The 69,520-nt window shown below is 38.7% G+C and overlaps 7 protein-coding genes and 1 pseudogene across 11 annotated transcripts; 7 read left to right on the top strand and 1 right to left on the bottom strand.

Annotated features, from left to right (window-relative positions):
• The first annotated feature begins 11,100 nt into the window (after positions 1-11,100).
• LOC121741098 lies at positions 11,101-12,560 on the top strand. The gene is made up of 2 exons (XM_042133794.1): positions 11,101-11,508; positions 11,654-12,560. Exons 1-2 carry the CDS (start codon positions 11,181-11,183, stop codon positions 12,382-12,384), a joined length of 1,059 nt encoding a protein of 352 aa, XP_041989728.1. The 5' UTR covers positions 11,101-11,180; the 3' UTR covers positions 12,385-12,560.
• Positions 12,561-14,959: 2,399 nt separating this feature from the next.
• Positions 14,960-19,905, top strand: LOC121811253 (serine/threonine-protein kinase GRIK1-like). 4 transcript variants are annotated; one of them, XM_042212074.1, is made up of 13 exons: positions 14,960-15,236; positions 15,444-15,689; positions 15,838-16,218; positions 16,520-16,594; positions 16,681-16,725; positions 17,030-17,104; positions 17,499-17,586; positions 17,663-17,787; positions 18,698-18,793; positions 19,057-19,123; positions 19,205-19,320; positions 19,399-19,477; positions 19,570-19,905. In XM_042212074.1, the coding sequence occupies exons 3-13, from the start codon at positions 15,904-15,906 to the stop codon at positions 19,725-19,727; spliced, it is 1,239 nt and encodes a 412-aa protein (XP_042068008.1). In that variant the 5' UTR covers positions 14,960-15,236; positions 15,444-15,689; positions 15,838-15,903; the 3' UTR covers positions 19,728-19,905. The 4 variants fall into 4 exon arrangements, with proteins under 4 accessions (XP_042068008.1, XP_042068006.1, XP_042068007.1 ...); XM_042212072.1 differs by having other exon boundaries at positions 14,961-15,236; positions 15,444-15,717; XM_042212075.1 differs by having other exon boundaries at positions 14,967-15,236; positions 15,444-15,717; positions 15,838-16,200.
• A 6,069-nt stretch (positions 19,906-25,974) lies between these two features.
• On the top strand, positions 25,975-31,126 carry LOC121742701 (zinc finger CCCH domain-containing protein 24-like). The gene is made up of 14 exons (XM_042135930.1): positions 25,975-26,547; positions 26,757-26,849; positions 26,919-27,182; positions 27,311-27,383; positions 27,608-27,740; positions 27,819-27,972; positions 28,147-28,227; positions 28,434-28,556; positions 29,102-29,272; positions 29,423-29,557; positions 29,805-29,900; positions 30,034-30,351; positions 30,553-30,596; positions 30,689-31,126. The coding sequence occupies exons 1-14, from the start codon at positions 26,053-26,055 to the stop codon at positions 30,936-30,938; spliced, it is 2,430 nt and encodes an 809-aa protein (XP_041991864.1). The 5' UTR covers positions 25,975-26,052; the 3' UTR covers positions 30,939-31,126.
• Positions 31,127-31,358: 232 nt separating this feature from the next.
• Positions 31,359-32,178, bottom strand: LOC121810342 (annotated as a pseudogene).
• A 7,269-nt stretch (positions 32,179-39,447) lies between these two features.
• LOC121742466 lies at positions 39,448-50,184 on the top strand. 2 transcript variants are annotated; one of them, XR_006038054.1, is made up of 8 exons: positions 39,448-39,739; positions 47,676-48,176; positions 48,318-48,480; positions 48,571-48,859; positions 49,227-49,299; positions 49,380-49,499; positions 49,582-49,661; positions 49,793-49,846. XR_006038054.1 is itself a non-coding variant. In XM_042135603.1 (8 exons), exons 1-8 carry the CDS (start codon positions 39,686-39,688, stop codon positions 49,919-49,921), a joined length of 1,380 nt encoding a protein of 459 aa, XP_041991537.1. In that variant the 5' UTR covers positions 39,449-39,685; the 3' UTR covers positions 49,922-50,184. The 2 variants fall into 2 exon arrangements, 1 of the variants encoding a protein (XP_041991537.1); XM_042135603.1 differs by having other exon boundaries at positions 39,449-39,739; positions 49,380-49,470; positions 49,793-50,184.
• A 500-nt stretch (positions 50,185-50,684) lies between these two features.
• On the top strand, positions 50,685-54,760 carry LOC121811329 (ruvB-like protein 1). The gene is made up of 12 exons (XM_042212166.1): positions 50,685-50,916; positions 51,203-51,391; positions 51,786-51,917; positions 52,011-52,160; positions 52,426-52,581; positions 53,181-53,315; positions 53,404-53,469; positions 53,577-53,683; positions 53,927-54,026; positions 54,123-54,214; positions 54,304-54,373; positions 54,458-54,760. The coding sequence occupies exons 1-12, from the start codon at positions 50,836-50,838 to the stop codon at positions 54,545-54,547; spliced, it is 1,368 nt and encodes a 455-aa protein (XP_042068100.1). The 5' UTR covers positions 50,685-50,835; the 3' UTR covers positions 54,548-54,760.
• Positions 54,761-54,900: 140 nt separating this feature from the next.
• On the top strand, positions 54,901-55,968 carry LOC121811330. Its single transcript, XM_042212167.1, has 3 exons — positions 54,901-55,208; positions 55,443-55,484; positions 55,570-55,968. Exons 1-3 carry the CDS (start codon positions 55,056-55,058, stop codon positions 55,825-55,827), a joined length of 453 nt encoding a protein of 150 aa, XP_042068101.1. The 5' UTR covers positions 54,901-55,055; the 3' UTR covers positions 55,828-55,968.
• A 3,384-nt stretch (positions 55,969-59,352) lies between these two features.
• Positions 59,353-64,990, top strand: LOC121742365 (4-hydroxy-3-methylbut-2-en-1-yl diphosphate synthase (ferredoxin), chloroplastic-like). Its single transcript, XM_042135485.1, has 20 exons — positions 59,353-59,584; positions 60,004-60,248; positions 60,459-60,616; positions 60,902-61,008; positions 61,097-61,197; positions 61,294-61,370; positions 61,505-61,624; positions 61,708-61,938; positions 62,121-62,237; positions 62,332-62,406; positions 62,501-62,578; positions 62,807-62,866; positions 62,957-63,019; positions 63,211-63,355; positions 63,446-63,584; positions 63,689-63,766; positions 63,846-64,005; positions 64,094-64,192; positions 64,331-64,435; positions 64,674-64,990. Exons 2-20 carry the CDS (start codon positions 60,035-60,037, stop codon positions 64,773-64,775), a joined length of 2,229 nt encoding a protein of 742 aa, XP_041991419.1. The 5' UTR covers positions 59,353-59,584; positions 60,004-60,034; the 3' UTR covers positions 64,776-64,990.
• Positions 64,991-69,520: the final 4,530 nt, after the last annotated feature.

The following is a 69,520-nucleotide window of genomic DNA, read 5'->3' as shown; positions in this document are numbered from 1 at the left end:
CAACTGTGAAGAAGGAGAAACGTTTGATCGGCAATTCTTCCGTCCTCACCACCGACATGCATGCTGTAACACTCCTACTCTGAGTTCTTTTTATGGAGGAGTTGCCGCAGCAGGCGTGGACCCACCGCCGACAGAGGGAGGGAAAGATGAGCAGCCTTAATTTTGACCTGCTCAAGATGGCCGGGTCTTTGAATTCAAGACATTCAATGGGTGGGATGCTTATCTCTAATTACAAGATTCACAATCAAGTCTCTTATGTGCGTTAGTGTGGGTGTTGGATTTTGCATGAATTTCCAACTTTGGCTCCTTAACAATCCTGTGTTTGAAAGTTGAATCAACAAATTTATCAGATTCTAGCATGGAATATATAATGAACGAGGTCATTTTTTTATATTTTGTGTTAGACTATGGTAAATTGATGCATTTTCCAGAGCCTGAAATAATATCATTTGCTTCATGTGAGAATTTGGCTCTTTGGTTCAATTTTTTTAGTATCGATTCAACTTTAATGATTTTATGCAAGATTCGAGAATTCTTTAGAGAAAATCATGTTATTTTCAAAAAATTAAAGTTTATGCTAATTTAAGTACTATATGTCATTAACATATTAATATGTAATACTCTGGTTTAACCAGTGAATGGAGTATAGTACTTTCAACATGTGTTAAATAAAAGAAAGAGAATTTCAATGTAGTATAGACTATAGAGTAATAAATTGTATTGGTATATGTGTTATGATAAAAATTGTTATTATGGAGTATATATTTAAACTCAATTTCTAAATCAAATTAACGGTTCCAACTTTCAAAGTAAAAAAATTGAGAATCTAATAATCATTCAATATAATTTATACTCCTACATATCTCGGGAAAAAAATATTGATTCATAGTCAAGCACTTAAATACTACCAAAATTCTAGAGAAACAAAGTAAGAAATGTACATAAAACAATCTACTACTATTTTATGGAGTACTAGTATACAGATCAAAGTTAGTTTCTCCAAAACAATTTATCACATACACCCCAAAAGATATAGCTTCAGGTTGTTATGATGATCCTACAAATACATGACTCAAATAGTTAGAAATGTCTCCTAGCTACTAATATTAATTAATTTTACACTATAGAGACACTATATCGTAATGTTCCCTACTAATTAAAATTAATTAATTTTACACTATAGAGACATATATCGAAATGTGTAGTTTGATAACATAATGTAAGTTTTCTACCATATTCAGAGTAAATAGAGACAAATAGAGTTCCCCTATATATAACCATCACCGACATGTTTACATTATAAATAACTGTCCCATACATAAGATTAAGGAAGCAATATTAGTTTCCTGCTAGCTATATTTCTCCTAGTAATTAAAAGACAGACATATTTGTCCCCCAAAATCAAAGACATATATTCTCCAGAAATAATCTCCAAACTAATTACAGCCTGTTGTGGCACAAGTAAATCCTAGGAAGTGTACTTATACTGTATGGCTATACAGGCATGAACCGAAAACGATCCTATTTTATCACTTTATTATTTTTGAGTGATGCTAAACCGCTCTATGCCTCTAAAAAAATGAAATATAATTATTTTATATATTTCCATTTTGTAAAATAAAATTCAAAATTTTAGCTTTTAAATTTGAAATTTCAGAATCCTCTATTCAATTTGGCATTTAAAAAACCAAAACCTTAATTATTAGTATTAGTTTGAATTTGGTTTTAAATCGACACATTTTTTAAGGGTTATTTGTCTATAAATGCATGAACTTTGAGATTTTTTTTGGATTTTCCCCTAAACTTTAAAATTTGAATACAAATACATGAACTTTCAATTTTTCTGATTTTTCCCCTAGATCTAAAATAAAAAAACATGTGGAAAATTAAAGCCCGTGTGGCAATTAAAACTTCACCAATATATTTATATTAATTAAAAATATATATATTTGAATTCCACATCAGCCAGCTCTTGTTGGCCGCACCATGCTTGCTCTTTTTTCTCGAGCCCTTCGGGAAGGCTCTGCCGTCGCCGTCGGAGATGTTTGCATCTCAATTTCCAACCTGCCGCCTCTCCATCTTGGTCACCATGCTTGCTCTGTTTTCTCGAGCCCTTCGGGAAGGCTCTGCCGTCACCGTCAGAGATGTTTGCATCTCAATTTCCAACCTGTCGGCCTCTCCATCTTGGTGGAAGATTACATCAATGGTGGAAGGTAAAGACACTCACGTGGTGGAAATTCCGGTGGTGGCCGAGGAGCAGTGCCACAGATCGGCTTGTACAGCAGCGATGCGGAGCCATCCGTTGGCGAAGATCTCGCGCAGCCCAGGGCATTTCCTCCTGCTAAAGTTGTGGCAGAGTGAGAAGGATATGTTCATGAGGAGAATGTCGAAAAAGGAATCGCGAATGAACTAGATCCGGCGAGAAATTTTCCACCTTTGCACTCAATACTTCCTTTTCCACGACGTATTCTTCACGATCCTCTTCGCATCATCATCCCCGTCGCAGAACGAACGGTGAGGCTAGTGGAGGTTTCCTCCGATGCTGTCGGGGTGAGCGTCGGCGACGATCGCGTTCATGGCGCACTGAAAGCTGTGGATGTTCTGGAAGGTGGAGGGGCAGTTGCGGAGTGAGCTTGTGCTCACACGGTGCGTGCAGTAGCTAAGGATGAAGGGCGCGAGCTTCTATCTGAGAGCATCATTAACGCGGCGGGTCGAACCGCAGTTGGGTCCCAGCCCGCGTCACGCAGCGTTGGAGAGGAGCATTTTGCAGCCTGGGCCGGTCCCGAGGACGCGCCCGGGTCCGGGCCAGCTCAGGGTTAAGTGCATCGGGACGGGCCGCGATGCGGTCCGACCCAGCGTTAATTGGTGTTCGGGCTGAACCGGGCCGCAACTTCAAAATATTTTTTTTAAAATTAAAAAATTTATCTATAAATACCACTCCATCCATTTTCATATCTGTTCAACTTCATTTCTCTCCCTAATATTCGAAAAAATGCCTCATCTTCAAAGAGCAATCGAAGCTCAAATGACCCGAATGTTAGAGGCGGCGATACCGGCAATCCAAGAAGAAATCAACAACGAAGTGGAACGCTACCAAGCTGCTATTCAAGCGTGGAACGAACAACACATCCAGGTACCACGTACTCAGATGTATATCCACCGAGACCGTGAACAAGCTGGTTTGCGGCTTTTCACAGATTATTTCTCTAGAGATCCACGATGGAGTGATCAAATGTTCTGTCGCCGGTTCCGGATGCGGAGGCCTTTGTTCCTGCGCATTGTCAACGCAGTTGTAGCTCGTGACTCGTATTTCAAGGAAACCACCGATGCTGTGGGCTGGCAAAGTATATCGACTTTGCAAAAATGCACATCTGCCATACGTCAACTCGCTTACGGAACTACTTCAGATATGTTCGATGAGTATCTCCATGCAAGGCAGCATACTGGACGGGCTTGCCTAGTTAAATTCTGTCGGGCAGTCATCGAAGCATTCAAGGATACATACTTAAGAAAGCCAACGACCGACAACATTAGGAAGTTGGTGAACACGCACGAGTGGACCCACGGCTTCCCGGGGATTCTGGACAGCATCGACTGTATGCACTGGCAGTGGAAGGATTGTCCAACGGCTTGGAGAGGACAATACACTAGCGGGCATGTAACGCCCCACTTTTCGAACCCTAATTTTCGAACCCTAGGATGATTGTATTTATTGCTTTGATTGTCGCAATTAAATGGCGAATCGTTATGTGTTTGCTTTGGTGACCTAATTTTGATTTGACCGAGTCAAATTCGTTGATTTTATGACGTGGCTTAAATTAATTGATGTGGAATGAAATATATTGCGGTAACTTATTTTGTTAAGGGGAGTGAGATTTAATTAGGATCATAAATAATTACCTTGCCCTTTTGTGGAGAAAATTTCGACCACTATTGGTTATTGGAGGGGAATTCTTTTCTTGGATTTAATTATTTGTGTTGGGATAATTTTCCAAATTAAATCCAAAGCCTAATTATCTTATTTCTTCATGATAAAAATCGGCCCTATTATTTTTCCTAAGGGAGATTTCGAAATTTCCTAATTTGTGGGAGAAGGAAATTATTCATTATTTATTTTGATCCCTTAATTATTTCTTTCCATGATTAAATTGGAATATCCTAGCAAATCTTGCCTTGTCTTATTTTGTTAAAGATTTGGAAATTATTCCTTGTGGAAGGAGTTAAATCACACGCCTACTACCATTTAATTTGGGGATAATTTTTATTAATTTTCCTGCTCCGTATTCTTTTATTCTGCTCCGTGAAACTACCAAATTAAATCAAAGGCTAATTAATTAGCCATGATTTTCGAAAATCTCACCTTAATTCCTCCCTCAAATTCACGCCAATTCCTCCCCCAAATCTCCTCCAAATATCTTTTAATTAATCCTCCACATCTTCATGCAATTAAATGGGAGATTTTATTCTAACCTTATAAATATAACCAACCCCAAACCCTAGCCCCAAATCACACGCCCCCTCTCTCATTTCACACGCCCCCTCCCCTTGCTCCACTTCTCTCCCACTTGTTCTTCCACTCTACTCAAAGATCCTTTCGAATTTCCAAGAGATTGTTGAAGAAGCAAGACTTTTATTCGTTCCTACCGTGTGTTTCGTCCAAAGAAGGTAAAATCAAACCTCCATTCTTCATTTAAAACCCTAATTCGAAATTTTGAAGCATTTAAAATTGTGAATTCGGACAGTAGGTTCCGATACGTATTTGACCGACCAAATGAACTCCAATTTGATCGATTCTTTTTCCTGAGTAAACTTCATGATGTCTTCTGTGTTGTGTGTGAATTTCAACTCATTTGGATAAAAGATGGATTTTTGGTGAATTTTTTAAAGTTGACTGCGCATTTCTGGCAGAAAATGTTTTCTCGACCAGTAGGTTACGTTTTCTATTTGACCGACCTAAAAAAGGTTATTTTGGCGTGATTTTTAAACTGGAAGTTATTTGATGAGTCTACTGCTTTGTGGTAAAGTTTTAGCCCCAACGGAAGTCGGGTGAAGTTTTAATAATTTTTACAAAATGGTTGCGCAGTGCTGCCAGATTTCTATCTTGACAAAAACACTATGTTTTTATAAGTGAATTACTTGATGTATCTATGTGATGACGTGATGTGTTATTCAAAGATGGGAAAATGGAAATGTTAGGGACATGCATAATATTAAATCGATGGTTGTGACTGATTGATAAGATATATATTATCTAAAGGTGATAACTCGTGCGCGAAGCGTGATAACAAAGGGAAAGCAGTAGTCGAACTCTAAACGGTCGAGGTGGGCTTCTTTTCTACCCTACCTTTTTGTGGGTTTTCTTTTACTAAAATCTTTTACGTATGACTTTGGAGCTATAAGGGTAGTTTAAAGCGATTATCATGCCGTGATTTATTTTAACGTGCCTATCTGATGTGGCTGTTGCCACTGTTATATAAATCGAATTCGGGTCCTCGTAGGGCCGCAAACCCTACTTGGATTAGTGTACATCTATGGTAGACTGTGTGCTAGCGTACATGCTGGCCGGTCTAGTGACCTGGTTTGCGGCCGCATTCCTTGTCATGTATTGGCAGATATGGTTGATGACGATGGGGAAAAATGATTGCGCAGTCGCTATTTTGAACAATGGAAAATATTTTGGTGCCTCGGGCCTTTATAAAGCTCAAACCCCGATGGTTACCTACGTATGGCATGATAATATGTAGGGATGTCAATCGGGCCAACCCGTTCGGGTTCGGGCAAACCCGTTCGGGTTGTCGGGCCATTCGGGTACAGGCTATTCGGGTTATGATTTTTTCGGGTTATAAAAGTTCAACCCTAACCCTTCGGGTTTCGGGCTAACCCAACGGGTTATTCGGGCCAATGCATATTTTTAATTCTTTTGATATTTTCAAAAAATAATACGTATTTTAAATTTTCTTTATTTATATACATATTTTTAATTAATCATTCAACAATGAAATACATATTTTTAATTTTCTTTAATATTTTTAAAAAAGATTAAGTTATTTAAATTTAAATAACTTATTCATTACATAATTATTTACAAAATATCTATCAGTAGTATGTTTATGTTTATGTTTATGTATTTAAAACATAAATCAACACTTTGTTTCAAAATTCAAACATAAATCAATTCGTAGAAAATTAAATAAAATTTTCATAACGTGAGAGGTGCATCGTAGATGTAACAAAAATATTTTGAATTGTTAAAGAGTGAATTATCAAGATGCTAGCTAACTGGAGTAACTCTAAGTTTTCTTGAATTATGATTGGTCAAATTTAATTTATTCCAGCTGTAAATAAGTCAAATAATAATTTATCTTTGTTTTAAGAATCATCAAAGTACGCATAATTCAATGACGAAGCGGCGTCAAAACACTTTGCACTATTATATTGGAAATATACTAAAAGAAAGCTTTTATATACGAGTATTTATGAATCCATGAACCACATGGTGATTTTTTTCGTGATCTTATATAGTGGGTTGGCGTATTTGGATTTTGCATGGTTTTAGAGGGTTGTCTTGGATGATTTTGATTATATTTCTATATTTTGGTATGTTTACATGTTTGTTGAGAAATGATAGAAAATTGATTAGAAAATATACACAAAATATGTGGATGTGCAGCTGCCTTATTTGAGTCAATGTTTCTCGCGATTTTGAAGTCTGATAAACCTCTAATACATATTATTCTCTTCGTCTTCGAAAGAGCTTCGCGTGGATATATTGCACGCCTCAATCGGAGCTTTGTAGAGAAAGTTATGACCGTTACAAAAACTGCTCGCTGTGCAGAAGCCTTCAACCCAACGGGCCGACCCGTAACCCGAACGGGTCAGCCTGCCTAACCCGACAACCCGAACGGGTCAGCCCGAATGGCCCGATTTTAAATTCGGGCTGCGAAATTACAACCCTAACCCTGTATTTTTATCGGGTTATTCGGGCCGGCCCACGGGTTCGGGTTACATTGACATCCCTAATAATATGTACTCTTATTTAAAATATTTTCGGCATGAGCCACTGAGTATTTTCAAAAGTACTCAGCCCTGCATATGTTTTCTCTATGTGCAGGTTGAGCAGCGACGAGCGGTTGGCGGTGTTGAGCAGAATTAATAAAATGCTATGGTTGTTTTGAAACTCCGAGTGTCGTTGTGTCTTCACACATGACTTCACTCTTCTCTTGGATGCTTCCGCTGTGATATTTTCTTTACTTATATTTTTATTTAACTATGAAACTGTTTGGTTGAAAGTTGAAAACTCGCTACCTTTTGATAATGTCAAATCTTTGGTCTTTGCATTTATTTTCACATAAATATCTTTTGATTGTTTTATTTATTAAACTTAAATTTTTGGTCAAACCTTTATTGAAACCCTAGTCTTCTATGCCCGTTCATTAAGCCCCTTTAAGTCGCGATCGCCCGCTTTTATTAACCCTAGGGGGCGGTCGTGACAGGGCACATGGGCACACATCCCATGATTGTGTTGGAGGCTGTTGCCGACCAACGATTGTGGATCTAGCATGCCTACTTTGGTGTCGCTGGGTCGAACAACGACCTCAATGTGTTGAACGAGTCTCCATTGTTGAACGACTTGTGTGCCGAGCGAGCGCCGAACGTAGAGTTTACGGCCAACCACCATCGGTATAGTATGGGGTACTATCTGGCAGATGAGATCTACCATCGATTGCCCGTGTTCGTGAAGACTATCACATGTCCGACAACGGATCGGAGGGCATTGTTTGCCCGAAAGCAAGAGACGGCTCGAAAAGATGTGGATCGTGCATTCGAAGTCCTCCAAGCACGGTGGGCTATTGTGAAGGGAGCGGCCCGTGGTTGGCAGCGTCCACTAATCGCCGACATCATGTATGCATGTATCATAATGCATAACATGATCGTTGACGACGAGGAAGAAAATGTCACTTTGTGGAGCGACGATCCGCTCTCCAGCACCGGGAGTAACTACACTGTCACCGCCCCGCCCGTGCAGGGCGTTCCTCCCGACATCCGCAATGCCATGGCCCGTTCAGCCGCGATGCGCCAAGAAGAACTACACACTCGCCTCCAAGCCGATCTAATTGAATGTATTTGGACACGCACCAACGTTTTCCAGCTTTGACGTTATGTTTTAATGTTTTTTTTGTATTTTTAAATTTCTATGTTGTAATTTTCAATTTCCGAATGAAGAACAACTTTTTCGTGTTTTAAATGTTTCGGCATTTTTATTTCACGCGTAAAATAGATTGTAAATTGTGAATAATGCAATTTAATAGTTGTGGTCCGGGATGGGGCCTGTAGGGTTAGAGCAGTTGTGGCCTGAGACTCAAATTTAGGAGAATGATGACGTGGAGAGGAGCCTGAAATGGGGATGGGGTTAATGATGCTCTGAGGGAGACGGCTGATGGAGAAGCAAAGATCTCTGGTGTTGTCTTGACGGCGGCGACGGCAGAGCCTTCTGGATGAGCTCGACAAGAAAAAGTAGAAAGGGTGTGGTCGATGTGGAATTCAAATATATATATATATATATATATATATATAGGGGAGCGTTATTCTCCTTTTCACATCTTAGATCCTTTTTCCTTCTTAATATTACGCGTTAGATCTAAGGCATCAACGGATCAGATTGATTCTATAAAACTGGTTCCGTGTTGCATTATAGAAGGTGGTTGTATGCATTACAGGGTTATTATTGACATTTGACAGAAAAGTAACTGCCACATTTTGGTATCTGCGAATAATGCACCACATGGTCACGAGTAATGCATATAATTGACTATATAATGCACAATATGTGAACTGCAATGCATACGAATAAGATGTACCATGTTATGATGTTTGGACACACGTTTCTTGTTTCCCCTAAGGGTTTAATAAGCTTAGGGGCTAGGGTATAGTACGTAGACACGTAAGTAATCTTCACATGGTAACGAGTAATGGATATAATTGACTATATAATGCACAATTTGTGAACTGCAATGCATACGAACAAGATGTGCTGTGTTATGATGTTTGACACACGTTTCTTGTTTCCCCTAAGGGTTTAATAAGCTTAGGGGCTAGGGTATAGTACGTACTCATTAATAACAAATTATAAAACGATACGAATAATTCACCAAATTGTCACGAGTAATGGATGTTATTAACTATATAATGCACAATATGTGAACTGCAATGCATACGAATAAGATGTACCATGTTATGATGTTTGACACACGTTTCTTGTTTCCCCTAAGGGTTTAATAAGCTTAGGGGCTAGGGTATAGTACGTAGACATTACTAACAAATTGTTGTTATTGGAATATACGTATGTGCATTATTTGGTTTAGGTAGTGCATTATGTAGCTGTTAATTATCATTATCTCAGTATATTATGCATTATTAGAGGTATTGTGTATATGGGTTAATCAACGGATTGAAGATTACATACGTGCATTTAGTAATGTCTACGTACTATACCCTAGCCCCTAAGCTTATTAAACTCTTAGGGGAAACAAGAAACGTGTGTCAAACATCATAACATGGTACATCTTATTCGTATGCATTGCAGTTCACATATTGTGCATTATATAGTTAATAACATCCATTACTCGTGACAATTTGGTGAATTATTCGTATCGTTTTATAATTTGTTATTAATGCGTACGTACTATACCCTAGCCCCTAAGCTTATTAAACCCTTAGGGGAAACAAGAAACGTGTGTCAAACATCATAACACATCACATCTTGTTCGTATGCATTGCAGTTCACAAATTGTGCATTATATAGTCAATTATATCCATTACTCGTTACCATGTGAAGATTACATACATGTCTACGTACTATACCCTAGCCCCTAAGCTTATTAAACCCTTAGGGAAACAAGAAACGTGTGTCAAACATCATAACACAGCACATCTTGTTCGTATGCATTGCAGTTCACATATTGTGCATTATATAGGCAATTATATGCATTACTCGTGACCATGTGGTGCATTATTCGTAGCGGTTTCCAGCCATTATTAGATTACTATTGTACCCTCATAATGCACAAAATAGGACAAATAATGCAACACGGGATTAATTACCCAATGTTGATCTTGACCGTCCATTTCTCTAATCTAATGGCTGATATTAAGAAGGAAAAAGGAGGAAATATAGGAAAAGGAAATGAATACATCCCTATATATATATATATATATATATATAAATACATTGGTGTAGTTTTAATTGCCATATAAGCTTTAATTTGCCACATGTATTTTGATTTTAGATCTGGGAAAAAATCAGAAAAATCAAAAGTCCATGTATTTATATTCAAATTTTAAAGTTCATATATTTATATTCAAATAACCCGTTTTTTATCCTAAATTTTGAATATTTCGGACGCGTTCAGTTTGGTTTTAAAATGAAATTGCAGACAAGTTTGTTAGATTGGAGCAAAATTTAAATCTATAGTCGCACGCACACTCCAATTTCTCATATAATACCGACATTAATTACTTAGGTACTATACTAGGAGACTACTTTTGCCCTATAAAAGCAATCGAAAGTAAAAGAAGGCCGTAGATTTTATTTATTCACATGGACATGGTCAAACACACATAACACATTTTGTTTTGACATGCAAAACTTTGTCGTAGAGATGCATCAATCCAAAAGTAAATGCTGTTTCGATTTCCTATCTCAGATCTCCTCCTCTCCTCTGCACATTTTCTTAAGTGCTTCATAACTTAATTAACGCCACCGACATAAAGCTTGCTGTATTACTTAAAGTCTCATCTTTTGGTTTCATGTGATCAGACAATCTTATTTAATGAGAGAGACAATAAAAATTTAATGAGAAGTTCCAAATTGTAGCGTTGGCTGAAATTGATCTTACGAATGAAATGTTGCATTATGAAGCAAATACAAAGTTACGTAAGAAACCCAACCAAGACTTTTATGCAAGAACATGTTTTAATAGTGTGTTTTATGAAGATTGAAAGACAATTAATCAAAGCCAACCAGGAAACCACTGTATTTCTCTAATAGAATAGCATCAACTAAATATCATCATTACTTAAGCCGAAACCCACGCCCATTTATCTCCAACCTATAAATGATTCCATTAATTGATCATTTCACAAAACATAAAGCTCTCTTAATTACTACTACTACTTGAAAAATGGAAGCGAGGAAGCTCTACTTTCCGGTGGCCCTCCTCCTCCTCTTCATCTTCATCTTCATCTCAGCTGCGGCGGCCCAAGGCAACAGCGGCAACAATGCTAACAAGCAGAAGAAGCCTCCTAACGACGCGGCCACAACCAACTACGAAATGCTTGAGCCGCTGCCCAAGACCAACCAGGAACGCGCCTTCTGCCACGCAAGAGGCAAATGCCACTACAAGACCCTCACCTGTCCGCCCGAGTGCCCCCAGCGGAAGCCCAAGAAGAATAAAAAGAACAAAGGCTGCTTCGTCGACTGCAGCAGCAAGTGCGAGATCACCTGCAAATGTACGTCTTATTTCTTGTCCCACATCGACAAATTAGTAATAATCCTATAAATAAGTGGACAGATAATGAGTAGGGGTAATCCAGTCATTTATATTTTAAAAAAAAATACTCATATTTTTTTTATTTTATCAAACTCCTACGTTAGGGAGGAGGCCTAAGTGCAACGGCTTCGGTGCGCTATGCTACGACCCGCGCTTTGTTGGTGGGGACGGAGTCATGTTCTACTTCCATGGTTCCAAGGGCAGCGACTTCGCCATCGTCTCAGACCACAACCTCCACATCAATGCGCACCTCATTGGTGCCAGGCCGGCGGGGCGGACCCGTGACTACACGTGGGTGCAGGCGCTCTCTGTCATGTTCGATGCCCACACCCTCGTGATCGCGGCCAAGAAGGTCGCCCACTGGGACGACCGGACTGACGCACTGGCTGTCAAGTGGGACGGCCAGTCCGTGGCCGTCCCCACAGAGGGGGATGCTGAGTGGAGGACCAGCAGCGAGAGCGGGAGAGAGGTGGTGGTTGAGAGGACTGACGATGTCAACACAGTGAGAGTGACGGTGGCGGGGCTGGTGGAGATTGACATTAGGGTTACCCCTATCGGCGAGGAGGAAAATAGGGTTCATAACTACCAGCTGTCTAGCAACGATGCGTTCGCGCATCTTGAGACACAGTTTAGGTTTGCAAATTTGTCTGATCGTGTCGATGGCATCCTTGGAATTACGTACCGGCCTGGGTATGTTAGCCCGGCCAAGAAGGGGGTGCTGATGCCGGTCGTCGGAGGCGAGGATAAGTACTATGTGCAGTCGTTGTACTCGCCTTGCTGCAAACTCTGCATTTTCTCCAGACCTTCTTCATCACCACTTGTTGAAGTAGCATGATTGGTTGTGGCATATAAATAAATTGTGTGAATTTTTGTAATTTGTTTGGATAACAAGCTGTGTTTGCTTGGTTGATTGTTGTGTTTGTTTCTGAGTTTGATGTACAATAATTGTTGCATAAATAGCAACGTATTTCTTATTTGTGTGTATATACATGGCCCAGAATGCTATTTATTTACATGGGAATAATAAAGTTATTTGATTGAGAATTTGAGTTAAGCATGTACAATAAAACAGGAGATTAGATTTCCAGAAAGGGTCAAATTCCGCATAGATGTTTGTGGAGCTTCTTGGTGTGAAAAATAGTAAAGATTGCTATTTGAGAGCGCAATGAACTACTTGTAAAATCATCCTTAAGCCGATCAATATAAACTACTAAAACAATTTACAAAGAGAGAGATATTTTGTGGCGGTGAGCCTGGGCACGGTCTATCTTCGACAAATTTGACAAGGAAACTGATACAGACCAAACGGGAGAACTCATCCCAAAAGACTAGCCTATTAGGAGAGAGGGCACATTTAGTCTATATACCCCACATCAGTTGTTCTCACAACCGATGTGGGAATTGAGTCCGTAACATTCGACCCTCCTTTGAGGGCCAACGTCCTCGTTGGTCACGGCTGGTTCTTTACCAGGCCACCACTCCGTGGTCCACCACTTCGAGTTCTCGTTGGTCACGGCGGATTCTTTGCCCGGCCACCACTCCGTGGGTCACCACTCCGAGTCAGCCCCAAACGTACTCGTTGGTCACGGCGAGTTCATTGTCCGGCCACCACTCCGAGCCGTTTGGACTCTCAATGAAAGCACTAGATGATACAAGTAAACTCGTATCGAGAGATAACTGCGAGAGATCGCGGAGAAGATGTTGGTTCGTTCGCGGGATCCTCCCGTCGAGCAACTAACTATCGTTCAACTAGGGTTTTTGATAAAGTAAATTACAGAGAAAAGTAAAAGGCGATAAAAAAGATAAATTATATTTCTTCAATGATTAATTCAAAAGATAACAAAGACTTCTATTTATAATACTCCCTAATAACCTAACTTAGTGATCAAGAAATAGGAAAGATACACTAAATCAATAATATATGAAATAATAGAGATATGAGAATATTCCGTAGATATACTCGTATCAGAAACAGACACGCACCTTTTTAGGAATGAATGATCGGGAGCTCATACTTTGGTGGATCAGGGAGGCTTAGATTGTGGGAGGACAATGCCGTGCTACTTGATGCTTCTTGGCTGTCTCCATCCAGCATCTTCAAGAAATAGCTGTGAAATTGTACGGTCAAGCTACTGATTAGTTAAATGCAGAAGAACACAAAGCACAAAACAGACCATCTGGTATTTGCAGTTAACTCTGGATGAAAGCAGTTGCTAGCAACGTTCCCTGCAACAATGACCTTCTTTTCAGCTACAGCTGCTTCCTGGGGTATCATATAGAAATTGATGTTAAAATGAGAAGCTATGCATCAAATGAAACTTATTAGAAACATATTGCGCTAGATTATTTATTTTATAAAATGCAGATGCCAACTGAAGAAATAAGAAGAGGCCCAATCATTTTCACATTTGAAAACACTATTGTTTGAAGTCAAATCCAATGGTTAGGTAGCAACTAAACACTTTCTCGTAATCATAAACATATTATATTCGACAGAATTACCAGTGTGTGAAGAGGATGGTTGATTTCATAATACTGATCATTGCACATATATTATATAGCTATATAGAAGAAAGTTTAAAGTTCTATACCAAGTTACCAACCCATCATATTCCCTCGGGTATCTATCAAATTTATGCTTTGGATCAAAATTGTTAAATAGACATATTTAGGACCATATGCTCTTTAGTCTTTAAGAAATTACAATTCTCTAAAAATGCATACATATAGACGTAATACTGAATGACATCAAAATCAGGCAAAATGGAACAAATCAATAAATTAAGAACACGAAAGTAAGTAAGAAATTTTATGTTATGGATAAAAAATGTTAATCGGGAATATATTTAGGACCGTAAATGGTCTTTAAGAAATTGGAACTCTTACATATAGGCGTGATACTGAACCTAGAATCACTCGAGAAGAGTTCAAGTTCATTTGAATTGGGTCTCATTGGCAAAGTAAGTGAGTGATATAGATAAAGTTTCAAAAATCATGTTAGTTAGTTTGTTAGGACACCTCATAGTATTTGAGATTTTTACTAAAAATCGCCACACATGTGGATTTGCCAGCAAATGCTTTTAGAAACGGTTTGTCAAGGAAAAAATACATTGCTAAATTCTGTCCGTTTTTATTCAAAGGTGTAAAAAATACATAGGTAAATTATGGATTTATTCTGTAAAAAAATAAAAATAGATAGAGATATTTTTGTAACATAGGAATGACATATTTGTGTAGTGAAAACAACAATGTTGAAAGTAGAGCATGATAGAGATTTAATATAGACGCATCAATGTTTGGGAGGGACAGATTGTTAGAAGGTAAAAAGGAAATCAAACTAATTTCCATTAAAGCTGTTTGCAATCAACTAATCATTTTCCAACCCACTCACTCGCTAATCTACCATAACATTGCATTTAAACATCCTCTTATTATCAGATGCCAAACTTTATTTTATTTTTTCAATTTTTCTGATGTAACAATTCCCATCCTAAACTTTCTATCCACACATATCTCTCCCTCCTATGACCTCGTACCAGTTGAATTTATCGTGAAATAACCACAAAACTGTAATAACATCTGGCATTTTCGTAAGCCCCTTATTGAAAACAAGACAAAAAATATCATATTTTTTGGTAGAATTAGATTGTTCTGGGTTAGGGTTTCTTTTTGTTGGATACAGCACAGGTACAAATCGGCAATTGAAAAGAGAGTTAAATTTCCAATGATAATTGGGTTTCAGGCTATTTAATTTTGTGTGGGTGTCGTTTTGTGGATATCTGGATACGACTCCTTTGTCCTTTCCTTAATTTGGCCTGAATTTAATTAGATTATTCTTGTTGTACGACTATTACTTTTTTTAATTAAAGTTTTGCTTTTAATTTTTCTTTGAAGAGAATAAAGGTCAAGGATTCGCTGGCACAACAAGGCAGAAATTGAGGGCTAAGCCCGCACTAGTTTTCTTGTTTTGTAACTCATGAGAATAATTGAGCTGGATACTTTGCTATGTTGGCTTTGAATTGCAATGGGATTGGCTCCATTAACTGTTTCTTTCATTTCTCTGAATGGCATCCTCTGGAATAGCATAGCTGATCGCCTCATCGATACCCACTTCAATATTTCATATACACAGAAGAAAAGGCAAGCCTTCGAAATTTTTATTCAAAAGGTTAATGGCACAACTTCTACAATTTGAATTAAAGTGCTTTCCTGTTTCATTTCTAAATCTGAGGTCATTTAAGCAACATGTCAAGTTTTGATTTTTGATACCCTTTCCCTATTTCTGCAGGTTTGACTATCGAGTTTATTAGTTTTCAATTTAATTTAAATTCGGGCTAGACTGTTGTTATTGCAAATGGACTGTTGTGGGTGTTTTGGTTTCTCTTCGAAGAAGCCAAAGAAGGCAGAGAGACCCTGTAGGGGGATGCCCCACAGTACTTCACAGGAGTCCTTGTTGGATGATGATGATGATGTAGAAGATGAGGATGACGATTTCTATAATGGAGATATGACGGAAACTGGTATCCCAGATGAATATGATTTCCTAAGCCCAAGAAAGCGCTCTGAGGAGATCTTGATGTCCCTGCTGGAAAATGGATTGGTTTGCAGGGAGTTCCCTGTTAAGGAAACCAATACTTTGCTACGCTCCCAAGTGAGTTGTAGAAAATATGTATGTGTGCATAAGCAAAAGGTTTATTTGTAGCGGAGACTAATTCTTGTAATGTGCTCATTGGAAATTGTTCGTTCACTTTTTCTTACGATATGAGGGTATGAAAGCTTCATAACTTGAAATGCTACCATGTGAAGCAATATCTCTGTTCCCCTAGGGAGTAAAAGTTTAGAAACTTGATAACAAAAATATTGTGTGTCATGCGTGCTGCATGAAGTAATGCTAGTCAAGTCTTCGTGAAAAAGACTTTCTTTAATAGAATGAGTAGTGTTCCAAACGGTATTGACTATCATTATGGCAGGATGATGATGGGAACAAGACAATCAATGAATATGTGCGTGAACATAAGATTGGTTCTGGCAGCTATGGGAAAGTGGTGAGTATTTTGCTCTAGGTATTTTACAATATGTATTTGGTTTTTGGAAATGTAACATGCAATCTTACCTCTTCGGGAATGTTTAGGTTCTCTATCGAAGCCGTGTTGATGGACAACATTATGCCATAAAGGTAATATCTTCTGTCATGTTTTTTAACCCAATAGATGTTTGTATCAACTACTAAATCCTTGAAGTTTTGGTTGTTAAAATGGTTCTCTGCCATTGGGTTTTATTGGGGGAATATTTGACCTTCTGCTTACAGAATTACTATAGTTTTGGATGTTTTGTTGCTGGTATTGAACCCATGGCCATTCTAGCAAAAGCAAGACTTGTTGCTTGAGCCGTTATTAATGCCCTTTTGCAAAATAAAAATCTTTTTAAAAAATTCCTACTAATTTATATCATTACCAACTATACTCAATCCATGTGAACAGGCCTTTCACAAATCTCATTTGTTGAAGCTACAAGTTGCGCCTTCTGAGACTGCCATGACTGATGTTTATCGTGAGGTATTTGATACTTTATTTTGGCCACCAGATTTTGCTGTTTTCCCCCTTTTTTTTCTAGTCCTATATTATAGAATATTTTGCATGCTTTCGGTTTAAAAAAATCTTCAAATCTGCATCTATAGTGTTTGCTTACGAGACCATTAACTAGTTACATAATGCTAAATCATCAAAATAATGTTTTCATTATGACATGTGATGCCCATGTTTTTACTCAATCAATTCACATCTCTTTATTTAATTTTGACTATGCTTTAATAATGGTTGTTTATTTTTATCTTTATTGCTGCAGATAATTTTGAACATGTAGTTGATCATCCCATTCCTTTAATTTATGGCCATGATCTGCTTGTTCCATCTTAGTTGTTTGTTCATACTTATAATCATATGTTTTCAGGTCTTAATCATGAAAGTGTTGAGTCATCCTAATATAGTCAATCTGGTGGAAGTTATAGATGACCCAATAACAGATCACTTCTATATGGGTATTCTGTCATTACTTTATTTTATTGCTATTCTAACTTGACTTCTATAACTTGACCTCATAACAATTTGGTTCAGTTCTTGAATATGTGGAAGAAAAATGGATTTGTGAGGATACTGGTCCTTCATGTGCTCTAGGAGAAGATACTGCACGGAAGTACTTACGTGACGTAGTTTCTGGATTGATGTATCTTCATGCTCATGTATGTTACTAATGCCACTTCTTACAATATTCATAATTAGATCGGATTCACTTCTGAACCCCTAATTTTCCACTTCTCAACTGTTATAGTATATTACGTGACACTGTTTATGCATCTTGAGTTGTAAAATAGTGTGTAATTTGGCATCATAATATAGCAGTGATTCCTAAAATATGTGATTTTTTCATATATTTTATTTAACCTCTTTTACCGTCTGTCAGATTATTTTGTAGACCGTAAGAGATCAATATAAACAAGAAACTCCTTAATGTTTTTACTATTTATCAGTATCAACTTTTTTGTTAGTCTAAAGCCATGGTGATATTCATCAACCTCATGCAAGATGTTAATTGTTACGACTCCTATTGATCTTATATACAAAGAAGGTTTCACTTATTTTGATCTTGTGCATAAAACAAAAATTGAAAAATTAGTTGAGTCTTTGTACTCCACATCAATTGGAAATTGCTAGCATACTTTGCCTTCAGTTCTGTATGCAATTAACTCTTCTCATAATGTGTGCATTATGACTTCTCCCCTCAACTCTTCCCACTTGGGTTAGTTGTTACTCTTCCTTTTTCTTTAAAAGGTAACTATGTTGTTACTCCATCGGTTCCCATTAGAAGTATCATTTTTTACCGGTGCGGGTTTTAACAAATTGTTTGACTTTGTAAATAAAAGTGGTAGAAAAAATGAGTGGAATGTGGGATCTACTTTCCAGAAATAGTAAAAGTGAAATGAGACTTCTAATATATATGATGTCCTTGTATAAGGCTTGTATTAAATGAGGATGTGTTATGTCTTTAAAACTTCACTTAGAAATTGTTTTTATAGGCTTTTATTTATTCTATTTTTTCATGTGTGGTTACCTGAATTAACTGACATGTTATTTTACTGTTTGATCTGACAGAACATAGTGCATGGAGACATTAAACCTGATAATTTATTAATTACTAGTTTTGGCACAGTTAAGATTGGTGACTTCAGCGTCAGCCAGGTTGCTGAGGTAAGAGAATGTTACTAGCAGCCTTCATTGGCTTCATTATTTATATACGGAGTATTATGATTTTCATCACTTGGATCCATGAATAAACATGTTTCATATTTTTAATTTTTTGCAAGAATAGAAGTATGAACATGTTGAGTCATTTACACACTATTGATTATCACAATTGTTGAATAAAGTTTCTTAAATATTTGATGTTAGTATGTACTCACTAATTTCTGGTTTCATTACCTATAGAATTAACAAGTAACTTTTGTCCATAGGATGATAATGATGAGCTCCGTCGTTCTCCTGGAACTCCTGTATTTACAGCGCCCGAGTGCTGCTTAGGTCTGTCTTTTTAAAAATAATCTTGATACTAGATGTTTTTTCCATCTTATTGTAACCAATCTACCTTTCTTGTAAAATTAGGTGTAACCTATAGTGGAAGACTTGCTGACACTTGGGCGGTTGGAGTTACGTTGTACTGTTATATTATGGGGAACTACCCATTTCTAGGGGAGACTCTCCAAGACACCTATGACAAGGTGCATGAGTGTCTTGCTTCAATATTGATATGTCTCTAATCAGTCTGTTTTTCTAACTTCAAATGTTGCCTCTTTCAGATAGTGAATAACCCGTTGTTGCTTCCTGATGACATGAATCCCCTATTGAGAGACCTACTCGAGGGTCTTCTTTGCAAAGGTTAGTCAGCTTCGGTTCCATTTTCATATTCTTGGACACTTATGGATAATCAAATCTCTCTCTTCTTTCCAACTTATCACTTTGATATGCAGATCCAAAGCAGAGGATAACACTGGAGGCTGTTGCCTGTCATCCCTGGGTCGTTAGAGACGATGGGCCAATGCCTTACCACTTGTGTTGGTGCAAGTACGGTAGGCTGCAGGCAGCAGAGGCAGCCTCTGAGGAGAGAGGAGAGGACACCAACTCATAGCTGATGTGCTGATTAGATCTTGTTTATTGTAGAATTTAGGCACTGTGGGATTTCTCTTCCATTGTATGATTACTGGACAAAACCAAAATCAGCTTGTACAAGAAATGAGTAGAAAGAGGCATTTGAAGAGAGTTAAACCGGTGAAAAACACTTATATAAGGTTGGTACTTTGATGTGAGAGAAACTTGACACCTTTTTCTGATAGAAAATATATATATATAGAGAGTTGTGATCAATGTCGAACCAATCTTAAAGACCGAACTAGAGACCAAATTAGGGCCATCCATCTTCTTAATCTTGTGGTTAGGATTAATTTACCATTATTTCATTATTTTATCCCTAAAAAACTTGTTGAAGGGTATTTTGGGAAATCAATTTATTAACAAACATAAAATACTAAAATACGTGTTTCCTCAAATTTTCTCTCAATTCTTCGATCGCCAATCTCTTATTCAATCTTCATCGATCTCCTTCTCGCAATCTCCTTCTCGCAATCACCTTTAATCTCCATTTATCTCCATCGCCGGACAATTGTGTTGCCTCAATTCACGATCGCCGGATAATGGCCTCAATCGCGATCTGCCTCAGTTTTCGCAATATTCTAAATCTCATCCATGGAGAATTCCACAAGTGAAATTCGTCAGCATCTTGATGTAGTAGGAATGACACCGACAAATTCTGCGGTGGATGTGGAGCCTCGATCTCGATCCGCCGCCGGAGGATTTGCCTCCGCCGGTGAAGTAGTACTACAGCGGCGGCATCAACGGTGGGATTTGGTGAATTCCGTTAGAATTTTGCTATCTCTCTCTCTCAAATGCTTGGGCTTTTGTTTGAAATCCTGATTTAGTTTTTTTAATTCTGAATTCTAGCCAAATTGGATGTTATTTTAATAGTGGTAAGTTTTTAGCCTGAATTCTGAAATCCTAGCCAATTCTAGCCAATTTAGAATTTTGAATCCTAGCCAATTATAGCCAATTCTGAATCTGATATATGTTTTTAACATTGATGAACAATCTCTTGTTGAACCTTGTTGGTGGATATTTTTTCAATTTTTTCATGTTTGTTGTATAAACAAATCTATAATGAAGTAACAGTTTGGCTGAATGAAGTAATCCGCAGGTTGAATGAAGTAACGTGAACTTAACTGTGTTGTATGCATAAGTTTGTGTATAGCTATAGTTAATATGAACCAAATATCTAGTTGAATGAATTAATAACATGTTCAATGAACAAATGCCGATTAGTATGAAATGATAATATAAAGTATATTGTATGCATAAATACGTGATCGGTTGTACTTATGATTAACTAAATTACCTTTATAAATGAAGTAATAACATGGATGAATGAACTTAAATTATGATTGAATGGTGATTTTTGTTATTATTGTTGTGGTGGATGAGGCTAGCATTAATGATTTGCAAGCAGATTTTTACAATGTCGCTCAGCTTATTGAGGGCAATATTGATCAAATACGTACATTTAAATATATCATTGCTGAATGGAAAAAGAAGTGCTTTGCGAGGGGGCTGTCTTGTCCGTAAGTGACGAGAGAATGATGATTTAGAATTTCTATGGCTTGAAAGACGATTTAGAATTTCTATGGCTCGCAAGTGCTAGTGAAATAAAAGTCCATCCTCCTAATGTCGTCAGCACCAAGGTTTGCAGTAGTCGAAAAGTTTACGCCTTGAGAAAGAAATAAAGGATATATCCAAGCAACGCCGTAAATGTGCCAAACGGCGAGGTTGATCGGCGTGATTCAAGAATTGTGCTTATTTCCTTATAGTAAATTATTTCATTTCAGTATGTTTCGTACTTAATTCCAGTAGGTATTTACTTCATTCTTATTGTTTATTACTTCATTACACTTTGAATTTGAATTTATTTAAATATTTGGCAAACTTTAAATCAAATAGACTGCGTGAACTTTTAATTATTTTATTAATGAAATTTTTATTCTTTATTATAACGTATTCGTATGTCAAGACTGAACCTACCTATTATTCATCCCCGTAGGTTCATTACTTCATTGCAGTAGTTTATTACTTCATTATAGTAGTTTATTATTGTGCGTGAACTAAAATCGTTTGAATTTTCTCTAAAATAGTCAATTATTCACACAGTAGGTGAAAGTTGTAAACCACGTCATCCTCATTATATAAACCCCATAACCAATACAAACTCTCCATCACAAAAAAGGAAAAAACACAAACTTGTCCAATACAAGAAATCATCCAAAATTGACACACAAACACATCTCAATGGACTGAGCCGTGATTCTGGGCAACACCCATTTGTTAGGCATGGGGACGGAATGCACAAATGTCCTCATCATCATGTCACCGTGCCTCAACTACATCTCCCGAAACGCTTCATCTCGCTCCTCAAATTTTATTTCTCACCCAGCTGTGAGTTGGAGGAACACATAACAACAATTCAACATTTGAAACATAGTTTATATTACATCATTAAAATAGTTTGGAACTTCATGATTTAGGTTCTTTAGTTCATTAAAAGTATAATTCACAGCTATATATACATACAAAACAGGTCAGTTTATATTACTTCATCAAATAACTGAATTGGTTCATTCAACTATTATTTCTTCACAAAATATGCATACAACACAATTACTTCATCCTATTAATACTACTTCATCAAATAGGTTAGTTAGTTCATTCAATGCTATTTCTTAGCAAAATATGCATACAACACAGTTAATAAAATTTAAACGAACATCAGACGAACTTTCCTCCATTACGTGAGGTTATAACTTCATCAAATAGGTTATTTAGTTCATTCATGTTTAATGCTTCAAAAAATAACGTATAATACAGTTAAGTTGTTCATACAGCACAGTTAATAAAATTCATAAAACACAGTTAACTTCATTCCATGAATTTACTACTTCATAACAACTAGAGTATCACTTCAATTTTACCTTCCGTTGAGGGATTTGACTTGCAATATTTGCTTCCGACCGACCAGTAGAGGATCTTTCCTCGGGATTTGCTTTCTCGACCGGTTGTGATTTGGTCATCGGCCTATGAGTATATTTGAAGCTTATGTTGACCTTCCTCCGCTCTGCTTGATAAACTTATAAGACAAAAATCATAAACCAATTTACAAATAGATGAAGTAAATTAAAATTTTGAACTATGCAAAGCTTCAAAACAGTGTATTACCTAATGCAGACGAGCTGAGTGTTTGAGTCATTTTTGAATCCTCATCAGATTTGAACTCGTCGGCTGTAGATATCGAACTCTGTGGCTATAGATGTTGAACTCGGCGACTCGAGATGTTGAATCGTTGGTGAAATCGATTTCAACATATGAAATCGATTGGAGTGAGATGAATCGGCTGGAGATTTTGAGATTTGGAGATTACTGAGATGAAGATGTTGAATCGATTTCAACTGTCATGAAGATGTTGAATCGATTACTGAGATGAAGATGCTAATTCGATTTCAGTTGATGATGAACCGATTGGAGTGAGATGAATCGGCTAGAGTGAGATGAATCGATTTGGATATTTGGAGAAGAAGAAGTAGCGCAGGAACAAAGGCGAGAATTTGAATGAACCAGCTTACTTTTGGTAGCAGGGATTTCAGTAGGGACTTGAGGAGCACTACTTACATTCTTCTTGGGTGAGGAGGAAGTTTTACCTATAAATAACAAACACAGAAATTAATGTACAACATATCATATACAATTATAGAAAGTTGACTTGGAATACTCTGTTACCTCATTTAATATGATTTTCACTTTATATTACTTCATTTTTCTGTTACTTCATTACTTCATTTCAGTCATAAACCCTATTGTTTAAACAGAGCATTTATATTACTTCATCATCATAATTTATTACTTCATCTTATCAATTTACTACTTCATTGAAAAGAATATGTAGTTCATTTGTATGTGCAAACAACAAAGAAGTCAAGTTCAATCCTAAAACCCTAAACTCATACAACACAGTAAATAGGTAGTTCATAATTAGAGTCTGTTATTTCATTATAATGTTTCATTACTTCATTTTACAAATTTATTACTTCACAAAATAGAATATGTAGTTCATTTGAATTCAGTTAATATGCAGTTAACTTAATCATATAAATTCAATATATCATGCATATATGCTTTAAGAAGACTTTTTTACCTTCGTTGTGAGGGATTTCAGGAGCACTACTTGCATTCTTTTTGGGTGCAGAGGAAGTTGTACCTATACATAACAAACACACAAATTAATATACAACATATCATCCACAATCATAGTTAGTTAACTTGGAATACTATGTTACTTCATTAAGTGCACATTAAATATAAATTCATTTTTTACTTTTGGTAGCAGGGATTTCAGTAGGGACTTGAGGAGCACTACTTGCATTCTTCTTGGGTGCAGATGAAGTTTTACCTATACATAACAAACACATAAATTAATGTACAACATATCATCCACTTAGTTCACTTGGAATACTATGTTACTTCATTATTAATTGTTATTACTTCAATTTTAGAGTCACTTACTTCATTATAATGTTTTATTACTTCATTTCAGTCATAAACCCTACTGTTTAAACAGAGCATTTATATTACTTCATCATCATAATTTATTACTTCATCTTATCAATTTACTACTTCATTAAAAAGAATATGTAGTTCATATTAATGTCGAAAGAACACAGCAGTTTAGATTAATCCAAAAATCCTAAAACTATGCAATACATGAAATAGGTAGTTCATAATTAGAGTCCGTTACTTCATTATAATGTTTTATTACTTCATTTTACAAATTTAAATCCTAGGTTTTACCTTCTGGATCTGGAATTTTGTTTCCAGGATCTGCATCGAGCTTGTGAGTTGCTTGTTTGACCGTCTTTGATTTAGCCGGATGCTTCTGAGTATATTGTTGTACTATTTTGACAAAAATCAGAATCAAAGTTAGGAATTAGATGAAGTAAATTAAGTGTAAGATCTTTGAAAAGCTTCAAAGTTGTATTACATTCACCAGAAGTTCGACCGGAACGCAACTGGTGGCCAGAATTTTCCGTCGAAGATTTTCGAGTATCAACCATTTTGAAGAGGAAGTTTTGGAGTCGTCGATTTTGGCAGAGAAACAGCGTTTGAGCGTCGATTTGCAGTAGAAATGAGAGTCGATTTGGAGTAGAAGATGAGCGTCGCTTTGTAGAAGAAGATTCGTCGTTTTGTTGTAGAAAATTCGTCGATTAGTAGAAGAATTCTTCAATTTGGAAAAGTATTCTTCGATTTGAAGAAGAAAAGAGCGGAGATGAGAATGAAGAGGAGCAGCGTGAATGAGGAGAAGCAGGGGTGATTTTTTTTTACCCTAGATGTAATTTGACCGAAATACCCATAATTTGAAGTATATTGCATATATAATGAAGTAGCGAAATTCATGAGACATGGTTTAATCCCATCCATTAAAATCTAGATCTAAGGGCCCTAATTTGGTCTCTAGTTCGGTCTTTAAGACTAGATTTGTGAATAATGAGACTATATATATATATATTTCTTCATCCATGTTATCTTGAATTGTTAGCAATAATGGGATTCTTTCTTCCGTGCTGGTCGACCAGTCGGCAACTCTCGTCCGGTATCTTTGAACACGTTGTCGAATTACGAGCGGGCATGTTCCGGTGGCTTGTTGTGCGAGAGTGTGAGAATGATAATAGTGCATGAGCCATGTCCCATTTGCTAAATTTCATCGAAAAAGGGCGGATTTGAAAAAATTACACAAAATCTAAAAGTTTGTACACCATCTGGTCCCACTATAATTGATTAATTATTTCTTTACTCTTGTTTCATCTCTTTTATTTTATTTTAACTTAATAAATATTATTTTAAATTCTATTTTCAAAATAAATCAATCATTTACAATATGATGAAAGAAGTAATTTAATTAGCTTTGAAATTGAGTGAACAACAAAAAAATGTCATAATTTGGTCATACGTCAATATTACCTGTGATTTAACCCTCGATATAAGCAATGCGGATCTCCTATTCTATTCCTACTCCAACACTCTCAATAAAATAAAATAATATTATAGACATATGTAAGTGATGGTAGGATTTTATAAAGGATTTTATAATATTATTTTATTGAGTTGGGAGGGTTGAAATAGGAATAAAGTAAGAGTGGTTTTTCGCAGTATAAGGCTAGTTCGGTCCAAAATTATTTTAGGGGTGAATTTGGGATTTTGTATTTGATGTTGAAACTGTTACTACTCCAACAAAGCAAACCCTTTCAGACTTCTTTGTAAGGTATTAACGCTTAACCAGTTAACCCTTTCGAACTCAAACACCTCCAATGGCGGAAATCCCGCCAACTGAAACCCTAACCTCAGTGGAGCACCAGGATTCCACCGACCAGCCCAATCCGTCGGTTAGCCCTCTGCCTCCATCCGCCGAAGAAATCAACCTTCCAGAGAAGCGCAAGCGTGAGGTTGAGCCCGAACCGGAACCCTCAGCCGACAAGGCGAAGCACCCGCTGTGGAAGACGAGCCTATGCTCCTACTTCAGGAGGTCTGGCGAATTGTGCAGCCACGGCGAGACTTGCCGCTACGCTCACGGGGAGGACGAACTCCGGCCGCGCCCCGACAACACTTGGGATCCCACTTCGGAGCGGGCTAAAAAGATGGCCAAAACTAATGACCAGGATAAAGCGCCTGAGGAGGGCGGCATAATGATGACGGAGGCGTTGGAGGAGGACGGGGAGGAGTCTTCTTCTGGTTTATCCAAATGTATTGTCAATTTGCCTATGAAGTGGAGTTCGGATAATTTTAGGCTTTTTCTGAACGACCAGGTTAGGTTGCTATTATTGTCTCGATGCAATTGCATGAATTGAAAAATGATGATTGCTTAAGTTATTTATGTATTGGTTCTGCAAATCTACAATGGCTCTACTGAAAATCAAGAGATGCATCTTCTGTAGTCTTGGTTGTTAATTTATGCGCTTGAGTTCATTTGCAGTCCTTGATGCATATCACGAATCTGATAAAATTGTTGTAACAGGGTATCGTGTTCAAATCGGCAAAGAAAAAGAAAGGAATGATAGTTGGTTTTGTTACTTTCGAAAGTGAAGAACAATCTAAGACTGCTGTGGAGGTACATCCGAAAACTCCTTCATAATTTATAAAAGTGTGAAATTTGCTTCTCATGTTCTTGGTGTTACAGAAGCTGGATGGGCAAACTGTTGGAAATAATAGAACATTAAAGGTCTCGGATGTCATTCAGAGACCGTTTGAGAACAACAATAAAGCTGCATTGCCTGAAAAGCCATCTCCCGATAATGATGATGAGAATGACAGTGTACTTCCTAGCGATTCAGCCTCCAAGGCTAGAAGTGCCCGTGATGCTGTGACTCCTCTTGCTCACATGTCCTATTCTGATCAGCTCGAGCACAAGAAAAACTCTTTGGCACAAATCCTCAAAAGACTAGTTAGTATTATAATACTCACTCGATATGTTTTGAGTTACATGGAAGACTTTTTTTCTCTTTTCAGTAATATTACTTAAACCTTCTGCAGCCCACTAATAGGAGTTTCGGATTGTATTTATTGTTATAGACTCGAAATGCACGCAAGGCATGTCCAAATGGTATTTCACTTCCAGAATGGATCCTGAAGGCTAGAGAAATAGGTCCTGTTCTATTCATGTCTCAGAAGTTTAATAAAAGATTATGGTGTTGATAATTTTGTAATAGCGTCATGGTAGAATCTGACAGAGAGGACATTATTGATATTAATGTTATGCCATGTTTCATTGTATTTGAACTTATCACAGTCTCTCTTACTGTAGACCTAAGGCAGGATAGAGAGACTGTGCAGATGGATCTGTGACCTAATATTTTTGCTGTCATTCAGGTGGTCTTCCATGCAAATTAGAGGGTATAATCGAATCACCCCTTGTTAATGGATACCGTAACAAGTGTGAATTCTCTGTTGGAAATTCTTTGCAAGGGAAGCACACAGTGGGCTTTTTACTTGGGAATTTCAGGTAGTCTGCTGTTAGCGAGCTATCATAATTACTACATTTTGTTCCCTCAACTTAAAATTATTTGGAAATTCTATATAGGGAAGGTGTGACAGCTGTTGAGGAACCCGTTAACTGCCCAAATGTTTCTAGAATTGCTTGTAAATATGCTGCTATCTTTCAAGAATTTCTGCAGCAGTCCTGCTTGCCCATATGGAACAGATTGAACAATAGCGGGTTCTGGCGTCAACTTACGGTATGTTTTTACACAAAAATTACTGTGAATGTCAAGTGAGGTTGTTAATTGTCTTAAGAATTGCTGAATTTGCTTCCACTTGTGATCCCAAAAAATGCCATCCTTTCATTCAAACATTACTAATTAGAAAACGAGTACTTTAGGTGACTGTTTATTGCCAATGTTTATATCTAGGTCCGAGAGGGTAGAAAACCTGGCCAGATTGATGCTGACAATTCCGAGGCTAGTATTTCAGAGGTCATGCTCATGGTTCAGGTTCGTTCCTAGTGGCTGCCTTTCGAATTTCATAAATCCAACTGCCGTCCTACTGCCTGAGTGACTGATTGTTGTACATATTCTTCTGTGACTGTATAAGAAGACAACCTTCTAAGAAATCTGCTTTGGTAATTTATTATGAAGAGACTTGATTGGTTGGTTGATTGACTAGTTCAGTGTATATCCCGATATCTTGTGTGATGCAGGTGTGCACCCTGGGTTCTGATGAAGGGCAGGTAAAAGAGGAACTTCATCGGTTAGCACAAACTTTTTCTGCAGGATCTACTGCAGAATCTCCTCCATTACCTTTAACAACACTAGTAATTCAGGTAAACCAGTAGCCCAAATTGATATTGTGATTTGTGTATGATGATTCTCTTATCATATATTTGACTGAGTTCAGGTTTCCATCTATACTTTTTCTTTTGTTTTCCATGACATATTCTGCCATAAGGTAGGAGGGAGAAAATACAAATATGATGCAACCTAGTGTATAGTAGCTATGAGAAATTGGAAAATAATACAATTTTGTACTGTTGCGAGTCTAAGAGAACTTCTATTGAAAAGCTTTCAGTTAGCATTTTCTTTCGTAAATATTGAGATTATTGAAAGGTAGTCAATACGTATCCTTGTCTCAGTTGCTACTGTTGTGTTTTGAACTAGGAATGTCAAATAGCTAATTAGCTATAATATGAAGCTCAGGACAGTGCCTGATCCTGGTTGTGTTTTCTTTCAATATCTTTATATTGTACTTCTTTGTTAGTTTCCTGGGATTTCCTCCCAAAAACATCATTATCTGCACTGCAGTTTGTATACTAAATTCATCTTTGTTTGGGTCAATTCTGCACGTAATCATGTCTGACATCTTTTGCAGGATCATACAGGAATATCAAATGCTGCACCATCTGATGCCCCTTTGCGGTACAATTTTCTTCATAGAGGGGGTGATAGTGGACTGGAGATAGCTGATGATGTCGTAGAACCGAGAATTCATGATCACATAAGCAATCTCCGGTTCTCTATATCTCCGTCTGCCTTCTTTCAGGTAAAATTTATGGATTTTTTTAATGTTTGGGCCATCTTTTCTTCATACTTCCTATAAGTTTGGCCCTTCTTCTCCCCAAAGAAGAAATCAAGCGAAGAGGACTAGTCTCTCTTATAACTCATTTGCTAATTCATTTCTAATTTTTTGCAGGTTAACACCCTTGCAGCAGAGAGGTTGTATTCACTTGCTGGGGACTGGGCTGACCTGGGTCCTGACACTTTACTCTTTGATGTTTGTTGCGGGACTGGAACTATTGGTCTGACTTTAGCTCACCGTGTTGGCATGGTAATGCTTAAAATCCATTTCGAACATTTATTAATTGCATGTATTCCTCTAATTGGTGTTATATTGGCAAAGAAAGAAGATTGAACATTGAATTGGGAACAAAGGTAAGCACTCCACTTCATTCATATGGTGCTGCAGTTGTATTGGGTTTGGGTAATATTAAATTAGATCATCCCTTGTAGTCTTGTACACTATCCTTTTGTTTGTCATTCAATGTGGCAATTGATCTGGATTCCAATTTTAACAGGTCGTCGGTATTGAAATGAATGCTTCTGCAGTTTCAGATGCAGAAAGAAATGCAGAAGCCAATGGCATTAAAAACTGCAGATTTGTCTGTGGAAAGGTTGGGACTTATTTCCCCTATTTTTTCTTCCCTTTTCATTTCTAGTTCGCCAAGGTCTACTATGTCTATACTGACTGAGTAATGTGTGTAATAGCCAAATCTTCTGTTCTAATGTTCCTTAATTTTTGACAAGGCTGAGGATGTTATTGGGTCGTTGATGAAAGAGTATCTATCTTTGCCTGAAAAGAAAGACGAAAACAGAGAGACATCAGAAAATAATGAGTCTGGAGTCAATTCTGCCAAAGAAAATATAAACTCTGTTGATGGTGTGGTTGGAGCTGAAAATAGCACTGTTGTTAACCATGAGAATGGTCATGCTATGAGTGGGTGTTCAGAAGACGAGGCTAAGTTGGAGAAGGATTCCACTTCACAAAGTAGTAGCAACCCAATGCGACAATATAAAAATGTCGTTGCTATAGTGGATCCTCCACGTGTCGGACTTCATCCCACTGTAAGTGATCTTCAAGCATTTCTATGCATATGTAGTTCGGGCAAATGGTATCCATCTTCAAATTTTAGACTATCCATAGGAACGAATCTTTCCATTCCGCTGCAAGCATATGACGAAATGCTGCATGCCTTTTTTATTGCTCCATTGTTCTTGCTATAAAGCTCTAGCTAATGTTCTTGACAACTATTCCTGTGAATGCAGGTAATCAAAGTTTTGAGGACACAGTCGCGTTTAAGGAGGCTCGTGTAAGTTTCTCCATCAATTATTTTCATCAATCGACATTGTTGGTCTCAGTTGTGTCCCACAATATAATTTGACTCCATTCTCCTTTATTCAGCTACATCTCCTGCAATCCTGATAGTCTGGTGGCAAATGCTATCGAGCTCTGCACGCCTTCACCCGATAAATCCGAGAAAGGAAATAATAAGAATAATCGGGGATGGAGAAATATGAGCGCAGCTGGTCTAGCCCGTCACAGATCCAAATCTATGCCTGAGTCCGAGCCATTCAAACCCATGAAAGCGATGGCCGTCGATCTTTTCCCTCATACACCCCACTGCGAGCTGGTGATGCTGCTTGAGAGGTGAATAAGCTTAAACATGAGTTGATGAATTATCTACTTTTTTGGTATTCCTTAGTTTCACATCTTGCTTGTTTTTCAGTTGAGTTACTACATTTTATTTTCATTTACTAACTATAGCAGCTGAGACTTTCTGAGAATTTGTTACCAAACTTACAGTTTGATCATAAATTATTGCTCCACAATTTAATGTTACAAGATAGAGTAATGGCCCATTATGATCCTTAACATATTGCGATTTTTTTATTTTGATCCAAAACATTATCTTTTGAATCATTCGGTCCCTCACAAATAAAAACGGGTCACATTTGGTCCATTTTGGACGGTTCCGTCAAAAATTTGATGGTCAATGAATTTTAATTATCGGGTCACAAATCAGTCACTAATTGGGAGAAACTAAGCATAATCCAACCCTATTTCTATTATCCTAAAATTTTCCGATGACGAAATGCCCCAACAAATCTTTCGTTACACCAAATTCTCCGCACATAAGAATTCCTTGCTGCAAACCCTCTCCACCTCCCGATCGAATTCGTGCACAAACACGTGCGTCTCCGCTGCGCCGCCCCTCTTGGTCCGCGCCATCACTACGGTTGTGAAAATCGCCGACATCCGCCCCGGCGCCGCCCCGAAATACCCCCTCGGCCCGTCAACCAGGATCACATCCCAAGCGATGTCGTACAGGTGATTAGGCTGGTCGTTGACGGTCATTTTGCAATCGGAGAAGAGGAGATTCTGCACCGGCCGGCACTCCCCATTCAATTGAATACTCAATCAAATCGTACAATTCGCTCACCTTCGTCGTGAATTGGACGCCGTACGCCTCGATCGACGGCTGCTTCTCCTCCGATTTCGACACCAGGTACGCGTTGTCGCTGACGAACACGGTGCGACCGTTGTGGTTGAGGGAATTTCACAGTAGGGTTTCGTGGCTGAGCCCGAAGACGAGGAGGTTGCAGGGGGCGGCGCAGCGGCGGAGCACGGCGGCGACGATGTTCAGCTCGTCGGCGGACATGCGGCCGGTGGAGGAGGCGTTGAGGGCGGTGTAGTGGAGAAGCGCGTCGAAGACGGAGTTGGGGAGGCTGGATTTGGAATTCTCGGCCGGCAGCGTCCCTGGTGGTGAAGAGGGTGAAGGCAAAGGTGAAGGTGAAGATGAAGAAGAGGACGAAGACGAAGAGCCACGCGTGCTGGGAAGGCCCCGCCGGCGCTCCGTGGTGGAGAACGATGAACTTGGCGCCGGTCTTCATGTGGATGAAGGTAAGGTGTTTGATGTGTTATTGTGTTAAAATTGTTAATCTAGTCAAAAATAAGTTAGATGGCGTTGACCGTCAAATTTTTTACGGAACCGTCCAAAATGGATCAAATGTGACCTGTTTTTATTTGTGATAGACTGAATAATTCAAAAGATAATATTTTGGACCAAAATAAAAAAAATCACAATATGTTAAAGACCAAAATGAGCCTTTAGTAGGCAAGATAAATAAATTGAAATTATGGTCTAACTGTGTAGCTAGTGTTGCCCACGGTTCGGAACCGGACGGTTCCGGTTCGGAACCGCCGGTTCCGGTTTGGTCGAAGGCGGAACCGGAACCGGACTGAGAGGCTATTTCACGGTTCCGGTTCCGGTTCGAAAACCGGCGGTTCCGGTTCTGGTTCCGGTTCGGAACCGCCGGTTTTTCCGGCGGTTTCGCGGTTCGAATTTTTTTTTTTTAATTTGAAATTTGGATTTATACAACAATTTGGAACAAGAGTACAAGACAATGTATAATTCAAATAGAAATACGACGAATAAGGAGAAAATGATATCAATTTTATTGAGTTTGAGTTGTAACGGACAACGATACATTACAATTTACAATACATATACATCTACAACTACAAGTATACAACATACAACAATGTAATATAATTTACAAGTGTCGTTGGACTCGGGAACGTAAATAAAAAAAAACATGAAATGGGGGGGGGGGAATTGAAAAGGGCTAGAGCTCAACTTAAACTTTCAAAGTTAAACTTTTCAAATTTAAGTTGAGTTGCCTACGTATCCACAATTTTATTGAGGAATCAAAGCCCACGTAGTTCTCGGGATGAAGACATATTGCTATGTAGAAATGTAGAAATATGGAATAATATATATATTTTTATTTTAGCAATTGAGAAAGAAAGACAACTTATAGAACTACGGGAACAAGTATAACTGTATAAGTGTATAACAATGCGTAATAAGAGTAGCACTTGCGTAATTAAATGAAAGCACAATAGCACAAATGAGAAATTGGAGACAAAGAGAGAGAATTGAGAGATTGAAGAGAGAAACTCTTATGGAAGAATTCGAATTTGAAATTTGAAAAAAAAAATTTGAATTTTCGGAAAACCGGCGGTTTTGGCGGAAAACCGCCGGAACCGCCGGTTTTGGCGGAAAACCGCCGGAACCGCCGGTTTCCGGGCAAAACCGCCGGTTTTCACGGTTAACCGCCAAAAAACCGCCGAAACCGGCCGGTTTTGCAGCTGAAAAGCTGCCACCGTCGGCCCCATCCCCGATGCCTTGATATACGCGCCCGAACCGGCGGTTCCGCCGGTTAACCGCAGGTTCCGAACCGTCCCGAACCGCCGGTTCGGTGACGGTTCCGGTTCGGAATATCTTGAACCTGAACCGGACCGCGACCCGAATTGCGACGGTTCCGGTTCGGGAAAATTGCCACGGTTCCGGTTCGGAACCGGAACCGGTGGGCATCTCTATGTGTAGCTATTTATAAAGCAGATTGTCCAATCTTTATGATCTGCTTTGTTATGAATGGATGGATGAGTAAGAAACGCTTTTTTATGGACTAATATGCTTTTGCCACTATGTCTTGTCTATTGATTTTGTCACGTAATTATTGTTTATTGTTATTATTATTTCTGGTCAATAATACCTGTATGATTACTTTCATCCAGCTCAAAATTTTCTTTTTAAAACCGTTTGATTAGAAGATTTAAATGAAATCAAATTAATTAAATTTCTTAATGAAGAGGTGGTGGCACTGTGTGGTGTAGTTTATTCCAACAAATTTAAGCTGGAATGACTTTTCCAGAAAGAAAATAAAATGTCATAGGTAACCTAGAAATGGTTGTTCGGCCTGGTTATCATTTAAATTGGGATGATACGACATGTGTTTTTGCTTTTATTAGAGCATCCACAATAGTTCGTGGACAAGCAATAGCTCAGCCATAGCTCAGCCACAAACTCCTCCGCCACATCAGCAGCATTAAATTTCTCCTGTCACATCAGCAGGACAAGCAACTGGACAAACAATAGTCTAGTCATAGCTCAGCCACATCATCAGCACTAAAAATAAATAATAAACAATCACACAAAATACGTAATTAAATTTACGACACATATACGGGAAAATTTAATAATATTATTAAAAATTTAAAAAGTACATTAATTAAAAAAAACAAAATTGAGCTCGCCGGTCGCTCGCCGATCGGGGGCGAGCCGATCGGCGAGCGAATCGGCGTGCGCTCGCCGAAATTCTCGCCGATTTGGCGCTCACCGGCTGCAATAGTTCGGCGAGCGGACCGGAGAGCGCCAAAAATCGGCGAGCCGGTGCGCTCGCCTCTATTGCGGATGCTCTTAGAAAATAATTAGTGTTCGACTTTGTGTTACGAAGAAAAGCAAAAACTGAGGCTGAAAAGAGTACTTCTTCATCAATACTTTTATATATATAGTCTGTGGTGTTGGAGCCATGTGTTTTTGCTAATAGTAACTACCAACCAACTTTATTATTGGTGCAACATTCCATCAGAAAAGACCATATATTATTAAATCATGATTCACTATCAAATCAAATATTGGTCCCAACTTCTCATCAATCATTTATTTTACACCCGAATCATTGTTTATGTCTATCAAAATGTTAGATTTATCATATCTACATAAAATATGATAGTATATAATATTATTTGTAAACCTAATCAATCAACGCGATATTGATTCCACCAATCTTTCGACTATTAACCAAGTTTATCTAAATTATTGTTTATAGACTAAAGTCCCAAAATGGTCCTTAACATATAGCGTTTTTTGATTTTGGTCCAAAACATTATCTTTTGAATTATTCGGTCCCTCACATTTGAAATCGGATCACATTTGGTCCATTTTGGACGGTTCCTCAAATTGTTGACGGTTTTAATTACCGGGTCACTAATCCGTCACTAATCCGTCACTAATTGGGAGAAACTGATCCGTCATTAATCCGTCACAAAATCCGTCACTAATTTTACATTATTATTTAACATTTCTATTGATTTATAATTCTAGAGAAATTTCGGAATATGGGTTTAAATTCGCTGACCTTTCGAGATAAGGGATTCAATTCGCTTACCTTTCGAAATATGGGTCCGAGACATGCGAATTTTTCGGAATAAGGGTTTTACACCTTTTTATATTTATTCTCTTCATTTTTCTTATTATTTCCCTTCCAATAATTATAGATTTACTAAACTATCCTTTAACTCATCTCTCAAAAATTTCAGTTTACCTCCCTCCAAACGATTTGCGCTCCAATCTTAAAAGTCAATCTTCTCTCTCAAATTCTCACGTCCGCTGATACAAAAATAAGGAATGAATGATTCTTAAAATGTCCATAACAATATATATAAAAGTTAAGAATTGCAGAAAAAAATGAACTAATTTCATCCTATTAATTCTATTAATCATGCGCTTCAAATTTGATATTAAACCTCTGAAATTCTCCTACTTCTCATTGGAAAATTTCAGATCATTCTTCCTAATTGGTTTTGCTGCCTCTGTTTTATTATAATTACACAAACAGATCAATTACAAGAACTAATAAAATTACACGAACAGAGCAAATACATCAAAATTAGAAAACGAAAAAAAGACTTCTAATACAAAACCGCATAATTTGATAAACTTGTTTATGAGATAATCAGGAAACTGAAAGTTAGTAAGGAAGAAGAGAACTCGACAGTGAGATACGAGAAGAGAAATCGACAGAGATGAGATAAAAAGAAGTTAATTAAGCAAAAATATGAAAGAAAAAAAAAATACCAGATGAGATTTGGGGGGGAGAAATCGGCAGATTTGGAGGCGGAGGCGAGGCGGCGTGAACGTGAGAATTTGAGAGAGAAGATTGACTTTTAGAGCGCAAATCGTTTGTAGAGAGGTAAAATGAAATTTTTGAGAGATGGGTTAAAGGATAGTTTAGTAAATCTATAATTATGAGAAAGGAAATAATAAGAAAAATGAAGAGAATAAATATAAAAAGGTGTAAAATCCTTATTCCGAAAAATTCGCATGTCTCGGACCCATATTTCGAAAGGTAAGCGAATTGAATCCCTTATCTCGAAAGGTTAGCGAATTTAAACCCATATTCCGAAATTTCTCATTATTCTATCCACCCCATCACTTCAGCTTCTTCCCCTTCCCCTTCCAACACAGACGCCGCCGCCTTCCCTCTCCTCAAACTCCTTCCCGCCACCATTCTCACTCTAGTAACCTTTCTCTCTCTAGAAGAACTAGAGGTCCCTCCAATCAACCAACAAGAAGCCCCCTTCCAAGAAGCAGTGCCGCCACAATTCACCGCCCCTCTTCGACTGCGACTGCTTCCACACCAGCTTCTGGTTCCGCTGGGACTCCTCCCCCAACCGCGAGCTCATCCACCAAACCATCGAAGCCTTCGAGGACCACTTGAACTCCGGCGACTCTCTCAACAACTCCCCCAAGACCAAACGCAGGGACAAATTGGTCCGCCGCAACAAACCCCTAATTTCCTCGCTGCCCAAAAATCAAGAAATTCCCATCTCCTCTGTCGCGCCACCGCCCGATGCTGAGGCTGATGGTGATGAATTAGCCACGGGAGTGAGTGGGAAGAAGGAGATGGAGGACGACTGTGTGGCAGAGCCGGCGGCGAGGCCGAGGACGCATAAATGGGCCGACAGCGTCTGTGTTGGAAGGGGAAGGGGAAGGGGAAGAGGAAGAAGATGTGGGCCCAAGGCTTGTTGCCTTGGGACTTTGCAAGCATACGGGCCTGGACCAGTCTGAGGGTGGTCAACTTACGAGCCGAGACCCGTCTGAGGGTGGGTTAAGCGACTAGTTCGTGGGCCACGAGGGGCAGGAGGAGGCTAGTTCGGACGTGACCACGAGGGGCTGGAAGAGGCTGGTTCGCTTGCCAATGTATCTCGAACTCCGATGTGTGTGTGTAAAAAAAAAGATGAAGTGAAGGGGTGGACATTTTTGTTTTATTTTAAATTTTTTAGTTTTAGGTTAATTAGATATTAGCCATTAATAAAACATAATTATAACTCTTAATCCGGTCAAAAGTTTCAAAATGGTCCTTAACATATTAGTGACGGATTAGTGACCCGGTAATTAAAACCGTCAAAAATTTGACGGAACCGTCCAAAATGGACCAAATGTGATCCGATTTCAAATGTGAGGGACCGAATAATTCAAAAGATAATGTTTTAGACCAAAATAAAAAAACGCAATATGTTAAGGACCATTTTGGGACTTTAGTTTTGTTTATATTGTCCACCAATTGTTCTTCCCCATCCCATTTTTTCTCTTTTTGGAGATGCATCATTGTAATTTCAAATTTGTGTTACATTGATATTTTTTTTTTGCAACGAGTGGCGGTCAAATCAAAATTTTAATTTTCAAATTTGTACTCCCTCCGTCCCATAGTAGATGTCACATTTTTCTTTTTAGTTTGTTCCACAAAAAATGTCGTATTTCCTCTTTTGAAATTTTTTTTCTCTCACATCAATTATAAAATTATATTTTTTTCTCACCAATTAACACATAAAACAACATCTTCTAAAATCTCGTGACATCTCTCAAGTGTGCCACCTTCTTTGGGATGGAGGGAGTACTTTTTTATATATGGCCGTGTAAATAATATGAGCCACAAATCATGTTAAAACTATGTATTTGGACTCATTGTCGTTTGTTCATATTCGTTAATCTTGATTTAATTTGTCACGTGCAATCAGTATGCGTGCGTGCATGTAAGTGAATTATTCAAATTAGATGATATCATAATTTAAACAAACCCTACTCTAGTAGGTAGGATTATCTGACACGTGGAGTGGAGTTGCATCTGCAACATATGTAATGAGTTTCTTACTGTATTTGAATCAAAGTTAAAAAGACAAAACTGAAGTTTAAAATTAATATGAGGAACAATGCCATTCACTCAAACCAAAAATAATTGTTTTATTGTTTATATATTCGGAAGGCTTGTAATTCTCATGGAAGGGAGAAGATTATAGTCAATGTCGTCGCATACTTAATTTGACCTTCTAAAGACTTGTTTTATAGTAATACTCCTAATTAGAGGGGTAAATTATAAAATAGACACAACCACAAAAATAGAGCCACGTGGACAATACAAAAGCACTAAATAGAGTGTAGTGCAATTATGCGGATGAGTTTTTTTTTTTATACTAATTATGCGGATGAGTTAAATGGGCTATTTTTATCCCATTCATCACGTTCATTATATTTTAATTTGGTGTATGAAATTCTTGATAATGATAAAAACAAAATTTCACTAATTTTTACAAAATTGAAAAAAAAAATGCATCCACAAAAAATAATCATGTTCATTTTTCCATTTTGAACATTCCATGTAGTCATTTCAGTAAAAATACTAACACATTTTTTCACTATTACTTTTCACTCTTTCTTACTTTATTATCTTTTCCTTTCTTCTACTTTATTACTGTATCTTTTTATTATGTTACATTACACGTCTTTTCATAATCTCCATGTTAAAAAGAAATGTCTTCACTACTATGAAACGGGAGAGTGATAAATTAATTACTCAATGTCCATCAATTATCGTCTTATTTTGTCATTTTGGTCCGTTAATCAATAAATGTCTCATTTAGTTTTTTACTCCCTCCGTCCCTCTATAGTAAAGGCGTTTCATTTTGAACACTCGTTTTCGAAAAATTATAATAAATAGTTAAAGTGGAGAGAAAGTAAAGTAAAAAAAATAATATAGTTAACAATATTCTCTATATTATTCTTTCTCTTATTTTATATTTTCTCTATTTTAATTATTTATTATCATTTTTTTCCGAAACGGCCGCTGAAAATGAAACGCTTCTACTACAGAGGGACTGAGAGAGTACTATTTTTGTTAATAGATCTTACATTCCACCTAACTTTATTTCATTCACAATGCATTATAAAATTATGTACTCCATAAAAGTATGATTCATCTTCTACTAATCTTTTTCATCCACTATTTTATTTTCTTAAAATTTGTGTCTGATCAAATTTGATCTTGTAATTATTAACTGAGGGTGTAATATATTTTCTATATCTTTTAAGTTATATCATAAGATTAGTGGAAGATATACAAATGAATAGTAATATATTTATTTATTTATTTTTATGATTAAATGAACATAAATTTAAAGGCCGTGCTACGGGGAAGTTGAACCCGAGACCTTTTGAATACGGATATATTTATGGAAAGCGATACATGAATTTGAATTAAAAAAAATGGCGAACGCAGTGTAAATACAGCAGCAGCTCTCTTCTTGTGCAGACGTGCGTAGTAAATACAGCAGCATCGTCCCAACACCTACCTTCTTCTTCCATTTATATCTTCTGATTCCTCACAATTCATGTCTTTCTCTCTCCTCTAACCACCTCTCCATCTCCTGCCCCTACATACAAATACTCATAAAAGCTCCGATTCATTTCTTCAATTTCGTTTTTCGCATACCGAGATGATGAGCAGCGCTCAACCACAACCACAAGTTGCTGTTCCGATCGCCACTCAGGTTAATTCTACTTCTAAATTTTCTTATCCTTCCCACAAATCTTTAATTTCTGCATTGGATCATTGATTCTCTATCAGTATTTGTATTTATATATGCGTGCAGCTCATATTCCGAATTCCTTCTGCCGTTTAAATTTCCATTTTAGCCCCTATTTAGTTTCTGCAACTTCTATTCATTAGCTGAACAATTACACTGCAATAATTCCTGATAAAATGCTAGTTTTTGACATACCTCTCGCCTTTTTTCATGCTTTCTTTAAAATATGCATTTTTGTGGAGTAGTCAACTTCATTATTCACTTTACGAAGTGATGGAGTACGTACTAAAAAAATACTAAACAAGCCCAACAGCAGTAAAGCCCAAGAAAGAGTATCAGTTCGGCATGGCTAAAGAATATCAGTCCGGCAGGACTCAAGAGTTCAGTTCGGCACAACCACAGAGTTCGGCCCCAGCCTACAGCCCGGTAAAAGCCAACCAATCAAACTCTGCTCTCTGGTCGGCATCAAGCTCTACTCTCAGATCGGCAAAAGCTGCTCGGCAATAATTCAGCAGTCCGGTCTCAGTATTCGACCGAACTAGGAAATAGTGGACTCATGCAAGATTTCCACCTCCGCTACACCGACGATCTATTTAGTGGTGTCAAGCAGTCATTAACTCATGCAGGATAGTGGACCCATGCAAGGTCGCCACGACCTCCACGACATCCACTACCTAATAAATGCTGCATGCCACGATCTTGGTTCAATGTATAAATAGAACCTAGGTCAGATAGATAGTCTCCTTCTGTTAACTTCTGTTAAGCTCTCTAGAGAGAAAATAGCAAATAGCAAGTCTGTATTGTTAGCTGTAGAAAACAGATCAAGCAATACAACTCTGCCCTCTTTTCTTCCCGTGGACGTAGATTTACCTCAGTAAATCGAACCACGTAAATCTCTGTGTGTTGATCTTCCTTTATTTTTACGAGCATTCATCACCATCAAAAATTCGCCGACTCATCACTGGCGCCGTCTGTGGGAAACAGAGAACCAAATTTGTGATAAAGCGAATTTTTGACCCTTTTTCCACCCCAAAAAAATGCATACCAGATCACATAACACCCATAATACCGTTCGTGATAACCGTGAGGAAGCTAGTCCAGCTCGCAGGTCTGAAAAACGGCCTCGGGAGACATCTACCTCCGGTTCTCACGAAGAAGGAACAAGCCACTCCAGGAGTCATCGCACCGAGTCTTCCCAGCAGCCCGATTTAAATGAAGCTGTCAAGCTGTTCTTGGCCGAGAAGCAGGAGGAGTTCTTAACCTTCCTGCAGAAGAGCCAACAGCCGGAGAAGACAACAGCGGATTCTCCCTCCTCATCCAGACATGAAAGTCACTACCGCAGTAGTGACGTGTCTTCCAGGAGAAAGAATCCTCAACCCCGACATGTTCCTGTTCCTCCTCGGTACCGGAACCACAGGAGAACTCCATCTCCTCCGTACCGAAGAGATGTCGTGTTCGCCATGTACGGAGCATTAAAGACTCCGTTCTCGGACGATATCACCCGAACTCCCTTGCCGCGGAACTACCGGACACCGTCAATAACTTATGACGGGCTAGAGGATCCTCATGACTTCTTGGGACGCTATCAATATAATATGGCGAACCAGGGTCTCAATGAGGTCCATATGTGCAAGCTGTTCCCCGAGCTGCTCATCGGGAACGCCAGAAGGTGGTTCGACGGCCTTCCTCAAGGCAGCATTAGATCCTACCGAGATCTAATGGATGCTTTCCACAGGAGGTTCTTTCAGAAAGCGGAAGCCCGGATCACTTCGGCTCAGCTGCTTTCTATACGTCAAGGTCGCGACGAAAAGATCAGCGACTTCCTGACGAGATTCCATAAGGAATGCCTACAAGTAGATAATCTCAATGATCTACTTGTCATTTCGGCATTCCAGAATGGAATCCTGCCCGGAGCTCTCTACAGAAAGCTCGTGGAATGCAGTCCGCAAACAGCTCAAGAGATGTGGGACATTGCGGACCAGTTTTCCCGTGCGGATGAGGCAGACCGTCGAAAACGGTCTTTAGACAGCTCATCCCGAGGAGACGAAAAGAAGCCCGATCATAGCGATCAGAGGCTTCCTCGCCGAACTCCTTTTGAAAGAATTCAAAGGGCACCGGTACAAGGCAGATTGGGACCACGTCTCAATCCTGAGAAGCCGCCCGCTCAGTTCGTACCCTTAAACAAGTCAAGAGCGGAAATTTTCGAACTACATTCCGATATGTTCGAAAAACCAAGGCGGATGACGAAATCGGCCGCGCGCCGACCTCAGGATCAATTTTGCTCCTTCCATCAAACCCACGGACACGATACCGAGGAGTGCCGAGATTTGGCTGCAGGTATTGATGTTCTTGTGAAAACAGGAACGTTAAAAAAATATCAAAGCAAGCAGCCGAAAAAGAACAAAAGGCAGAGAGGTGCGAACTGCAATCCTCAGGATCCGAAAAGGCATAAGGATCCCGAAGACGACGACGAGCCGCAATATGATGGAGTAATCCTGACTATTGATGCTCTCCCTGCCGGGAAGACTAAGTCGTCCCTAAAAGCAGAACGCAGAGTTTCCAATCAAGAGGAGCCAACACATAAAAGGCTGAAGAAAGACGAAGTGATTACATTTTCAGATGCCGATCCCGTCCTAGCCATCTCTCCTCACCAAGACGCTATTGTCATTCAAGCCGGAGTGGCAAACAAACTGATCCATAGAGTATTTGTGGATACAGGAGCGTCAGTCAGCATTCTTTTTAAAGAATGTTTCGATAAAATGGAAGTGGATCCAGCTCGGCTCAGTCCGGCTCCACTTCCTCTGAAAAGTTTCGCCCAGGAGGACACCCGCCCTGAAGGTATTATCAGCCTTCCGATCACGGTGGGAAAAGCGCCTACAAGCTCCAATACGATGATCGAGTTCTTTGTGGTGAAAGCTCGGTCCCCGTACAACATCATCCTGGGGAGAGACTGGCTCAACACAGTTCGGGCCGTTTGCTCTACTTATCACCTCACCATCAAGATCCCTACTAAAGGAGGGATAGCGGTCATCCGAGGTGACCAAAAGAGAGCAAAGGAATGTCTACAAATTGCGCTTAGAAGTGCCGAGCAGTCAGATCGGCACCACCAAGCATAGCAATCACAGCAGCCGGAGTCAGAGGCGATGACCGAAGTCATACCGGAGCCGAACTCGATGACAGTTCAGCTGTACGAAGACGATCCATCCAGAACGGTTAAGATCGGCTTCGCGGGAACGCCCCTACTTCGAGAAAAAACCATCCAGCTCCTCAAGGAGTATAAAGACGTCTTTGCATGGTCTCCGTTGGACATGACCGGAGTGCCCCCCGAGGTAATCACTCATCGGTTAAATATTGATCCTTCAATCCGGCCAGTAAAACAGAAGCAAAGACTCTTTGCGGCAGAAAGAAGCCAAGTCATCCATGACGAAGTCCGCCAATTACTAAAAGCGGATGTACTATTCGAGGTGAAATATCCTTCCTGGGTGGCCAATCCTGTGATGATCAAGAAAAAAGGAGGAGGATGGCGGATGTGCATAGATTTTACTGATCTAAACAAGCACTGTCCTAAAGATTGCTATCCCCTTCCGAATATAGATAAAAAAGTAGAAGCTTTGATCGGCTTCGAAATTTTCTGTTTTCTTGATTTATACAAAGGATATCACCAAGTGTTGATGAATGAGAGTGACGCTCCGAAAACAGCTTTCATTACCGATTTCGGCATTTTCGCTTATAAAAAGATGCCATTCGGTTTAAAGAATGCCGGAGCCACTTATCAAAGGATGGTAGACAAGCTTTTTCGGCACCTAATCGGAAAACAGGTTGAAGTGTATGTCGACGACATAGTCGTCAAAAGCAAAAGCACTTCGGAGTACGAGCACAACCTCAAGTCCACTCTCAGCGTGCTCAAGAAAGCCAACCTCAAACTTAATCCCCAAAAGTGTACCTTTTTGGTAGATTCGGGAAAGTTTCTGGGTTGTTGGGTTTCAAAGGACGGACTCAAGGCAAACCCCTCAAAAGTTCAAGTCGTTCAGAACATGGCAATGCCGAAGTCCATACATGACGTGCAAAGGCTAACCGGATGTCTAGCCGCACTGAATCGATTCCTTTCCCAAGCAGCCGAAAAGCAACTGCCGTTCTTCAAGGTGTTGAAAAAGGCACCAAAGCTCGAGTGGGGAGCCGAGCAGAAAAAGGCCTTTGACGAGCTCAAAAGTTATCTAGCCGAGCTTCCTATTCTCTCTGCTCCAACCGAAGCCGAAGTAATATTCTTATACTTAGCGGCATCAGATCAAACCATCAGCGCGGTGCTTGTACGAGAAGAAGGCCTAAAGCAGTTTCCCATCTACTTTACAAGCCGAGCATTAAGAGGTCCAGAAACAAGGTATCAACCTCTAGAAAAAATGGCTCTGGCGTTAGTAAATGCAGCAAGGAGACTGCGGCCATACTTCTATGCTCACAAGGTATGCGTCTTAACCGATCTGCCTCTTCGGCAAGTTTTGACCAAGCCAGAAGCGTCAGGCAGAATCGCCAAATGGGCCATAGAGCTGGGAGAACACTCAATCGAGTACCTACCTCGGAAAGCCATCAAGGGACAAGCCTTGGCAGATTTTCTTACAGAAGCCAAGTTCGATCAAGCAATCCCTGTCATTGCCGAACAGAAAAAGTCTGCCAATGCCGAACTAGCACAGCCCTTGGAATCCGAAGTAGAGCCGCCAGACTGCTGGAGCGGATTCGTAGATGGAGCTTCAAACAAGATGGGAAGTGGAGCTGGTATTATACTCATCGCTCCCGACGGACACGAGGTAACCTACTCACTTCGGTTCCTATTCCCCACTACTAATAATGAAGCCGAGTACGAAGCCCTCCTGGCCGGACTCCAGTTAGCGCAAAGTCTGCTCGTCAAATCTCTCAAAGTCCATTGTGATTCACAAGTCATAGTAAATCACATGTTGGGTACAAGTGAAGCTCGTGACGAGAGAATGAAGAAGTATTTGGACAAAGCGCAAAGCATCAGCCGAAGTTTCTCCTATTTTCGGATAATCCGCGTTCCCAGAGCGGAAAATAGCCGAGCAGATACCTTAAGTAAGTTGGCCTCAGATCCGAGCTCAAAGGCGGAAGAATTAATGCATCGAAGCATTGATGAAGCCGAGGTACATTCAGTATCCAGCTCGCCGAACTGGATGACGCCGATCTTGCAGTATCTGGATCAAGGACAATTGCCCGAGGATAAGAGAGAAGCTCGGAAGATCACGTGCCGAGCACTTCGGTACGAACTTCATGAAGGAGTCCTCTTTAGAAAGTCTTACCTCCAGCCGTTATTGCGGTGCGTAGGACCAGAAGAGACGGACTACATCCTCAGAGAAGTTCATGAAGGATCGTGCGGCAGCCACATCGGAGCTAGAGCTTTAGCTAAAAAAGTTCTAAGATGGGGATATTATTGGCCAACTTTGGTACAAGAAGCAGTGCAGCTCGTCAAGACATGCCCGAAGTGCCAAATCCATGCAAATATCCCAAGGATGCCGCAGACCGATCTATTCACTATGCAAAGCCCTTGGCCTTTCATGCAATGGGGCATAGACATAGTGGGACCACTTCCTCAAGCACCTCGGCAAATGAAATTCCTAATCGTTGCCGTGGACTACTTTACGAAGTGGGTGGAAGCTGAACCATTAGCTACGATAACAAGCTCGAAGGCATTGGATTTCGTCTGGAAGAACATAGTGTGCCGATTTGGCATACCCCACATCCTCATCTCGGATAACGGGACTCAGTTCACCAACAAGACGTTCAAGAATTGGTGCCAAGAGCTGAATATTCAACAGCGGTTCACTTCGGTTTCTCATCCACAAGCAAACGGACAAACGGAGGTAACAAATCGTATCCTGGTGAAAGGGTTAAAAGCTCGGTTAGAACAAGCCAAAGGACAATGGGTAGAAAATCTCCCTCAAGTCCTATGGTCCTACCGAACTACACCCACAACCTCCAACGGTGAAACTCCGTACAGCCTTGTGTACGGCACTGAAGCCGTAATTCCGGTGGAGATCGGCGTACCCAGTCCCCGAACTCTAAATTTCTCCTCAGAAATGAATGACGACGGACTGAGAGCAGAGCTAGATCTTGCCGAAGAAAGAAGAGAATTGGCATGCATAAAAGCAGCCAAGTACAAGGAGCAAGTAGCCCGATATTACAACCAAAGGGTGAAGAAGCTGCAATTTCAAGTGGGAGATCTCGTCTTGAGAAACAACGAAGTAAGCCGAGCAGAAAAGCTGGGCAAGCTCGAACCCACATGGGAAGGTCCGTATCGGGTGTCAGAAGTCCTCGGCAAAGGGTCTTACAAATTGGCTCACATGTCAGGAGAACAGGTACCCCGAACATGGCACATTTCCAACCTCAAGAAGTTTCATTTGTAAGAGACAGTCCGGTCAGTCAGTCTTGAGTCCTGTCCGGTCAATGTGCTTTATTTGGTTTGCTTGATCTTTGTTTCTCTATGTGCTTTTTATTTGCCTCTATGCGTTTTGTCTATGTGTTTTGTCTGTCTCTGTGCGTGTCGTCTCTTACAAATGTTACTGAGGTATCTTGTTCTTCGAAGGCTGATCCCCTTCTTAGAACATATATAAGCCAACGATTGTGAGTCAAAGCTTCTACAGAAGATACAAGACCACAATTCAGCTTAAACAAGCAGTTCGTCTGAAACGAGCTGCAACAAGCCAACGATTGTGAGTCAAAGCTTCTACAGAAGATACAAGACCACAATTCAGCTTAAACAAGCAGTTCGTCTGAAACGAGCTGCAACAAGCCAACGATTGTGAGTCAAAGCTTCTACAGAAGATACAAGACCACAATTCAGCTTAAGAATCAAGCACTTCGTCTGAAACGAACTGCAACAAAAGTCTGATTCTCGCAATAAAACTTGCCTGAATTAGGACTAGGGAAAGTCCGATCCACGCGATAAAACTCGCCGAATTAGGACAAGGGAAAGTCCGATCCCCAAATTAGGACAACGGAAAGTTCGATCCGAGCGATAAAACTCGCCAAATTAGGACACAAACCAAGTCCGGTCAAAGAAGAGTTCACTTCATCAGACCGAGGACAAACATCAACTTACCCCGTACCTTTATCCAGAATGCCGAAGTGATTCACTTCACTTTTCGGGGGGGGTAGTGATGGAGTACGTACTAAAAAAATACTAAACAAGCCCAACAGCAGTAAAGCCCAAGAAAGAGTATCAGTTCGGCATGGCTAAAGAATATCAGTCCGGCAGGACTCAAGAGTTCAGTTCGGCACAACCACAGAGTTCGGCCCCAGCCTACAGCCCGGTAAAAGCCAACCAATCAAACTCTGCTCTCTGGTCGGCATCAAGCTCTACTCTCAGATCGGCAAAAGCTGCTCGGCAATAATTCAGCAGTCCGGTCTCAGTATTCGACCGAACTAGGAAATAGTGGACTCATGCAAGATTTCCACCTCCGCTACACCGACGATCTATTTAGTGGTGTCAAGCAGTCATTAACTCATGCAGGATAGTGGACCCATGCAAGGTCGCCACGACCTCCACGACATCCACTACCTAATAAATGCTGCATGCCACGATCTTGGTTCAATGTATAAATAGAACCTAGGTCAGATAGATAGTCTCCTTCTGTTAACTTCTGTTAAGCTCTCTAGAGAGAAAATAGCAAATAGCAAGTCTGTATTGTTAGCTGTAGAAAACAGATCAAGCAATACAACTCTGCCCTCTTTTCTTCCCGTGGACGTAGATTTACCTCAGTAAATCGAACCACGTAAATCTCTGTGTGTTGATCTTCCTTTATTTTTACGAGCATTCATCACCATCAAAAATTCGCCGACTCATCACGAAGCTACTTGTAGCTTTTAGCATTTATACTAATTCAAACTTTTATCTCAGGTGGAAAAGCCTTCAGAAATGATGGAAGAAACATCGCAGGGCAAGGGCAAACAATGGAGGAAACCAAATCTTTTCCTGGAGATACCTACCAGAGCCGACGAGTCTCCTCCAGAAGTCGTGCAAATAAACATGCCTCCGACTCCAATTCCGACTCCCAAGAGAGTGAACTTCCTTTTAACGTCTGATTTTAATGATTCATTACCAAATGAATCTTCTGAACCCTCCTCAGCCAGAGGGAAACCCTCTATCATGAGTTTTATGCCAAAGTTGGGCTTCAAACACTGGGGTTCGAATTCGGATGTGGACAAGGCCGTCAATGTTGATTCGAGTTCCTCCACTGTTGCTACACAAGATAAGCTATCAATTTCGCGGTCATGGTCACTCACCAAGATTTTCACACCAAGGATTAAGAGGGCATCATCCATGCCTGTACCTGAGGTCCCAAATCAAAATTTGGAGAGTATTCATGGAGGAAATGTTAACAGTCATCTCACAGTTGGGGTAACCTCTTAAGATTTCTTCCAGTAGTTTTAATAAAACTCTGCTTTGTGGCCTACTTATCTGGTAATGGGATGGACTTGTTGGCTGCTTGAGATTGGTGAGTGTACCTAACATATTTGTGTTGGTCGTCTTGTTTTGTAGATTAAAGAAGTTGGACACATGTCCCGATCACATTCTCTTCCGGTCATCAACAAGGAAAATGGGATTCCAAAACTGAACTCTTTCTTTCGTGTGATCCCCTCAACACCTAAAGTGAGGGATGCGGAGTCTGAGGTGTCTGTGGCTTCAACAGGAAAAAATGATGGTAATCATAAAATAATCTAATTCAAATGCTGCATCTATTTGTACATCATTTATGGCGTGTGTATGCATATGAAGTTACGGCTATTCTCAGAGAATAACGAAGCTGGTGGAGAAGACATACCAGAAGAGGAAGCTGTGTGTCGAATTTGCTTGGTTGAGCTATGTGAAGATGGAGAGACTTTTAAGCTGGAGTGTAACTGCAAAGGCGAACTTTCTTTGGCTCATCGAGAATGTGCAGTTAAATGGTTTGCCATTAAAGGTAACAAGACGTGTGAAGTCTGCAAGCAAGAAGTTCTTAATCTACCAGTCACACTTCTACGCGTCCAAAGCTCTGTAACTAGGGCGACAGATTTCAGAGAAATAGAGTTCAATGGACACAGGCAAGTGGTCAACTATATATCTGAAGCTGAAGTTTTGTCATTTGATCTCAAAATAATCGAATGAGTACATTGTACCCCATATTATGCCGTTTCTGGTTAATTCCTACTGCATGAAATTATCAAATGAAACTATGGCTGACATTCAAAATGTATGGAGTTTGGCAGGGAAATAGAACATACAAAGAGCATTGAAAACTATGAGAAATGTGATTTGACCATTTTCCCTTCCTTTCCTGCATCTGAGATACTGCAGTCTGCATATCACACACATATTGTTTGGCGCACTGCCTTGTATAAGCAACGAACACCTAATATGTTATCTTTTGTATGCGAGTGTAACCGTGTCTGTTTTGTTTCTTCAATGCAGAATTTGGCAGGAATTGCCTATTCTTGTCATTGTTGGTATGCTAGCCTACTTCTGTTTTCTCGAGCAGCTACTGGTAAGGTCGCGTGGAATTTATTTTCTGGAGACCAAGCACAGCATATAGTTCACTATTAACTAAGTTTGTTTATGATGCAGGTTAAGAACTTGAAGTCCAGTGCAATTGCTATATCACTTCCAGTTTCTTGTGTGCTTGGCCTCCTCTCATCCATGACATCTTCAGCTATGGGTATTTCTAATTCTCAGTCCAAAAAGAGAGTAATGCTGGCGCTGCTAATTAGTAAAAGCTAATTATCAAATCTCCGCCAGAAAGAGCTAAGCATTCTTTAATATCTTGCAGTGAAGAGAAGATTTGTGTGGGCATATGCATCATGCCAGTTCATTCTTGTTGTCCTCTTCGCCCATATATTCTACAACGTGGTAAGAAATTCATTTTCGTAATGCAGATTTTGCATTCCATGGCTTGAACCAGTCTTGAACAGGTTTTAGGCTATATTATTCTTGATTTCTTGCGGCCTGAGATATGCAATTGCAATGTTATATGAGTGTAGATTCATGTGCAACCTGTTGTATCGATCCTTCTATCCACATTTGCTGGATTTGGCGTGGCGATGAGTGGAGCTTCTGTTATTGTAGAGATCATCAGATGGAGAGAACGACGTTGGGCTACCACATTCTAGACCGCCTCATTTCTAGGCCTCGTGCCAGGGGAATGGGTGTTAACAGTTGCAGCTGAAAATGGAAGTTTCTTACAGTATGATACCAATTGATCTGTCTCATGCTAGGAATTAGGCCATGAAAAAAAGCTTTTTAGCGATGAAATGAAATGTATATCTATTTTGTTCAAATTAGGATACCACTTCAACACTCAATTGGGCGGTGGAGATAGTTTGGAAGATATATATGGAATGATCAAATGCGTGTTGTTTGATTTTGGAACTTATACAATGTGTTAGGAGAATTGAAAACCCCATTCTCGGGATAAATACTTCCTAGAATGGTTGATGAATTCTTGTTATTATCTCATTAGTTTATAAAAATTGGGAAATACAAAAAATGATTAAAGGCTTTATTGACCAAATTATAATCGCAATTCGAAACTTAGCAGGAGGAAATTGCATATCATCCGTGAATTTAATTTTGCAATTCGACCGATGCGTGACATACTCCCTTGGTCCCCTATAAAACGATTCATTTATTTTTGAGATGTATTCTTAAATGGAACATTATTATTTCTCTTCATTCAACTAATAAAATAACACTACATCAAATAAAATACTAGGAGTAACAAAAAAAGGAATGCCTTACGAGACAGAGAGTGAAATCAGAAGGGATAATGTGATCGGCATTTATACCACATGGGCCTCGGGCCCGGGAACAGCCCAACACCAAATAGAACATTTTTCATTTTCTCTGAAACTTTTTTTAGTGTTATTTTGAAATAAACAAAAACTACACATCCAACTCCGCCTCCCTCCCTACGTCTACTACAGCGGCAGAAGCTTATTGTGTGAAATTAGCAGGAAAACAGAATTTAGTGTGTGAGGGAGAGCAAGGGAGCTCAGCTCGTAAAGAAAGGAGAAGGAAATAAGGAATGAAGATAGAACAAGTGCAATCAACCACAAAGAAACAGAGAATCGCAACTCACACTCACATTAAAGGCCTTGGCCTCCAGGTTAACTTTTTCAATATTCTTCTCAACTGGGACTTCTTTCCATTGTCAATACTATTATGTTTACCCAAATTTACAAGTTTCAGCCTTCTACGGTTTCCGGGGTTTATAAGCTCTAGGGTTTTTCTCTGGGTTTGTTCCTCCCAATTTTTAGGGCTGTATTAGCTTTACCCCATTTAATTTGTGGGGAGAGAGTAGATATTTTGGTTTCTTTACATAGTCACGTTTTGGTTTATCTGGTTCACTCTTTTTTTCATTAACTGATTTTATTGTTAATATATGTTGGCAGCCCGATGGAAAAGCATTACCTTTGGCTGCTGGGTTTGTGGGTCAGGATTCCGCAAGGGAAGCTGGTGGCCTTGTGGTTGATATGATTCGACAGAAGAAGATGGCTGGCCGTGCCCTCTTACTAGCTGGTCCTCCTGGCACTGGAAAGACTGCGCTTGCTCTTGGAATTTCCCAAGAACTTGGTAGCAAGGTGTGTATAACTGCTCCTGTCTCCTGTATTCCTTTAATCTTATATACATCGAACTTGCTCTACACTTTGAAATCTGAAATTCTCAAACTAGGGTTTCACAAGTAAATGGAAATTCTCTATCTATGTAGCCACAATTGTCTTTCCTATCTTCTTTTGTTTGCATTAATGCTTTCCTTGAGTTTAGTTCCCTCTCTGACCTTTACACTTGCATTAATACATCAGGGCATTCTGCAATCTGCCATTGCTCTTCGATGAGAACATCTCTTGAAAAATTTTACTTGTCTAGTTGTCTTTTATTCGGCAGCTTCTACATATCTAGTTTCATGCATTGTAAGTAGCATCTGGCTGTCTCTGGTGTTGATGTATGGCATATTACTTGTCTTATGAAATGCAGGTTCCATTTTGCCCGATGGTTGGATCAGAGGTATATTCATCAGAAGTAAAGAAGACGGAGGTTCTAATGGAAAACTTTCGGCGAGCTATTGGTCTCCGCATTAAAGAAAACAAGGAAGTTTACGAAGGAGAGGCAAGTCTCATGTTATGAGAAAAGAATGTTGAAATAAGTCGCTGCTATTTTGCAACTTTTGCTTTTTTGATTTCTAACTTTTATATATTGCAGGTTACCGAACTATCTCCAGAAGAAACTGAAAGTGTGACTGGTGGTTATGGTAAAAGTATCAGCCATGTTATAATTGGATTGAAGACTGTAAAAGGAACCAAACAATTGAAGTTAGATCCGACAATATATGATGCCTTGATTAAGGAAAAGGTTTGTCTCAGATAGACCTATCCTCACTTGTTCTTTCTTTTAATAATCATACCAATTTTCACATAATTTTTAGTGCCTAGAGATGCTATATTTCAGTAATGTTGTTCTCTATCTACATACTAATCTGCTAATGCAGTATAAAGATTCTAAAGGATGTTGTATGAATGATAAACCATTCATGACAATAACACATCCTTTTCATTTATTATGAATATCTCTATGGTGTTAACTGATTCAGCTGCAAGATCTGTGTCTCTAACTGCAGGTAGCTGTTGGTGATGTTATATACATTGAAGCAAATAGTGGAGCTGTTAAAAGGGTTGGAAGGAGTGATGCTTTTGCTACTGAGTTTGATCTCGAGGCAGAAGAATATGTGCCACTCCCTAAAGGAGAAGTTCATAAAAAGAAGGAGATAGTGCAGGTTTGTTACATTGCCAAGCAAAGTTAGTTTATAGCTATTGTATACTAGAAAAAGTGATGCACTACTATGGAAATTAGAAGTAACATTTTAGATATACCATTCCACATATTCGTTTGCATAAGTTTGTTTACTTCCCGGTCCTGTTATCCGTTGAAGTCACAACCTAAACTTGGTTAGGTTGTCCTTGTGCTGATCTCATAATCTTCTCATCCCGAACTTGAGTGGAAGTTTTGTTAAACCATGTCTTGTACACATTAAGAGTATCATGCTTTTGGCAAGTGTGTTGGTTGTGTGATAGGCCATTGGCATTTAAAGTATGAAGACTGGTTGATGCTGCAGGTACTTGTTATGGTTCTTGGCATTATGGAGCTTCTAGACTTAAACTTTTCTAGTATCTAGACTTTTGGTTTGATCTCATCTTTAATGTTATCAGCAGTCCCTTTAGATTCAGAGTGGAAATGTATGAACATCTCAAGTTGGTTTTGCTTGATGAGTGATGATGCCTTGAGGATCTATGTGGTTTGATCATGAAAGTTTGAGTATGTTTTTCGCTTAGTGAAGTGATAAAAAATTAATTTGTCTACACCTGTTCTTTTAAGGATGTTACATTGCATGATCTTGATGCTGCAAATGCACGGCCCCAAGGAGGCCAAGATATATTGTCTCTGATGGGTCAGATGATGAAACCTAGGAAAACTGAAATCACTGACAAGCTGCGGCAAGAAATAAACAAGGTGTGTCTTAAAGCCATGACATGGTATTTGGAGCTTCTTAGGCCCTGGAATCTAAAGCAGATTATTTATTTATGTTCAATAATTCCAGGTTGTCAACCGGTATATAGATGAAGGTGTTGCAGAGCTTGTTCCTGGTGTCTTGTTTATTGATGAGGTGCTTAACTTGCATTTTTGTATTTTTTTTATAATGATTTTTTAGTTTTTATTGTTTACCTTGACTGTATGCTCGCTTCTTTGACTAACTGTTTAAAAACAACTCAGGTTCATATGCTGGATATGGAGTGCTTTTCTTATTTAAATCGTGCTTTAGAAAGTTCGCTATCTCCCATTGTGATCTTTGCCACAAATCGAGGAATTTGTAATGTCAGGTATGCAGATGAAATGGTATATAATTGTAAAAAGCCATGTTTTCTGATAAAAATATGTCAAGTTTGATATTTCTTTAAATTTGTAATATCTTTTTCATATTGTGAACTGTATCCATGACCCATAGTCTTCATAGGTTCCTGTGCCTCAGCATATATTGCTTGAAATGATTATATTGTAGATTTAATTCCTGCTTTCTCAACAACTAATTTGTACCAAAGCTAAGATTATAACATTGATTTCAGAGGAACAGACATGACTAGTCCTCATGGTATACCAGTTGACTTGTTGGATCGCTTGGCTATCATAAGAACAGAAACCTATGGCCCCGCTGAAATGATACAGGTAAATTAATCTCACAAAAACTATTATGCGGTGGTGCTGAATGTTCAATGTCTTGTATTGTTGCTTTTCTTATAAATTGCTGGTTCTGTGCTATAGATATTAGCTATCCGAGCACAAGTCGAGGAACTCCAAATAGATGAGGAAAGCCTTGCTTATCTTGGAGAGATTGGACAGCAATCATCATTGAGGTTCTTTTTCTTTTCTCATCATCTTTTATCTGCAACTCTGCTTTTGCGCGTTAATTTGATCTAACACTGGCTCAAAAATGTGTCTTCAGGCATGCCGTCCAGTTGCTATCTCCTTCCAGCATCGTTGCTAAGATGAATGGCCGTGATATTATTTGCAAGGTACGATACGTTTAACTCTACTTCCGAAAATGTAAGTATCAACGATTATGAGGAAATAATCAGTTGACTTGTACGTTGTTGCAGGCGGATCTTGAAGAAGTGAATTCTCTCTACCTGGATGCCAAGTCTTCTGCAAAGCTTCTTCAAGAGCAGCAGGACCGATACATCTCGTGAGGAACTTGCTGAAGCGAGATTGTTTCCACCATTGTCCCTTGTCTCGTCTAGAATCTATGCCGTCTCACAGACCAGGACATCCTTGCATCTTTCTGGTTTTGTTGTTCTGTCACGCATTGATTCAGATGTGATTCTTGTCTAGGAAATTCACTCAAATTGTTGGCATACATTCGGATTAGTTTTTCCAATAGTCTGTCGATTATTTGGTGCCCCTTTTTGAGGTTCTCTGTTTTATATGTCGATTTAAATGTTCATGGATTGAGGTGACAAATGAGTTTTCAAATATAAGTAATGAATATATAATTGGATTGAAATAGAAGATGTCGTAACTAAAAAGTTGTGAATATATTTCATATCAAACAATAGAAGAAAATATGTGGTAATCTGTAACGAATTGCTCACTGTTGTAATTTCTTTCCCGTGCATTTTTTGCGTATATATAGCGAAATCTACCTTTACTGAACACGCGAATATCACTTCTCACACACACGCACGCAGGCGGTGAGTGATGGAAGCTTTGGGAGACGGGGAAGGTTGCAAGATAGTGATGGAAGTTTTGGGAGACGGCGAAGGTTGGAAGAGGAAGAAGCTTGATGTAGAAGATTACCTCGATTTCATTGACGACCGCGATCTGTCTCTCACCGTTCGTCAACTTCGCGAGGTGAAACCGCGCATCGTCATTGTTTCAATTTTTACATAAATCACTGCCATTGTTCCTCAGTTGTGTTCATTTTTGCATTTCTCTTTTCACCCGATCCTAAATCTATTGGTGGTATGAGTTCAATTTTAAGTGCGCTCTGGATTTGATTTTTAGTTCTGCAATTGCTTTTAATTTGTCCATCGGTGAGATTTACCGAGATTTTGGGGCTGAATCTACTCGCATTTTCTTTGGCAGGTCATGAGCATGCATGGGTTCAAAAAGATCGAAGCTCCAAAGGCACGACTACTACACTCATTTCTACTGTCACCTCTTTAAATTGGTAGTGTTTTGATTTGTTTTTACGATTTGGAATGTGATTCAGGCGACTCTGATGGAAATGGTTTCAACAATGGAGTTGATGGATCTCCAGCGGTCGAGTCTGCTAGACGGCGTATCTGGAGATGCAAGCTTAACCCTGAAGGAAGTGAAAGACGACCTCAAATATCTCAGCTGGCAGGACTGCCACGTCACATCTGTTCTCACCTACGGCGCCGGCGGTACTTCCCAATCCTCCGCCGGCGTCTCACTGAGAAGGAAGGTGGGTAAAGTTGCTATTGAGGATTCTGTCCACTGGTACTAGTATTGTAGCTGAGAGTACCACCGTTAAGTCGGAAACCTAGTTCCTTAGGCTATTTGTCACCGGAAATGTATTCAACTCGATTTTGTAGGTTTTTATTATATGCGCATATTAAAAGTTTGTATATAAAAAATGTTATTTGAATGGTTGGTTTAATTAATTTTTTTCAAAATAAATCTATGAACGCATTATTCATAATAAATAAGGCAAGTGGTCAGTACCTTGACGGCTTGACCAAACACGAAGAACAGAATAACACAAGCCGTCATGGTAATAAATCATTTCTTTATCAAAACAATTACGTTTAATATTTATTTACTATTTGCACACAAACAAACACTAATTTCACGTACTACACGCCTTTCTCGTGGCCGTCATAATCCAAATCCGTTGCATCTCCAATATAAAAAAATTTTTATTTAAAAATGCCAACCACTGAAAAATGTAATCTATCATATACTGCTACCAAATCAATTTCTCCGCCAACGAAAGTAGTGATAATATACGAAAAAATATACTACTTTTAAATATAAAACTAGTACTAAAGTAAAAGAAAATTAGGAAAAATGGTTAAAATTTATTACGTATAGATTTGGATTACTCGTGATAAATACCAAAATGAAAAAAATAGAGTTACGTAAATTTCAGTCATTGAAATTTGAGTAAAAATATTTGCAAGCGAAGGCTGTGATAATTGATCGTCAATAGTCTTACTTACTTAATGCATATCAAAGGCAGAAGTCAAAAACGGCGTTCATTTAATAGTAGTATTAGTAAAACTTCTAAATGAGGCGTTAATTAGTCAGTTTGTGTCACTTTTAAATGCGCCGGCAAGCATGAGTTACATTTAAATAATCTTTAATTGGATAGTCTAGCCCCACATATTCTACAAGGTAGACTCGTCCAATTTTTACACCATTTCTTTTTTTTAATTTTCAGATTTATAATTAAACAGCATTAGTTAATAATCTCATACAGGGTGTAACTGATCTGTCAGATTCCAAAGTGCTCACAAGATTATAAAGAACAAAAATAAATTAAATGCTAGTATATGCTACCTTTTCCCATGATTCCAAGACTTTCAATGTTTGTTAGGTTTCATAAATTTATTTTGGAAGTATTTATAGTTGGTTGATAAATGTGTTGTATATAATCAATTTTTTAAAAATCCAATGATAGTTACTCGACGAAGTTATCGATTCATGATTCAACTGGTCGGATTGAGACCATCCATAAGATCGAATATTAAATAATTGTTTTATCAAAATATCTTAACAACAAATTAAAAGTAAGAAAGAAAAGAATATTCAAGTTATTTTTATGCTAAAATCGGATTGAATAAGGTGCGACGATTGAATCGACTTATCTGATAAGAATTTTAAAACATTGTGGATAACTATATCTCTATATGAATATTACTTGAAAAGTCTGCAATACAGTACATAGTCAAACAAAAGTAATACTCCTGATTTAATTAAGTGTTCCTTTAGTAAGTGATCTCTCAATTATATTTAGAATACTAATTTAATTACACTAAAAAATCAATCACAAATTATATAGGACCTAAAATCAAAAGTGCGAGTAATATGAATGGATGGAGTATGAAATATGCAAATGATAAGATAGTCAAGGTTAGGGATGTCAATCAGGCCAATCCGTTCTGGTTGTCTGGCCATTCGGGTACGGGCTATTCAGGTTATGATTTTTTTCGGTTATAAAAGTTCGACCCTAACCCTAACCTTTCGGGTTTCGGGCTAACCCACCGGGTTATTCGGGCCAATGCTTATTTTTAATTCTTTTAATATTTTCAAAAAAAATAATACGTATTTAAATTTTCTTTAATTATATACATATTTTTAATTAATCATTCAACAATGAAATACAAATTTTTAATTTTCTTTAATATTTTTTAAAAAGATTAAGTTATTTAAATTTAAATAACTTATTCATTACATAATTATTTACAAAATATCTATCAATAGTATGTTTATGTATTTAAAACATAAATCAACACTTTGTTTCAAAATTCAAACATAAATCAATTCGTAGAAAATTGAATAAAATTTTCATAACGTGAGAGGTGCATCGTAGATGTAACAAAAATATTTTGAATTGTTAAAGAGTGAATTATCAAGATGCTAGCTAATTGGAGTAACTCTAAGTTTTCTTGAATTATGATTGGTCAAATTTAATTCATTCCAGTTGTAAATAAGTCAAATAATAATTTATCTTTATGTGGATGCGCAGCAGCCTTGTTTGAGTCAATGTATCTCGCGATTTTGAAGTCTGATAAACCCATAATGCATATCATTCTCTTCATCTTCAAAAAAGCTTCGCGTGGATATATTGTACGCCTCAATCGGAGCTTTGTAGAGAAAGTTGTGACCATTACAAAAACTGCTCGTTGTGCAGAAGCCTTCAACCCGACGGGCCGACCCGTAACCTGAACGGGTCAGCCCGCCTAACCCGACAACCCGAACGGGTCAGCCCGAATGACCCGATTTTAATTTCGGGCTACGAATTTACAACCCTACCCCTATATTTTTATCGGGTTATTCGGGCCGGCCCGCAGGTTCCGGATTACATTGACATCCCTCGTCAAGGTTACTTAGTCTTTTCTATGGTTAATAATCCATTTGCAACATTTGCAAGCTAGTAGTATTAGTACAAATATTTATTGATTTCCAATTCTTCTGACCTAGATTATGCGTAGGCGGATATGAGAATAAATCATTTAATAAGCCTAATACATGTTTGTTGAATATAGATGCATTCCGAAAATTTGTAGCACATTGATAGGATGATAGAACCATAGACATTGCCAAACAAGTGAACTGTAAATTAAGTATCACCTAATTTATCAAAAAAATCAACAGCACATACAAAGGTGTTAAGAGTAAGTAGTATTTTATAAATTGCACAAACATTTGACTCGAAAGCATATACCAAATTTGAATTCCAAACTTCGACCCAATTCAGAGGAAAATAACAATACACTACTGTTTAAAACGTCCATCAATTATTGACTTATTATTTTAGTTGTTTAATTCTTGACTAGAACATCTCTGACTTCAACAATTCTCTAAAAATAATGTGTAAAGCGAATGCAATTGAATTGATTTATTTAATACAGTATACATATCCATTATTAATTTAAACAAAATTAAATTTTATGGAGTGCCACGTGGTCGCCACAATTGTTGCAAATGGAATCAGCCTAAATTTGTAATATTTGCAATCAAGTCCTTAAATTTTATACTAATCTATTTTAATGCTTTCCTAAATTCTATAATTTCTAGCTGTTATCTGAATTCTACTACTGATTTCTAACATACTAATTCCATCAATTAGAGAATATTAAAAATAAAAAATAAAAAATTAATGTTAATTAGTGAAATAACCCCGGTATTTTATGGTTGTTCAAAAGTTAAATTAGAGGGGCTGAAAAGCAATATTTTGAAACTCAAAACATCATCGATTTGCACAGTTGTCAGTTGGAAAAACTAGAAAAAAATATTAATGGCTACCAGAATATGTAAATGACGATGCTGATGAACTGATTTTTGTCTGCTTATGAAATTTGGTTGCAGCTTTCATAATCTTCTGCCTTCAGCAATTATAAAGCCTCCTAGCCCGGCTTCACTTATCTTTCTGAATTTTCAGCTCCAAATAATTTTTCATTTCAAATTCATCCCACCACCAGTTCATCTCTTTCTCGACTCTTCCTTTTGGCTGATTAGTGCTAATCGTTTTCTCATCTGTAAGTCTCTGGCTTGACTGAACCATGGTTTCAAGTTCATTTATCCAGTAGATACTCGTTATTCACTCTTGCACGTTTTGGAGCTATTATTTTGTAATTTAGGAATTGCGTGTCTAATCTTTTGTGGTTTTTCATTGTTTATTTTTGCGTGAAAAGCATGGAGATTTTTTTGTGGTTTTTATTTATTATTGTGGGGTTGTCTTGATTTCTTGTTCTTTTTACCCTGGTTTTTTGGCTTTTGGGGTGGGGTGGATGCGTTCGATTTGGGCGATTTAATCAATTTGAGAAGTGAGGTGTTTTTTGAATTGTCTGGTTTTATTTGATTATGGCATTTCTATGGAGTATCTCTGATTAAAATTGTGCAGGCTAACAGTTTATGTGCTGAAAGGTGAATGTTAACTTTGTTTGTGTTGGTTTAGGAGAGTGGAATTTGATACTCTGCGGAGTAAAATGGCGACTGGAGTTGTTCCAACTTCATTTACCGGTCTCAAAAGCCGGGATCATCTAGGCTTGGGGTTCGGAAAGAGTTCCGACTTTGTTAGAGTTTCTGACTTGCAAAGGGTTAAGTTTGGCAGGAGCAAGGTTGCAGTGATAAGAAACTCAAGCAACCCTGGTTCAGAAACTGTTGAGTTCAAGCCAGCATCGGAGGGAAGCCCACTGTTAGGTATATGCTTCTTGTTTGCTATTCTACTGCTTCTGGATTCTGTTCTTTAAGATACATTATCTTCATTTTTTTATGACCAACTTGTGTGTGGATGTATATTCGTAAGTTTGAGTTTGGTCTCAAAGCATTTTAATCCTGTCGTTCTGAATATATTGATTCACAGTGATGTTGTTGGGTTAGACATCTGATCTGTCAAGTTTGTGAATGCAGTTCCCAGGCAGAAGTATTGTGAATCCATACACAAGACAGTCCGGAGAAAAACCCGCACAGTGATGGTTGGAAATGTTGCTTTAGGTAGTGAGCATCCCATCAGAATTCAAACAATGACTACCACAGATACAAAGGATGTTGCTGGAACTGTTGAGCAGGTTCCCCTATAACTGAAACGATTTTACTAGTTCTCTTCTTGTCTTAAATGTATAAATTGGAATATTATCTAGAAAACATGCCATGTAGAAGATAATTGATCAATCTCCGGAGGTTTTTATGTTTCATTTTGTAAACTAATTCTGCATTTTTCCTGTCGTAAGATGTGAAATTCTGTTGAGAATTATTTGATAGAAGATTTCTAACTATTTTGTGTCTTCAATACTTTTTTTTTGCAATCCTTTTTTTTTACCTTTCTTTCATCTCATTGAATCTTCAACCTGCAGGTAATGAGAATATCAGATCAAGGAGCTGATCTTGTTAGAATTACGGTACAAGGAAGGAAAGAAGCAGATGCTTGTTTTGAAATTAAGAATACCCTTGTTCAGAAGAAGTAAGTTTTATATTGAGTTGAATCATAGTATACATCACAATTCACAACTGAATGCAAGTGAAAGTATTTAATAATTTATACCTTGCAGCTACAATATCCCTCTGGTGGCTGACATTCACTTTGCTCCACCAGTGGCTCTGCGAGTTGCTGAATGTTTTGACAAAATTCGTGTTAACCCAGGAAACTTTGGTACTAAATTCACCACCATATGCTTCTTTGGAATTATATTTCTCTATGAGATACAAATGGTTCAAGTGTTAGATCTAACTCTATAATATATTTTAGCTGATAGGAGGGCACAGTTTGAGATACTGGAATACACCGATGATGACTATCAGAAAGAACTTGAGCATATTGAGAAGGTCAGAGATAGACTTCACTTACTTTGCTTCATTTTATCTTACAAAAGACTTGTCTACTTCTGAGTTATAGCCATCTATTGTTATCCAGTATTCTGTGAGAAATAATGATCCATCTTTTTTCCGTGTATTCTTAGGTTTTCACTCCTTTGGTTGAAAAATGCAAGAAGTATGGCGTGGCAATGCGCATTGGAACCAACCATGGTAGTCTTTCAGACCGCATTATGAGTTATCATGGAGACTCGCCCAGGGGAATGGTAAGTACCTATTTTCAGCATTTGGAATGAGTTATGCACCTATACTGGTTCTGGTGATGTATATACCTTCGCTCATGTAACAGGTGGAGTCTGCATTTGAATATGCAAGGATTTGCCGAAAATTGGACTTCCATAATTTTGTGTTCTCAATGAAAGCAAGCAACCCAGTTATTATGGTTCAGGCGTACCGCCTCCTTGTAGCTGAAATGAATGTTCTAGGATGGGATTACCCATTACATTTGGGAGTCACTGAAGCTGGTGAGGGTGAAGATGGAAGGATGAAATCTGCGATAGGAATCGGAACACTCCTTACAGTATGTCCTTTTACATGCTTTTGCTCAAAACAATATAATGCAAACATTTATCCTGTTTTCTTAATTCAACCTTGACTAAGAATCTAATATTTCTAATTTGTCTTACTAACAGTCTAATCACAGTACTTATGTAGTTAAATTATTAAAACTTCACTTGCATCTGACCAATGTTGAACATGCAGGACGGCCTAGGTGATACTATTAGAGTTTCTCTAACTGAACCTCCAGAGGAGGAGATAGACCCCTGCAGAAGATTGGCTAATCTTGGAATGAAGACAGCTGAACTTCAGAAAGGAGTGGTATGGCTTCAATGTTGACTAGCTATGTTTGCTTCTATAGTCCTAAAATGTACTTACACAGTTCAAACCTTTTATTGTTGTTGGATTCAACCAGGCACCATTTGAAGAAAAGCACAGACACTATTTTGATTTCCAACGTAGAACTGGTCAACTTCCCATTCAAAAGGAGGTCAGATTTTATTTCTATGGTTTACAATGAATCATTTTAAGGAATTTTTGGAGCATCAGATCTCTTGATCTCTGACTTTGTTTCTCCCATGCAGGGTGAAGTGGTTGACTATAGAGGTGTGCTTCACCGCGATGGTTCAGTTCTGATGTCAGTTTCTCTGGATCAGTTGAAGGTTTGCTGCTATGATCTTTTCATATATCTATATTATCTTGACTAATAAGTAATCCGGCCTTTTTCTTTTCGATGATGATGTGGGAGATGATTGTGTCGTTTTCTTTCCTTCTATACCCCTTGGTCTGGAATATTTACCTTCTTTTGTCCTTTTCTTTGTCTTTTACTTTGAGAATCTTGCATTTTTGTTGATTTTCATATGATCCCTATTTTCCACTTTCACTTGTAGTCACCGGAATTGCTATACAAATCCCTTGCAGCAAAACTTATTGTCGGAATGCCATTCAAGGTATGCTCAAAGTTCCACTCTCTGTCATGGGCACGTTATGCTCAATTTTCTTTGGGGAGATCTCATTTAAGAAATTAAATACTGATACAGGACCTAGCCACTGTGGACTCAATCTTGCTGAGAGAACTTCCATCACAAGATGATAAAGATGCCGTAAGCCTCTTCAGCTAACCATAAGACTATGCATTAAAATAATTCGTTTCATATTCTAGTGTGTGTGTGTGTGGGTGTTTCCCCTCTTATTACCAGAAAGAAATTGTTGAATTTTGAAGCTCCAAATTTCTTTTGGTGTTCCATAAGCCATGCAAATGACTTAAAATCACCTTTTTTCAATCTATGACCAGAGGTTGGCTCTCAAACGTCTGATAGACGTTAGCATGGGAGTAATAACCCCTTTATCAGAACAATTGACAAAACCATTACCAAATGCTTTGGCCATGGTAACTCTCAAGGAATTGTCATCTGGTGCTCACGAGCTTCTTCCAGAAGGTACACCACTCATTATAATGCCAAAAGCTTTCTAGGTTTTCACATTACTGAAATGCTAGTAGTCATGCTAACTTACCTATGTTCATTCAGGTACACGTTTGGTAGTCTCTGTGCGTGGTGACGAACCACAAGAAGAGTTGGAAATTCTGAAGACTACTGATGCGACCATGATCCTTCATCACATACCATATGCAGATGAGCAAACCAGCAGAGTTCATGCTGCAAGAAGGTAGGTTCCGGGACTATCGGTCCCGTCATTGGCATTTTAGTTTTAGCAGTGAGTCCCTGTACGTTTCACCCAGTCTTCTTACTTGAGGATCTTCGTCTCTGCAGGCTCTTTGAGTATCTTTCTGAGAACTCGCTGGACTTCCCAGTTATTCATCACATAGAGTTCCCAAAAGGAATCCACAGGTATATATCAGGCAAATGAGTTTATTCAAGTGAAATTCAGATTTCAGATCGTAGCTGACATTAATTCTTCCATGGGCAGAGATGACTTGGTTATCGGTGCTGGCACCAACGCAGGAGCGCTTCTGGTAGACGGACTAGGAGACGGTATTCTATTGGAATCCCCGGATCAAGAGTTTGAGTTCCTCAGGGATACTTCATTCAATTTGCTACAAGGCTGCAGAATGAGAAATACAAAGACGGTTAGTATAACGATTGCATAAGGAAGAAAAAAAATCAATATATTTGAAGAATAATCACATTTCCTTTTCTTGGTGGAAATGATATCAGGAATACGTGTCATGCCCATCTTGTGGAAGGACATTGTTCGACCTTCAAGTGATTAGTGCAGAGATAAGAGACAAGACATCTCATTTGCCTGGTGTTTCGGTAATTAATAGTTCCTCAACACTCAGCTCAATGAATCAATATTCATCGAGGGTGCATTTATCTTGGAGAAATCATATGTAGTGTACGTGTAGCATTTAAATCCTCCATGTCTTCTTTTTTTTTTTTTTTTCTGTACAGATTGCAATCATGGGTTGCATTGTGAATGGCCCTGGAGAAATGGCTGACGCGGATTTCGGCTACGTTGGCGGTGCTCCTGGAAAGATTGACCTTTATGTTGGCAAGGTAGGCCTACTCCATGAGCTTTCTTTCTAAAACTCTATGTGCCTGAACTGAAAGAGTGATAATGTGATGATTGAATTTGCAAAACCGTGAATAATCTACATAGAAAGCATAGGATAAACTAGAATTTGTAATAATGAAGAAGAAAAGTTAAAAACCTTTATGATTCTATCTTTTCGTCTCTTGTTCTTCAAATGTTTGCTCCTGGTGTTGCATTTGTGACAAGTCTTGTGTGTTTCAGACGGTGGTGAAGAGAGGTATCGCGATGGAGGGTGCAACAGACGCACTGATCGAGCTGATCAAGGAGCATGGTCGGTGGGTGGATCCACCAGTCGAGGAGTAGCGGTCATAGGTTCTAGCATTGAATCTCTAGAGAAGATCATCTGCTGCTCAAAGCAATACTTGTGCATGAGGATGTGGTGATATAATACATATTCCGTGTTTTTTCAATATTTATGATAAGCTCCTTTCACTATTGTTGAAAGAAGAGCCTCATACCATTAGTATGACTATAAAATAATTGAATGAATGCAAGAGAATGATTTCATCTCTGCCCAATCACCATCATCATCATCATCATCATCATCATCTTCTGTACATCTCTGTTCTCTTTTGAAGATTAACATTTCTCTAATTCACTCAATTGAGTTATAATTAGAGCCAAAGTTTGTCCCATGTCCATCACGGAAAACGTTGTACCAATGAATCAATGACATAACTTCGTTCTAAAGGTGAAAAGATGTAGATGTGATAGAGATTATAAAAAAAAAGTGTTACTGTAATTGTAATTTTTTAAAAATATTGGATACTCGATTCACATAATTTAGATATAAATCCATTAAAAATTTGGGCAATATGTACGTAAGCTAAATTACTGACTACTACTACTACTATCTTCTTTGAGAATGCTTGATGGTAATGGAACGGTGTTGATTAGGATGCTTGTTTCCGGTGAAAGATACTGCTTGCCTAGTGTTGGTGGATTTAGGAAACATTCACTAATATTTTCAGAGATAATAACTGATAATATCACCAATTTAGATTATTTTGCGGTCATAATAAAATCTTACATGTCATTTAAGTGGACATTGACATAACATATTAAATCTTATGTGGACATTTACGTGACATAACTAACTTTATAATAATTTAATTAATATGATTAATACCCAGAGAACTAACTAATCACCGGATAAAAGAATATTTTATCATAAATTAGACCATCTCCAACTACCAAAACTCGTTTTTGGTATAGAAAATTTCTTTTACCATACACTAAACCCAAACCTCTTTTTTTGTTTTATATGGAAAGACATCAAATATGGTGCTACCGTAAAAATTTTGTGATACATATACTAAGAAATGGAGTAAATTTTGAATTATGCGTAAATGATTGGAATGAAACTACTTTTTGGTGTGACATATAATCAAAAATGGGTTTGAATATGGTATAAATGATTAGATGGCCCTCGAACCGATTAAATTAGTTTCCCAAGATATGTCGTTTACCGTATTATGAAAATCATTTTTGGTGTAGAAAATTTCTTTAACACTAAACTCAAACCTATTTTTAGGTATTTCTATGGAACAAACACTAAATATAGTGCTAGTATAAAAATTTTGTGAGACATGTACTTAAAAATTGTGTAAAATTTGAATTTGATGCAAATGATTTGAGTAAAATTATCTTTTAGTGTAAAAAGTTGGAGATGACCAGGCTGCCGACGTTCCGTGATTTGTGACTGGCTCGGAGATTGAGCTAAAGGATAAGATGTTTCTGACGACGGAAAAGGATTGGAAATTTTGATTAATTTAATTGATTGACTGGAATGTGATTCTAAACTTTTTTTTTTTCTTTTTTTAAAGAGTTGGTTCCCCATCTACCCCCATGATGATTCGAACCCCCAACCTATTGGTTAGAGGGGACGAGTCTTACCAACTGAGTTGCGCTTCATTGTCGAATTTTGATTCTAATCTATCGATGCAGCAGCTGCTAAAAGACTTGAGAATTAAGTAGTGACGCGGAAATCTGAATATTTCTGAATCAACTCAAAGGCTGGAACTCTAAGTCTTATTGGATAAGAAATGTGAACTGCTACTAGATTCCATCTCAACACTTTGATCTGCAATAAATTAAAACGAAGCGTCTTCTCTAACTCTAAGATTGAGGATTTCTGGGTTTGTAGTTGGATTCAAGGAGGGAATACAAAATGCAATAATAAAATTGATTTTGAGATCTGCAGGCAAATACATGTGACAACATGATGTCAAATTGCAAAAAATACAATTTCTCAATTGTTGTATTCACTGCCTTTCCAAGATTCAATAAACCTTTTTGTCATCCGATTCCTTTGCATTTGAGAAAAGGATGCTTACACAAAATCCAAATATTTGTGATTTACTATTTAAAACTTTCTTAGACTAGTGATACTGATAGCCCTCATTTTAATGGTAGCTAGTATATTCACATTTTCCAACCCAAATCTAGAGATCCAATCACATTATCCTCGCCTGCATGCATGCAGCCTATGATTTTCATGTTTCATTCCCCTATTTAATGCACTATTTTCGGCAATGAAAATGGCAATCACCATGGTTCAACAAAGGCATGAATGAGTAGAACTGCAGAATTCAGTCACAACTTTTTGTACCATAGTAGTAATATTCATAATAATAGTATATCTACAAAAAATCAACATACAAATAGTATATCTACAAAAAATCTGTGTGATCGGTGTAGCTGTACCGCGCGCGGCGGATGTTCCGCTGCCTCTTCTTATACACCACCGCCGCCATCCCTACCACGCAAACCGCAGCAATCACTCCAACCGCGATCCCCGCCTTCTTTCCACCGCTCATTCCTTCCGACTCTTCCAAATCGCCGAGATTCGTTTTCTCTCCCTGGTCGGCCGCCTCAACAGGCGCAGGAGACGGGGACTCTTCGTGCCTTGGGAACGGCGCCGGAGAAGGTGATTTTGGAATTGGACGCGACGGAGGAGAGTTTGGCGCCATTGGAGGTGGGGAGATAGCTCGCTGCGGAGACGAAGAAGGGGAGGATTGTGGAGCGTGTGCTGAGAATGTGGAATTGGGGAATAAGAGGAGAGCGAAGAAGATGGTGATTAGAGGAAGAAGATCTGAAGCCATATGTTGGGTCGTGATACCGCCGATCTCACACACGCACGAACGAGGAAATAAAGCACGCAAACGATATAACGTGGTTCGGTGATAATCCACCTACGTCCACGGAGAAGATGACCGGAATCTTATTGACGAACTCTTTACAATTACAACGAACTCACACTCACACTCTACCGCTCACAACTGCTTGCTATCTTGAGATTTAATCTCTCTGAGTGTGTGTATATGGTGTAATTCTGCTCTCTCACTACTGAGCTCTATCGAGCTATTTATACAAGATGCAATCAAGAAATAAAATCCAACTAACTCTATTTCCCAAAGTTAGTTATAACCGCTGCTCGGCTAAAACCGAACTGCCATTCTTGGTTATCAACCGAACTGCATTTCTCGGCTATCAACCGAACTGCCTTTCTCGGCTATCAACCGAACTGCCTTTCTCGGCTAGCTCAAAGCCGAGCTTTATTTCTTGATCTCTTCTCGGAGCTGCCGAGGCTCCACCACTCGATCACAACCGGACTCAAAGCCGAGCTTCATTTCCGAGCTCAGAAGCCGAGCTCCAGTAGTTTGCATGGACACACTTTCACAAATCTCCACCTTGTCCTTGCAAAACTCCATCAATATCCGGATTCCCTTCTCAATCCTTGTTACAAGCTTCAACACTCCACAATCTCAACCAACTTCAAACAATGTTTGAATTTCGAAGTTGGCAGAGATTTTGTCAACATGTCTGATGCATTTTCTTCGGTAGGAACTTTCACCACATTGATCTTTCCACTTTGAATCTCATCTCTGATGAAGTGTCTCCTCACATCTATATGCTTCGACCTCTCATGGAACATTTGATGTTTTGCTAAACATATAGCCGAGTTGCTGTCACAGTTAATCTTCACTGCTCCCAGCTTCATTCCTAGATCTTGTAGTATCCCTTGCAGCCATTTTCCTTCCTTTGCAGCCTCTGTTAGCGCAATATACTCAGCCTCGGTCGTAGACAATGCAACCACAGACTGTAGATTTGATTTCCAACTCACTGCTGTGCCAAATAACGTGAATATGTAGCCACTTTGGGATTTTCTGTTGTCCAAGTTGGCAGCATAATCCGAATCACAAAATCCCTCAAGAACTTCATCCTTTTCAGACCAGGCTCCACCACCAAACTTCAAACCAATCATTACAGATCCCTTTAGATACTTCAAGATCCATTTCAGCGCGGCCCAGTGCTCTCTGCCCGGGTCAGCCATGTACCTACTGGCCACGCTTATAGCATGAGCAACATCCGGCCTTGTACAAATCATCAAGTACATCACACTGCCCACTATATTCGCATAGGGTATCAGACTCATTTCCCTTCTAGCTTCATCTGTCTTTGGCTCTTGTTCTTTGCTAAGTTTGAAATGGCCTGCCAATGGAGTGGAGACGAACCTTGCATCCTTCACTTGATACTTTTCTATCACCTTCCTGATGTAATCAGCTTGAACCAACCTCAGCTCCCTTTTTCCTCTGTCTCTGATGATATCCATCCCTAGGATCCGCTTTGCCTCCCCAAGGTCTTTCATTTCAAACTTCTGCTTCAGTTCCTTCTTGACAATCTGCAGCTCATTCTTGCTAGATCCAGCCAACAGGATGTCATCTACATACAGCAATAAGTAGGCAACTATCAGATCTCCCTTTCTCTTGATATATACACAGCTATCAAAGTTTGATCTCTCAAAATCCATCAGCTCCATCTGCTCATGGAATTTCTTGTTCCACTGCCTACTACTTTGCTTGAGGCCATATAGGCTCTTTTTCAGCAAGCAAACTTTCTTCTCCTCTCCAGGTTTCTCAAAGCCTTTAGGCTGCATCATGTAGATTGTTTCCTCTAGATCTCCATGTAAAAAGGCTGTCTTCACATCGAGTTGATGCAGCTCCCAGTTAAAATGAGCAGTCATGACCAACAAGATCCGAATGGAA

Source organism: Salvia splendens, chromosome 7 (genome assembly GCF_004379255.2).
Source record: "Salvia splendens isolate huo1 chromosome 7, SspV2, whole genome shotgun sequence".
In the NCBI taxonomy this organism is placed as follows: Eukaryota; Viridiplantae; Streptophyta; class Magnoliopsida; order Lamiales; family Lamiaceae; genus Salvia; species Salvia splendens.
The sequence above is the reverse complement of the archived record's forward strand: the minus strand, read 5'-3'. Positions and strand labels throughout refer to the sequence as shown.

Coding starts and splice junctions, on each gene's coding strand:
- LOC121811330 (XM_042212167.1), top strand. CDS start 55,056: ATGGAAGCTTTGGGAGACGGGGAAGGTTGCAAGATAGTGATGGAAGTT. Junction 55,209..55,442: donor CCGTTCGTCAACTTCGCGAG/GTGAAACCGCGC, acceptor TTTCTTTGGCAG/GTCATGAGCATGCATGGGTT. Junction 55,485..55,569: donor AAAAGATCGAAGCTCCAAAG/GCACGACTACTA, acceptor AATGTGATTCAG/GCGACTCTGATGGAAATGGT.
- LOC121741098 (XM_042133794.1), top strand. CDS start 11,181: ATGGAAGCGAGGAAGCTCTACTTTCCGGTGGCCCTCCTCCTCCTCTTC. Junction 11,509..11,653: donor GTGCGAGATCACCTGCAAAT/GTACGTCTTATT, acceptor CTCCTACGTTAG/GGAGGAGGCCTAAGTGCAAC.
- LOC121811329 (XM_042212166.1), top strand. CDS start 50,836: ATGAAGATAGAACAAGTGCAATCAACCACAAAGAAACAGAGAATCGCA. Junction 50,917..51,202: donor TTAAAGGCCTTGGCCTCCAG/GTTAACTTTTTC, acceptor ATATGTTGGCAG/CCCGATGGAAAAGCATTACC. Junction 54,374..54,457: donor GCCGTGATATTATTTGCAAG/GTACGATACGTT, acceptor ACGTTGTTGCAG/GCGGATCTTGAAGAAGTGAA.
- LOC121742701 (XM_042135930.1), top strand. CDS start 26,053: ATGGCGGAAATCCCGCCAACTGAAACCCTAACCTCAGTGGAGCACCAG. Junction 27,973..28,146: donor GGTTCTGGCGTCAACTTACG/GTATGTTTTTAC, acceptor GTTTATATCTAG/GTCCGAGAGGGTAGAAAACC. Junction 28,557..29,101: donor TAACAACACTAGTAATTCAG/GTAAACCAGTAG, acceptor CATCTTTTGCAG/GATCATACAGGAATATCAAA.
- LOC121811253 (XM_042212074.1), top strand. CDS start 15,904: ATGGACTGTTGTGGGTGTTTTGGTTTCTCTTCGAAGAAGCCAAAGAAG. Junction 16,219..16,519: donor AAGTGAGTTGTAGAAAATAT/GTATGTGTGCAT, acceptor TCATTATGGCAG/GATGATGATGGGAACAAGAC. Junction 16,726..17,029: donor GACAACATTATGCCATAAAG/GTAATATCTTCT, acceptor CCATGTGAACAG/GCCTTTCACAAATCTCATTT.
- LOC121742365 (XM_042135485.1), top strand. CDS start 60,035: ATGGCGACTGGAGTTGTTCCAACTTCATTTACCGGTCTCAAAAGCCGG. Junction 61,009..61,096: donor AATACCCTTGTTCAGAAGAA/GTAAGTTTTATA, acceptor TATACCTTGCAG/CTACAATATCCCTCTGGTGG. Junction 61,198..61,293: donor TGTTAACCCAGGAAACTTTG/GTACTAAATTCA, acceptor AATATATTTTAG/CTGATAGGAGGGCACAGTTT.
- LOC121742466 (XM_042135603.1), top strand. CDS start 39,686: ATGATGAGCAGCGCTCAACCACAACCACAAGTTGCTGTTCCGATCGCC. Junction 48,860..49,226: donor ATAGAGTTCAATGGACACAG/GCAAGTGGTCAA, acceptor TCTTCAATGCAG/AATTTGGCAGGAATTGCCTA. Junction 49,662..49,792: donor CCCATATATTCTACAACGTG/GTAAGAAATTCA, acceptor ATATGAGTGTAG/ATTCATGTGCAACCTGTTGT.